The 66,945-nt window shown below is 44.5% G+C and overlaps 1 protein-coding gene across 1 annotated transcript; it reads left to right on the top strand.

Moving 5' to 3' along the window:
* The first annotated feature begins 10,850 nt into the window (after positions 1–10,850).
* On the top strand, positions 10,851–66,244 carry ABCC12 (ATP binding cassette subfamily C member 12). The gene is made up of 30 exons (XM_033157136.1): positions 10,851–11,054; positions 12,315–12,488; positions 14,114–14,269; positions 17,307–17,454; positions 17,665–17,898; positions 19,933–20,106; positions 22,063–22,210; positions 23,065–23,213; positions 24,480–24,587; positions 25,036–25,308; positions 26,305–26,376; positions 29,764–29,888; positions 31,550–31,622; positions 34,380–34,583; positions 35,971–36,109; positions 37,570–37,644; positions 37,723–37,788; positions 41,213–41,302; positions 42,290–42,456; positions 43,201–43,338; positions 44,421–44,647; positions 46,474–46,611; positions 48,506–48,692; positions 51,399–51,488; positions 52,532–52,721; positions 54,572–54,731; positions 58,027–58,105; positions 60,649–60,762; positions 64,183–64,347; positions 65,731–66,244. The coding sequence occupies exons 1-30, from the start codon at positions 11,035–11,037 to the stop codon at positions 65,821–65,823; spliced, it is 4,176 nt and encodes a 1,391-aa protein (XP_033013027.1). The 5' UTR covers positions 10,851–11,034; the 3' UTR covers positions 65,824–66,244.
* The last annotated feature ends 701 nt before the right edge of the window (positions 66,245–66,945 follow it).

Below are 66,945 nucleotides of genomic sequence, written 5' to 3'. Positions count from 1 at the left end.
CATATACATATACATATACATATACATATATATATATATATATATATATATATATATATATATATATATACATATATACATATATACATATATATATATATATATATATCGAATAAAACATTTCCTTTGCCTAAAAACCCCTCAGATATTTAATATATATATAGAAAATAAAGCACTGATTGAAAACAAAATAAATTGTGCACAGGTGCATTTAGAGCTATCTGAAATCCTTGAGTCTTAAGGGCTGCTTTGAAGCTGCTATGCCACTGGAAATTTGCCATTCCCCCCTCAGATCGTCTACATTCTGAAATGTGAAATTATGTTTGGCAAGTCATTTAGTCAGTTTATCTCTCTTGCATTAATGATAGCAAAGTGGCACATCCCAGATTAATAGGTGCTTGTGAATAAATAAATAAAAGCTTTATAGCATCACTTGTTGTAAAAAGCCTCTTAGCCTCCTCTGTTCACTTTTTTGAATAAGAACAGTAATTATGAAATGTTGCAAGCTTTGGGAGATTTTATCACAGCTTTGCTTTTGGTGTGAAGTGACGCAGTCAACTAATGCCATTCAGCACCTGAAAATTGCACCTGTTTATAGTCTGGTGGGGTGACCTTGTTTCTCAATTGCAGCAAAAACTTCTCTATAACAAGAATGTCTCAAAATGACTGTAACTGACCAATATGAAGGACTCTATGACTTGAAAACAGATGCTGAATGTACTTTTGTTACCTATGGAAAATCTTTTAATAAAAAACAATTTAAAAACGAAGAGTAACATATTAAAGACTAACATATTTGTTTTTCCTGGGATGGGGAACCTCAGATCTGGGGGGCAGGTCTTTCCAACTAGTCCTTGGAACTGTCCCCAGACTATACACCTCAGCCGTTTTTCTTAAGGGTTAACATTTTTAACTCCTTTGCTTTCTCCAAGGCCACCCATTTCCTTCAACCAGAACTCCCATTTTAATCCAGAAATAAATAAATGCAGACATGAACCAACCGTCTCAGCTATCATAAGTCTGAGAAATCTCGGGGAAATTAATTATTCCTAGCTGTGCGATATCACCTGGGACAACAGCCTTGCCATGCAATTCTTAAGGGGATGAAGGGATCTCAGGGCCTCATGCACGACTGAGCATCATGCATCTGCAATCAAAACAAACCTTTGGACTAATTACACTGGCAACTATTAAAACTTTTGGACACGGAAAAGTAGTTTGTTAAAAGGAAGGTAGCTGGATCTCACATGACATGGTAGGTAAGAGGTAGTCTTTTATTTTATTCTAGCAAGTTGGGTAACCTCTTAATTCTAGCACTTCCTTACCGACATCCACTTCATCAAAAAATTCTTGTTACTCTGGAGCCTGAAACCTGCAAGAGTGAATATTGATTCTGGAAATACTTACCAAATGAGTCTTTTCATTTGGGAATACCTTTGATCTGTAGCCAACACAAGTAGATTCTTGTTTTCAGTTGCTCAAATCTGGAGTGCCCCATTAGTTCTGTCTTAATCCTTTGAATTACTTTCTCTAGAAATAATAATTATCTGAAAGCGCTGTAGGAAAGTAAGTTAGGAAATAATGTGCTCTTCGCTGTAATTCTAAACTCGTCTAAGATTGTAGTAAATCTGAGTACTGAGTATGCTTCAAAGAAACACACTTTCAGATAATTCCTCAGCACCTTTCATTAGACTGCTTGCATTGAAAACATTTGTTTATGAATGCTTACAAAGGGCCATTGCTTAGTGGCAGAGGAAATGCTTTGCTTCCACAGGGTCCCAGGCTCAACCCCTGACATTTCCAAGTAGGGTAAGGAAAGACTGTTGTCTGAAGCCCTGAAGAGCTACTGACTTCCCCTTATATAGACTAAGGGAGGAGGAATTGCAGCCCTCCGGATGCGTAGCTAAAAGAGATGTTCTCAGGTCCACCTGAATTGAGGAGATGATTCGTTCTCACCTGCTTAGGGAGACTAGGTAGGGAAATCACTCTCGCTCACCTGGAGATACAAGCCCTCTCCAGGTTTGTCCTGCGAGGTCTGACAACCCTGTGATTCACTTCCAAGCAGTGCTGAAATCCTGTAACTTTTTATACCACGAATGTTCCAGGTGGGGCTGTTTTTCTGCTCCACTTTTCCTAAGACATAGTAAAAACAAAATAAAAAAATTCCTTCCAGTAGCACCTTAGAGACCAACTAAGTTTGTTCTTGGTATGAACTTTCGTTGGTCTCAACGTTAGACCAACATGGCTACCTATCTGTAACTGGAACCAGTCCTGAAAGACCTACATTGGCTCCCAGTACGTTTCCGAGCACAATTCAAAGTGTTGGTGCTGACCTTTAAAGCCCTAAATGGCCTCGGCCCAGTATACCTGAAGGAGCGTCTCCACCCACATCGTTCAGCCTGGACACTGAGTTCCAGCTCCGAGGGCCTTCTAGTGGTTCTCTCACTGCGAAAAGTGAGGTTGTAGGGAACCAGGCAGAGGGCCTTCTCGGTGGTGGCGGCGCCCAACCTCCCATCGGATGTCAAGGAAATAAACAACTACCTGACTTTTAGAAGACATCTGAAGGCAGCCCTGTTTAGGGAAGTTTTTAATGTTTGAAGTTTTATTCTGTTTAATATTCTGTTGGCAGCCGCCCAGAGTGGCTGGGGGAAACCCAGCCAGATGGGCAGGATAAAATTAATAAATACTACTACTAATAATAATAATTACTAAGTCATAGTGAAAGAGTGCATCTCTGAGAAGCAGTGACTATTCCCAGGTCACTCAGTGAGCTTCATGGCCAATTGGGGATTTGAACCCTTGTCTCCCAGGCCATGGTCCAGCACTTTAACCACTGCATCACACTGGTTCTCTAATATACAAAATCCCACCCATCTGGAGGAGTGCTTAATGACACTTTCCATGCAGGGTGGATCTTGCCCATTGTTTACAAGCAGCCAGTCCCCTGGAAACAGCTGCTAACTTCATGTGAACATTTTTGTTCAATTACGCTTGTCCTGTTCTAACACTCAGTTAACAATGCCCTTTTGCTCTGAGGTTCTGCTGCTTCTCTCTATCAGGCGTTCTTGCTGCAAAACACGTCCACAAAACCGACACCTTTTTTTTTTGCTTCACAGCAGAGTGGGGTTTATTTTTGCTTTCTTTCTCCTTTTTTTTTTTTTTTTTTTTTTTTGCTAATTGTCTTGCGGACATTTTAAATAAATATCCTCCATGTTAATGACCAAAGTGAAAAAGACAAAGTATGTAATTTCCCAAATCAATATGAAGAAAGCAAAGAATGACTAATAACACTAATTTCACACTCATTTGCTAATCGGCACGCTCTGCACCCTGTGCCAAAAAGATTTGCTTCTTGTCAGTCAGAATAAAGTGTGCAATTTAGCCAAATTTGCATCCCCTTTGCATAATTTGTTGTTCCACTTCCAAATTGTGGGAGTTTCAGTCGATTTAGAAAGATTTGTCAAGAAGTGAGGATGTCAGAATTAAGCACTGAGGTTCAGAGATGCTCGTCGCAAGGATGTTAGAACCCCATGCAAAAACCCCTTTCTGAACCTTCACTCTTAATTAAGAGACCCTATGAAGGATTCTGCAAATAAGCGGAAACAAATCTGCTTACATAGGAACATAAGAAGAGTTTATATAGCAACATAAGAAGCCGTTCACAACAAAAATACATAAATATACACAGTAAAAAGAATGTTAAAAAAAGTTAAAAGCAGACATCCATTAACCATTGTGGGAGGATGTATTCTTAATTGTCTGCATAGTCCTGGCAAGACAGAAAAGTTTTCAGCAGGCATTTAAAAACAGAAACAGAAGGCATCTGCTGAATCTTTATTAGCAGAGTGTTCCACTGAACTGGTCCAATGATGCTGCTAAGGATTCGGCTTATTGTTGTCATCAAGTGAGCCTCGCGAACTCGGGGAACGACCAGCGATGCTCCTGCAGATGATCTCAGTGATCAAGCTGGGATAGAAGGGTTCAGGCAGCCCTTGAAGGTACCCAGAACCTAAGTTGTTCAGGACTTTGTAAATTAATATAAGGACCTTGAACCTGGCTCGGTAGTAAATACAATCACAATACATACAAGATAATGTAGGAAATGCAAGAAGCAATAAAAAATGCAAGAGAAAAGCAAGGCAAATATTTAGTTCAATGGATGTGCCATTTCCCATCCTCAACCACAAATCCACAGCCACACCACTGACCACCTAAATGAAGCTGGTGGACCATAGTCTGGGAACCCTTGCCATAGATGAAGATGGGCTCACACTTGAATCATCTCTCTTGTCTTAAAGGATCATTGCCTGAGCTTCTCTTCTTAGCATTAAAAAAAAAAATCTTTATTAATCAAACATCAGTAACGTACTGTATACAACAAACCACCATATAAGGTACATTTTACCATACTTAATCATATACTACACTTCACAGCATTACAATACACATTTCCCCATTTTAAGGTTTAATCTGTATGTACTTTACATGCTCAAAGAAAAAAGAAGAGGAAAAAAGAAAAAGAAGAAAGAAAGAAGAAAGAAGAGAGAAAAGAAAGAAAGAAGAGAAAATGAATAAAATTAAAATTAAAAATGACTTCCAAATACTCTCGTACTATTTCTTCTTTTGCTATTTAACACACAGTATCTGGTTATGTTATATTTTTCTTAATTCTGATGAAAAGAAAATTATTATTCACAGTCTTTATTTTGCAAGAATCATTGGAGTTCTGCCAGGAGATTTTTGTTATTACAGTACCGGTAATTTCATTATGTACCTTCTGTTTCGAATAGCCTCTGACTCTCCCTGAAATCTTAGCCACCTGTAGGTATTCTATCATTTGAACCTGCCACTCAGCCACTTTAGGAATTTTTTCGCTTTTCCAATTCCTTGCCACCAGGATCCTGGCTGCAGTTGTCGCATACATGAAAAGTGGTCTGACATTTTCCCTAATTTCTGATGACATTATGCCTTAGCATTTGGATGAGTTCCCTGAGAAGAAGGGTTGATTGTTAAACCACTCTGAGAACGGTAGCTCTGTGCAGGGAACAGATGCATCCCAACAACTGCCAGCACCCTAAACATTCTCCATTTACCCAGATTCTTTGGCAGAAGCCACAACTGTTTAAAGTGGTATGATACCACTTTAAATGTATAGTGCAGATCACGTGGCCTGGGGTGTTGACAGTATGGAGGTTAGATGGGCCAGTGGCCTGACTCAGAATAAGGCTGCTTTCTCTGATCCTGGATGCAGCGACCAGAAGATCGGGCAGGCAACTGTTCTATCTGATGAATGCCTTTCCTTTACAAGTACGACAAGCACTGACGCTGTCATCATTTCAGCGCCAAGTTACAGCTTATCTGCTTTGCGCAGGCGTTTTAGGTGTTCTTAAGTGGGTGACTGTTTAGCTTACCCCTGCTGTTTTTAGCAGCCTCCATCTGTGTTTATTCCTATCTATTTTCAACAAGCTCATTCTAGCGTCTTGTTGATGTTTATGTATGAATTTGGCTTTGTAATTTATTTTATGTTGTACACCCCCATTGGTACAAATGTTGAATGGTGGGCTGTAAATCTTCTAAACAGAATCATAGAACTGTAGAGTTGGAAGGGACCCCTAAGGGTCATCTAATCCAATCACAACTGAAGGATCCCTGACATGGCCATCTAACCTCTGTTTAAAAATCTCCAGTGAAGGTGAGTCCAACACCTTCTGAGGAAGTCCATTCTACTGTCAAACAGCTCTCACCAGAAAGAAAGTTCTTCCTGATACTTAGTTAAAATCTCATTTCTCATTTCATTCGGGTCCTACCCTCTGGAGCAGAAGAAAACAAACTTGTCCCATCTTCCATATGGCAGCCCTTTAGATATTTGAAGATGGCTACCCTACCTCTTCTCAGTCTCCTCTTTTCCAGGCTAAACACATCCAGTTCGCCCTCAACTGTTCCTCATAAGGCTTGGTTTCCAAACCCTTTATCATCTTGGTCACCCTTTGTTGTTATGGAATATTAGATATTAAAACCAATATTAGATATTGTTGATCGTGGGAAATTAACTGACGCGATGAACAGGATGATGTGAAGGGAAGGCCGCCCAGAGCATTCTAGGGGGCTCCTTTTATTGAAAACTCACAGCTAGGTTAACCATTAACATACACAGAGAACTCCAAAGACCAAATAAGGAAAGGTGTGCCTTCCAATACCAAATATGGAAAGCCCCTCCTAATAACACACCCTTTTCCTCCTTTCATTGAGTACGTGACCTGATGCATGCTTAGAGCTCTATCACTCACCCCCTCCTCTAAACACCTCATGATCTCCAGTACTTTTCCACCTATTCCTTTGTTCTCCTGCTCTGCCTAAACATGTGTTTCCCAACTTGGTGCCCACAGAGCCAAATGGTATGCCAAATGAAGCTCTGTAGCTTACCTAATTTAGTGTGGTATGCCAACACTGTATATTAATTATTCTAATTATTCTATCTAGACAAGAGCGGCGTGGTATGCCAACGCCTGGCTAAACTATAACTCCCACAACCCTTCTTTGCATACATTCCAATTTGTCAATATTCTACTTAAACTGTGATGCCCAGAACTAGACACAGGACTCTTGGGGGAGTCTGGCCAAGGCAGAATAGAGTGGTACTATTACTTCCTTTGATTTGGACACTATTCTGTTGATGCAACCTAGGATAGCATTAATTTTTGTTTTGTTTTGTCTTTTGATCTGCTGCTGCTGCATCACATGGTTGACTTCTGTTAAGCTAGGGGTCTACTAAGACACCTAGATCCTTGCATATGTACTGCTGTCCTCCTCCCCATATTTCTGCATCTGATTATTCCTGCCTACGTGTAGAACCTTTGTCCCTAATTAAATTCATTTTGTTAGCTTTGACCCAGTTCTCCAGTCCTTCAAGGTCATCTTCAATTCTTATTCTATCTTCTGAAGTATTAGCTGCGCTTCCCAGCGTGGTGTCATCTGCACATTTGGTGAGCGCCCCTAATTCCTACACTCAAGTCATTTATAAAAATGTTGAACAGCATCAGGCCCAGGACGGAACCCTGCAACACCCACTTCCCCCCAGGATGGCAAGGAACCATTGGCGAGCGCTCTTTGGGTCCGGTCAGTCAAGCTTCTTCAATCAGCTGGAGCATGTGCAGGGAGCAAAATGTATGAATAACCTAATCAAAGGGAGGAGTTTCAAATGCATATCAAGCAACCACCCCCACCCTTGTGGATGGCAAGATTTAGAATCAATCTAGAATGAAAAGCAGCACATTGAGGATGAGCGAGAATGATTATGGACTGAGCAAAACTACACTTTTTTTTCTTTTTCTTTTTGCTACAAATGGGCTAGTGGGCAGGCAGCCTACTCATACCAGCTTCTGCCCAGTTCAGTGGTTACTCTAAACCAATTCAGCTCCTTTTCAGTAACAAGAGCAGCAGCAACCATTACCTATATTGTGTAGTTGAGCCATCCATGATTCCTTAATCAGTTTTTGTGCCCTGGCATGAAAGAATCTCTGTTCATTCCTCTTCAGATGGATTGGGAATTAGTGCCAGTTGGTTGTTTAAGCTCTGGGCATGGAATTTGTGCCAAGACCTGCTGGCAGCTGCGGATACTCCTCAACTGGCAAGAATAAACCCTCAGAATGCTCTTTGCAGCTAACACCATGCAACAGAAAGACATTCCCCCCCCCCAGCTCTACCCTTTCAAGATCAGTCTCCAAAGCTTTATAGATTTCCTCCTTATCCTGTCTACATATTTGTTGGCTGAAGGATGATCATTCCACAATAGTTACATGCTAGGAATATCGGTTTATGAGCCTCACACACAAAAAAGAGAAAATTCAAATCTAGACAGTGATGTTTTCTCCACCAGGAGAATTGAGAGATTGACAGGGAGAGAGTATCCATTGATGATAATTTCTTTTCTGAATTGTAAATTATTGTGTTGGGGCATCAGTAAAACAGTCTGACTGAGGGATGATATTAATTGCACTAACCTGAAGTTTTTATTCTAGATGCAAAGATTAATCAGATGCAAACCATTCCATGGGCAGGGAATCAACTGCATTGATTTATTCTCCCTGGTATTTGCTATTTGTGTGCAAATCTCACCAATTTTCCCGGGCAGTTCCATAAATTGATACAGATGAATATGCATTTCTGATCTTTTGTAAAGTGTTTGCAAATAATGTTTATATTTAATTTTCTCCCTCTGCAGAACCCAGAGCTCTGATTTCATAAGACAATGTCCGGGAAAATTAGTACACGTGTTTCAGAATCCAGCAATAACAAGGCTGATGAAGATAAGAATGGGGTCACTGGTTTGACCTATGTGAGTAAAATTATTGTTAGGGCAGCTATTCCTTTGCTAGTCAGATTATTTGTTAAGTCTGGAATAGTCTGCTGGTGTTCCATTAAAGGGAGTTTATGGATCAGAGAATGTCTCCTAATAGCTAGGAATCTCTCTCTCTCTCATGAGATAATCAACTGATCTCAGATAATATGACACCCCTTCAGCTGAAAGAAGTAAGCAAATGTATGCCCCCAGGCTGGGTGCCCCCAGACTCTCACTATGTTGTTAAAGGGATTCATGCCAGAAATTTATGCAATTAAAGTGGATTAAAGCATTACTAGTACAATAAATCCACTTGGGAGAAAACCTGACTTTCTGGGGTTAGAGGGGTGCTGAGCAAATGCTCCAAAAAGCGTGGGATGAACAAATGATTAAGATGCAAAACAAAAAACAAAAAAACCTGCACTGTCGTATAACCTCTACTCTGTAAACCAAACAGAAAAAAATGCCCAATAAAGGCTGGGCATAGTCTAAACGCTGCATTTGCTGTATTCAAGCAAATCAGGATGGATGCTCCATAAACAGCTCAGCTGGAGGAGCCCAAACACAGCAGTCCAAAAAGTCAGAGAGAAAACTCGGTTGGAGTTAGCCAGAACTGAAGGTGCAGCCTCCAGGGCTCCACAGCTTGCTCCCTGGGGAGGATGTCCTTCTTTGGATAATCACCCTTTTGCCTCATCTCATGTTCTGCCTGCATATTTGTAAATAAGCAAATGTTAGAAAGACCCCTTAAGTCTCTAGGATATGGGGCCTCAGTGCCTGTCATCCCCCAGGCAGCTGCTTGGGGCCATTGATGATGTTGACATCCAAGGGGCTCCTTAATTCCAGGTCAGCTACAGCTGTGTTTGTGGCCACCTTCTCAGTCCCCCAAAATGTTATGCCCTGGAAGTTCCATGGCTTTGTGGGTTAAACAATGGTCATTGTCCTAAAAACATGCAGTGCCCCAGAACTTCCATCTTCCAGGAACTGGGGCAGGTTTCCAGTACTCTTTTACTCAAAGGAAAGTAGTACAGTGGACGCTCGGGTTGCGAACGTGATCCATGTGGGAGGCGCGTTCGCAACCCACAGTGTCCGTAACCCGCAGCGCTGTGTCTGCGCACACGCGGGTTGTGATTTGTTGTTTCTGCGCGAGCGCCAAAACCTGTATCTAACCCGTTCTGGTACTTCCGGGTTTGGTGCGTTTGTATCCCACAGCGAACGCAACCCGCAGCGAGCGCAACCCAAGGTATGACTGTACTGTATATTCAGTAGCAGAAGCTTCTGGAAACGTTGGTCACTAGAGGGAGCAGGAAACAATATTTAAGTTAGAAGCAAGAGGCTGTAGCTGCTGAGATTTTCCATTCTGCACACATATTAACTTGGGCTCCATCTGGGATCAAAGCCCAAAACTAGGGTCAGGGAGTAGAGTGGGGCGGAATTGGGTTCAGTTTGCATATAAAGGGAAACTTGCTCAATTATCACTTTCCGAAGCAACTGTAATGCAGCTGTCCTTCAGAATTTGCTCTTCTCTGAATTTTGCTGTGCAGTTCTCCAGCCAAATAGCATGTGCTGCAATGCATTTCCTAGGGTAGGAAGTGTACAAGAATGCGTATTTTTTGATGGAAATAATAATAATAATAATAATAATAATAATAATAATAATACCTTTATTGTCATTGTACAACCTGTGTACAATGAAATTAAACAAGCCTCCCCCCCCAAACACTCAATCACTTATTGAACAACACACCACCTCTCAAGTCAATTTCGCTATGTTATTTTCCATTCAACAGCCTAACAGCCTACGGATAGAAGCTATTTTTTACCCTGTTGGTACGGCTGATTATACTTCTATACCTTCTGCCCAAGGGTAGAAGATTAAAGAAGTGATGGCCAGGGAGTGAGTCATCCCTGGGAATTTTTCTTGCTCTCCTAAGGCAACGATCCCTTGCGATGTCATCTAGCGGACTCAAGGGACAGCCCATGATATCACGTGTTGTATTCACCACCCTCTGTAGAGACTTTCTGTCCATGGCTGTCAGGCCAGCATACCGCCCTGTGATACAATATGAAAGGGCACTTTCTATTGTGGACCGGTAAAAGGAGTTCATCAGCTGTTGTTTAACATTATTCCTTTGCAAGACCCTGAGGAAATGGAGTCTCTGTTGGGCCTTTCTGGCCACCTGAGTTATGTTGGTTTTCCAAGTGAGGTCCTCACTAAGGTAAATTCCCAGGAATTTAAAGGAGGAGACTCTCTCCACACAACCCCCCCCCCCCGATACACAGCCCCCTGGGTTTCCCCAGGCACTTGGTTGGCCACTGTGAGAACAGGATGCTGGACTAGATGGGCCCTTGGCCTGATCCAGCGTGTGGTTCTTATGTTAGACTAACACAGAGCATCTCAGTAGACATTTCTGGCTTTTCATCCACCCCACCCCTCCAGACAGAATGTTTGGGTTGGTATTTCTTTAACAGGAATCAACATTGGAAGGAACTTTGCGTAGATGTCGGAATGTTCCGTGCAGGTTCAGAGTGACCGTTGAGCAGGGCAGTTGGAAAGGGAGAAGCTGGTCTGAGCAGAATGACCGAGACAAAAGCTTCCTTCCAGATGGAAGCGAACTAACATGGCAAGCAAGTGAGAAGAAGGACGGAGGGGGAGCCATATTAGCCAGAGCACCAAGAAGAGTCACCTTGAAGAGAAGATGGCAGGGCCAGAAAAGAGATAAGTGCTGAACCCACCATATCCAAGGGCAAAACTAGAGATTACAAGGGTGGAAAATGGGGCTCCCCGCTTTGTGACCTTAATGCAGCAGCCTGAAGCATTTGCAGGAGGGTGGCTTAAGCGGAGAGTAGCCTGCCCAATAGTTTTCTGTTTCAAGTCCCTCCAAGTAATTGTATTACCTTTATACAGTTTCTCCTGAATGGACACACTTTTATTTTGGAGCCCACCAGGAGGAAAAATAAGTTCAGGGATGGGAGGTATTTGCAGGGGAGAATTGACTGGGGAGGTCCACTATGTTTGTGCTATGTTGACCTCCCACAGCTTTCTCACTCCCTTTGTTACTCCCTTTGCCACTCCCTTTCCAGGTTAGCAACCACGAGAGCCTTGTGGCCCCAGTCAGTCTGTTAACGTCTGGGCAATCCCCCATCTGGCTTCCACACTCTTTGGGAGGAATGGATCGTAGCTGAGCAGAGCCAGTAAATGGTGCCCTGTCAGTTTGGGATCCTTACTTCCTGAAGAGCCAACCAACTCTTTCTGCCACCCAAATGAAAATGGTTTCTTGCATATGGGTTCTCGGCATTGATAGTTGTGGGTATCTTGCCCCACAGCAATGGTGACCAATGATAGGAAAGCAAACTAAGTTTTCGAAAAATAAAAACTAAAGTTGGAAGGCCATGTGGTATGATCCCTGAAGGCACAGGAAACCCAGTGTTACATACACCATCCCTGATAGGTGGCCATTGACCTTGCTGTTGTTTAGTCGTTTCTGACTCTTTGTGGACCAGAGCGCGCCAGGCACTCCTGTCTTCCACTGCCTCCCGCAGTTTGGTCAAACTCACGTTAGTAGCTTCGAGAACACTGTCCAACCATCTCATCCTCTGTCGCCCCCTTCTCCTTGTGCCCTCAATCTTTCCCAACATCAGGGTCTTTTCCAGGGAGTCTTCTCTTCTCATGAGGCGGCCAAAGTATTGGAGCCTCAGCTTCAGGATCTGTCCTTCCAGTGAGCACTCAGGGCTGATTTCCTTCAGAATGGATAGGTTTGATCTTCTTGCAGTCCATGGGACTCTCAAGAGTCTCCTCCAGCACCATAATTCAAAAGCATAGATTCTTCAGTGATCAACCTTCTTTATGGCCATCAACCTTAGTCACCTCCTAATGATGGATGGTCCGCTACTTCAGAAGCAGCCTGTTCCACTGTTGAACAACTTTTTTCTTTCTTGTCGTTAAAGTAATAGCCTCTCTCCCTTCCTCTCTTTTTACTTCGAAGAGAAAACGGACCGTAAACGATGAGCCATGGGATCTGCAAGCGGGCAAGGTGTACGTGTCGGAGTCTTGCTTGAGTCCCGGGTTCAACACAGTCGCTGCCAAAAAGTCCTTCCACCAGAAATATTCTCCAAGCTTGGACACCATGGTCCCCATCCGCCTGAAAGCAAGGCAAGTTGTGTGACCGTAGGAAGGTGCCTAACGAGTCAGACCATTGGGTCCATTTAGCTCAGTAGTGTCAAGACAGACTGGCAGCAGCTCTCTAGGATTTCAGGCCTTACCTGGAGATGCCGGGGATTGAACCGGGGCGGGGGACGTCTTCTGCATGCAAAGCAGATGCACTACCACTGAGCTACATCCCTTCCCATAATCAGAATGCAAACAGCTTAACAAAGATTGCTTTGAATAGCATTTGCACCCTCTCGTTCGTCGTGGGGAAAAGGCCAGCAAAAACAAAAACAAACAAAAAAACCTTAAACTTGTGGATTGGCATGAAACTGTGCACCTTATTTATTTATTTATTTATTTATTTATTTATTTTGAAAGGTGAATTTCTTTTGTGAATCTCTGGGCTATAAAAAATACTCCATCCGTTGAAATGTTAAGGCATCTCCTTAACACTGATTGACGAGAGACAGACCTTTTGAAAGGATTCTGTTTATGTCTCTCTCTGTTTAATGCAATGTTACCATGATATTGAACAAAAGAAGTCCTATTTTATTTCATTGATGTTTATACACCCCTCCTTTCTAAGATAAAATCAGAAACTTCCTGAAGCTAGCAGGTCCAGATCTGGTCAGTGCTTGGCACTCTAGATATACCATTCCAAGTTCTGCCAATGTCAAGAAATAAATGAATTATAAATAACACAGGGGTATGCATAAAAAAGCCATTTGCAGCAGAGATGGTGACCCTCAATATGTTTCTTGCGCTCCAACTCCCATCAGCCTCAGCCAGTGGTCAAGGATGATGGGAATTGTAGTCCAACAACATCTGGAGGGCCACACATTCTCCACCCTTGGTTTTTCATGAACTGGGTTTGCACTAACAAGCATATTTGCAAATAGAAATATAGGGGAGAAACATACAGGACAGAAGAGTATACATACATATGAACAGTGGAATGATCTACATAAGCAACGAAAGGATAGCAAATAAGAAGTGCAAACTATTACACCCAATTCTTTTGGGGACCTTCAATTGGGGTGTGACTTCCCGCATTAAAAATCAGAAACTTTAACAAATCTTATCGCTTTCAGAGCTACTTCCTTTTGGCCACATTTATTTGTATTTAGCCAATTATTGGTAATAGCTATTGATTTCCTTGTGAATTAGTTATGGCACATCTGTGTCAGGTGAAGGTTTGTACATATTTGGTAAGTAGCTATATGTAAATAGTTTGTGCTTCAAATTTCCCGTACCCTTATGTTTTCGTTAGTTAAGAATGTGTTATACACACACACACACATGCAGTTTCTGGTATCACTAGATCAACTTCATCCACTTTGTCAAATTAATTAAACTGAATAGTTTCAATTGGATTTTGAACAAATGTGCAATTAATTGTTACTGTTCCGAATGATGCTTTTCATAGGTTAGAGGGCATTGGGGATAAGTTTATGGAACCAAGGGGCTGTAACCCTAGAAAATTTGCAAACCACTCAGTTAGATGTTAGGAGAAAACCCATGAGAGTGTTGGAGTTTGGATGGACCAACTGCCTGATGCAGCAGAAGGCAGCTTGCTAGCAATGCAATAGATTTTTGTTTCATTTTACTCTCTCCCCTCTCCCGGGCAGGTCAGCTGTGAATCCAATAGACAACGCGGGGCTGCTCTCATTTGCGACATTTTCTTGGCTCTCGTACCTCATGCTCCGAGGATTCAAGCACAAACTCAGCATGGACTCCTTGCCTCCCCTGTCTCCCCTTGATAGCTCAGAACCAAACACCAAAAGGTAGCAGGGTTTTGACACACCGGTATATGTAAGAGCTTTTTCTGCATGCAGGGAACGATCATTTGCATGTCCCCACGCCGATCTCGGCTCTCGAGAACTTGAGTGTAATAGGCAGTTCTTAGCTAGGAAACAACACTATTTGCAGCTTCTTGCTGCTCCACTCATGTAAAGTTCAGGGGAACAGGATGGGAGGCCACTGTCCTCCCCCCCAATTTTGTGTGTGCATGCAATGTTATGATCCCGATTTCATCCAGTCTCCTTGTAATTTTCTTGTGCAGTGTCACCTTATGAGCAGGGCTGGCGCCATGACCCGGCATCTGTGAGCACCCAAACCCAGGCACCCCTGTAAGGCCTGTTACTCATTCTTTAGTTCAGGAAGGCTTAACATAGGAATACCAGAAGGGTCCAGCTGCTGCATCAGGTCAAAAAGACCCAGCTGCTCCAGCATCCTGTTCTCACAGTGGCCAGCCAGGTGCCTGTGGGAAGTTTGGAAGTAGGAACCTGAGCGCCCTGGTGCTCTTCCCACTTGCGATTTCCAGCAAAGTGGCATTCAGAGGGCATGCCGCCTCCGAAGGGAAGACATAGACCTCTTAGCTAGTAGCCAAGCTGAAAGGCCTCTGCATCTGCTCAGAGGTGCGGTCTTCCATGCTGCTTCACATATCATTGGAAGGAAGAGCATCATGTGCCAACAAGGAAGGTAGCAATAGCCTTGTGTTCTTCCATCCCTATTTGTGCTGGCCCCAGGGGTTTGTCCGTGAAGCGAGGTCCAAGTCCAGTCCTGGGTCTAGGGGTCCGAAGGAGGTCAGTCCGGCGGGGAGCAAGGCAGGGAGCAGGTCAAGGTCCAAGGCAGGTGCAGGCACAAGGTTGCAGGTTGAGCATACGCTTGCAACTAAGTTGCTCACGCAACTTGGGCTGGGTCTGGCTGGCTTTTATCTGGCCCTATGCTTAGGGCAGCCCCGATCCTCCGGAGACTCACCTCTCCTCCGGGCCTGGAGGCAAGCACTCCTCCTGAAAGCACTTAGCTCTCTTCGCCTCTCTGTCCTGAGCCTCTGCAGCTCAGGAGAGGCTGGTGGGTTACTGGACCCAGGGGCTGCCTCAGCTTCCTCTGAAGAGGCTGGGAGTGGAGCCCCTGCAGGCAATGGGTCCTCCCTCCCATCAGGAGCCAGAGCAGACTCTGCTGATGCCTGCACCTGGGGATCCAGCACAGGTGGGGATCCTTCAGGTTCAAGCCCTGGCCCTGGCTCAGCTGGTTCTGGAGGCGGGGAATCCTGTGCAGGCTGGGATCCCTCAGGTTCAGCATCAGAGTCTGACTCCCAGGCCATCACACTATTTATCTAGTGATCCACTGTGAGATCTTTTGATGATGGGTGGTATATAAATACAATATTAATTAATGAATACATACCATAGAATTGATAGCTCTGTCCTCCCTTTTAACACCATCCACATTGGCCATCAGCATGGCATCTTTTGTCTTGACACTGGATATTAGAATTATTAGTGGAGCATTTGCTTCAGCATTGATACAGGTCAAAATGAGAGCTTATATTTGAGCTGGAGGTGCCATCCCTTCTGAACTACCAGCAAGGCCCTGATCTAGGCAGGTGCCTACATATGTCTCCCCCTTCCTCCCAAGTAGTATCACTCATGCCTGAACTTTCTCCCTGGCTCACTGTCCCCTTTGGTCCTATGACTCCAGAGGCAGGGGTGTAGGAAGGGGGTGCGGTGGTGGTGGCGCGCCCCAGGAGTCATCCGGGGTGTGTGTGACAAAATCCCCCCTGGGCGGATTGTGCCGCCACACCGACATAGGCCCTCCACCGGGAGGATTGTGCCTCCGCAATTGCCTCCCCACTGGGAGGATCGTGCTGCCATGCCACGATAACCCCCCACCGGGAGGATCGCACCACCATACCGTTATCGGCCCGTGGACTGATCGCCCCACCCCTTGGGCAGATCACCCCGCCCCCAGGTGCACAGCACATGCCGCTCTGGTGCTCACCTTCCTCCAAGTCCCCACCTACAAACATTTCCCAATTCTCTTTGAAGGCTGTCTCATCTTGTTCTCTGATTTTACTAGTTAAGTTTACTAATTCAGCATATTTCATAAATTTCAACCGCCACCCCTCTTTTATAGGTACTGCATCCTCCCACCAATTGCGGGCATACAGTACTCTCACTGCAGTAGGCGCATACAGAAACAAATTCCTTTGATTCTTTTGTACATCTGGTCCAATTATCCCTAGGAGAAAAGCTTCTGGGTTGGTTTTGTTTTTTTTTTGACCGGGGGGGGGGAGTCCTCTTAAATATATATTTTTTCATCTCATTATGTGTCATCTCTCCAAATCCCTTAGCTATTCTACAAGTCCACTGCATATGATAAAATGTACCTTTTGTTTCTTTACATTTCCAACATATACCTGATTCTGACTATACATCTTTGCTAGTTTACTTGGTGTAAAGTACCATCTATAAATCATTTTAAGTTGTGGAGCTATTTGACCACAGTATGTAAAGATGACAACTAGCACAGTTAGAGCTTTCAATAAGGATTAAGACAGATTTCATTAAGGTCTATCTATGCCTGTTAGAGAGATGTTTATCTAAATTAAGGTATCTGGTGACACCACCCGAGGGAGGAAGGGGGAGAAGGCTTTCTTTGATGGGGGGTGGAGGGAGGGAGGGGGAATTTCAAGGTGAGGAGGTGACAAAAAAAATTCCGCACCGGGTACCACCTCACCTTGCTATGCCACTGCCCAGAGGGGACCAGGGTGAGGTCTGAGAGCCAGCCAGGAAGCCAGGCACCTAGGGTAGGGGTGTCTGGATCTGATGGGTCTGGCCCCCTGGGGCCCCAGCAGCTGCCCAATGGTGTGGTTGCCAACTGAAGACTAGGAGTGGCTCATTGCAAATGAATTACTCCCATAGAATTGCAAAGGTCATCTGTTCAGCACTGACTTTGTAGCTAGCCATCAGAAGTGGGTCTCTTCCAACCAGCTTGCGAGTGGAGGAAATGTGCAATGCGGTTGTTTGCCTTTAACAGATTGCAACGCCTTTGGGAAGAAGAGCTGGCCAAAGTCGGTCCCAATAAAGCTTCCTTACGCAGAGTGGTGTTTAAATTTCAAAGGACCCGGATTCTGGTAGACATATCGGCTAACATCATTTCAGTTGTTATTGGTGCTTTGGGCCCGGTGAGTAGCGTGGAAATACAATTTATAAACACGCTTGAAATGTGTGTTTCGAAGGTGGGTGGTGGAGGACTTGCCGGGTGGCCTTCGCCAACCTGGCTCTCTCCAGATGTGTTTGAACTGCTGCTCCCATCCTCCTCCTCGGCCAGCATACCTTCCATTTGGCAGATTATCTCCCCACCCTGAAAAGTAACCGAGAAACTTTTTTTGCAGACAGTGATCATCCACAACATCCTGCGGCACAGTGAAGACCACTCCTGGGACCTCGTCCATGGGATTGGCCTCTGCATAGCCCTTTTCATCACAGAGTTTTCCAAAGTCTTCTTCTGGTCAATGGCCTGGGCCATCAACTACCGCACCGCTATCCGATTAAAAGTTGCCATGTCGACCCTGACATTTGAGAAGCTGCTGTCATTTAAGACTTTGGCATGCATCTCTGTCAGCGAAGTAAGTCGGTTTTATTTTATTTGTAGCTCACCTTTCCTCCAAGGAGCTGAAGGTGGTGCACATGGTTATCTTCCTCCCATTTTTTAAATCCTCACAACAACCCCACGCGGTAGGTTGCAATGAGGGATGGTGGCTGCCCAAGGTCAGCCAGCAAGTTTCATTTGCTAAGCAGGCATTTGAACACTGCTCTTCTGGGTCATAGTCCAGCGCTACATCCAGCGGGGAGGAATCTCAGACAGGAGGACCATATGTGGTCCACCAGGCCACACCCCTCTCATCAGGCCATGCCCCTCTCAGGCCACACCCCCTCTCACCAGGCCACACTGTTCACTGCTCCTGCTGCACACTCTCCTCTATCTGGAATGCTCCCTTGAAATGTGATAATGCCTCTTGCATGCCTAGGTGGAGTGTGTGTCTTTATATAGAAACCTGAATGACTAGCATGCAACTTCCTGTCAAATTCATTGCCTCACCCATTTTCCCTTTGTCTCCACCCACTACAGCCATACAGCCCTCAAAATATTTCTCACGCGGGAACATGGCCTTCCAGCTGAAAATATTTTAGAAAGGATTGCTCTGATCACTGGACAGGGGTGCCGGCTATAGAGGGCCCTGAGGGTCCCAAGCACACAGACAATTTTTGTTGTGGGGTGCTCAGTACCCACACCGCAGGGCCCCCAACGTCACTTCCAGTGCCTCGCGAAGCACCGGAAGTCATGTCTGAGGCTTCGGGAGACCTCAAAGATGCTGTCCGAGGCCTTGCAAGACCTCAGAACCTGACTTCCAGTGCCACCTAAAGTCAGGTTCTGAGGCCGTGGGGTGCATGACATCATGACGCCACGTCACATGCGCTGGGCACCTACCATATTGGCCCAAATATAAGCTGCACTTTTTCTCCAAATTCTGACAGCGAAAAGTTAAAGTGTGGCTTATATTCACGACCTTCCCTTTCCCCCAACGGCTCCGGGGAGGCTTGGGAGCAGCAGGCGGGCTGCGCGCCATCGCCCCATGCTCCCAGTCTGCTCTTTGGGGAGGGGGGAGTCGCACCGCTTTGCTGGCACCTTCCCCTCCAAGAGCAGCCCAGGAGCATGGGGCAATGGCATGCAGCCTGCCTGCTGCCCCCAAGCCCCCCCCAAGACACCGGAAAGAAGAGAGAAGGGGGGGAGGCTGCTGGCAGTCCGGGAGCATGGGGGAATGTCTTTTTTCTCTCCCCCCCCGAATTTTGAAGTTGCAGCTTATTTGTGGGTGCGGCTTATATTCGGGCCAATATGGTATAACCTGGGGCCCAAGTTGGCGCCCCTGTCACTGGATAAGACTATAAGTGACTGCAAGTCATGATGGCCAGATGCTTCCTCCAGGTCTAGAGCCAGCTGTTGATGGAGCACAACAGTGGGAGAGGGCCATTGCCCTCCTGTGCTACTTGCAGACTTCTGTTTAGTCCTGCTGGGCAACAGAATGCTGGACTAGGTAGGCCTTCAGGAAGATCCAGAACAGCAGGCTGGCATTATAAACCAGGTGGTTACACATCAGCCGAGCCGGGTGTTATACATGCCTTGACAATGAATCGAAAACCTTTAATTACAAGATCACTTCTGACGACTTTGATTCTCCGAGTTTCTCATTTTTCCAGTCTGCATTTCCACAACACTCTTCTAATTTTTTTTTTAAGCCCTCATGAAAATTTGACATATTAGTGCAAATTTCTCTTAATAGATGTAAGCAGTTTGAACTAATAACACACATTTTTGCAAGCCATTTCCTCAAGATAATGCATTTTTGTATATTTTTTATTAATATTAGATGTCTGTGCACATGTCATTCTGGTATATGCATTTTGGTACACGTTACACGTACAGGAGAACTGCATTGCAAAATTCAGAAAAGTGGGAACTTCAAGGATTTCTCGCACGTTGTTTAAGAAAGTACAAATTTAGTAGGTTTGTCTTTAAATGTGAACCAAACTGAATTTCTCCCTCATTCTTCCTTCTGACCAGTTGGTCACAGCATCACTCTTGGTTCCTTTGTATCTTTCAGATGATCAATTTGCTAAGCAATGATGGCTATCGAATATTTGACGCTGCTTTAGTTTGTCCCCTGCCACTTGCTGTACCTCTGCTGATGATCATCGGCACAATCTACTCCTGCATCATCCTTGGTCCCACAGCACTCCTAGGGCTGGTTCTTTATATTATATTCATACCTGTACAGGTAACACAGTCATTTCCTACATAATCGTGGCACTATTTAGCGGGAAGAAACTCCAATGAAAATCCTCGTTATTACAATTTTTTTTTTTTACATGGCTGTTTATCTGTATATATTTGAAAATTTTATATATGGATGTTTTATGATGGCCTATATTTGTAATGCCTGGTAAAGGTTTGGCGAAGTAAGTTTATGTCAATAACTGTTTTAGAAAAAAGGTGCCTAGAGAACCTCTAGATGGGTGGGCATTTTTGGTGGGTATATTCTGCAACGGGACCCAGGTGGTGCTGTGGGTCAAACCACAGAGCCTAGGGCTTGCTGATCAGAAGGCCAGTGCTTCAAATCCCTGCCACGGGGTGAGCTCCCGTTGCTCAGTCCCAGCTCCTGCCCACCTAGCAGTTTGAAAGCACGTCAAAGTGCAAGTAGATAAATAGGGACCGCTCCAGCGAGAAGGTAAACGGCGTTTCCATGCGCTGCTCTGGTTTGCCAGAAGCGGCTTTGTCATGCTAGCCACATGACCCGGAAGCTGTCTGCAGACAAATGCCGACTCCCTTGGCCTATAGAGCGAGATGAGCGCCGCAACCCCAGAGTCGGACACGACTGGACCTGATGGTCAGGGGTCCCTTTACCTTTACCCTTTACCTTTATATTCTGCAACATATCATTGGCCTCATTCACACCATACATTTAAAGCACTCTGGTCCTGCTTTAGTCATGACTTCTGCCAAAGAATCCTTGGAGCTGAAGTGTGTTATTGGTGCCTGAGAGTTGTTAGGAGAACCCCTCACTTCCCCTCTCAGAGCTACCATTTCCCAGAGTTCCCTGAGAAAAGGATGCATAGTTAAAGCACTTTGGGAACAGCAGCTCAGGGAGGGGAGTAGAGGGGTCTCCTAACAACTCTCAGCACCCTTAACAAACGACAGCTCCAAGAATCCTCCGGGATAGGTGCTTTAAATGCCTAGCGTGTCAATACGGCCACTGATGCAATAATAGTGGTAGATTTATCCCTGGGCATCAACACACCACTCCCCTTTATTAGTTGTTCTGCGATGCTTCCCCAGTATTATCGCGTTACTGCCGCCTGGGGCGTCACCCTTGTACTATAGTACAACATTTGTACAGCACAACCTGGAAAATTAGTAGTATGAAATGTCACAGGATTTCAGCAGGAAGCTACAGGAGTGGATATGAAGCGGTATGTCCTTCTCAAAACCTTTTCAGGCGCAAACAGGGCTGAAAGCAAGATTGTGTGTAATGGTCCCCATACCACCACGAGCCCAAATAATCCTGAACGCGCCTTGCCTGGAAGGGCCCATAGCCTATTCACTGGATGACACTGGACTTATTTGTACCCGGGTGAAGTTAGGCGTTTCCTGCCTCTGTCATGTTCTTGTTGAGGGTCAGGAAGTTGAACAAGAACTTTCTGACCGGTGTGTCCTCTAAGCCAGAGGTTCCCAAAGTTTCTTTCCGGGCCATAGCCCCCTTGGTTCCGTAAACCCATTCCTCTGTGCGCCCTACGAAAAGCATTCTTCAGAATAGTGGTTTGCACGCCACAGATAAGATAATAGTGGTTTGTACGGCACAATAAAGTTCATAACAGTAACAATCAATTGCACATTTATTCAAAATCCAGTTAAAACTATTTAGTTTAATCGATTCAACAAAACTGATGAACTTGATCCAGTCATACTAGCTTTCCGAAGTCTGATAGTAATTTAAACCCCCAGCGCCCCCTTGCCTCTTAGTCTCTACCCACGTAATCCCACTGCCCTTTGGGGGCGCTACCAGGCTACTTCCATGAGTAGGGGGAGAGGCACCTTCTCAGTGCAAAGCGTGTGCTCTACCACTGAGCTACTTGAACCTTCCCCAACACTGAAAGGGCTTTTTTTTAAAGGCCCGTTAGTATTTCTCTCTTATATTAACTGTTTTCTCTCTTCACATTTTGCTTATTTGCCGTAGATGCTCATAGCCAAGATAACATCTGTATTCCGAAGAGCCGCCATTTTGAAGACGGATAAGCGTGTGCGTGTAATGTCTGAGATTTTAACATGCATCAAGCTGATTAAAATGTATGCTTGGGAGAAATCTTTTGCGAATACTGTCAAAGGTATGGGGCACGGCGGGGGGGGGGGGGAAGAGTTCTCTTACATTTCAGCTGAGTTCCTTAAGTGGATTGTTACCTGCAATTGTCTTTGTTTCAGTGGTCATCCGAGATTATAATTTGCAAAATTGCATTCCATTGTCTAGAATAGGTGGTGTGGCCAAAAGTGGATGTTGCCACTGCATACCTGCCATGTGGCACGTACAAGCACACAGCCCTCCTTCTCAGCTGATCCATGCAGGTCAGCATGGGAGGGGCATTATACACAAATGACGGCAGCCAGTGTTCAGATGCCCCCCAGTGAAATATGCTACTGTTTGGAATTCTTAGTAGCTCTTCGGCTTCAAGGGAGAATATAGGACCCCCAAGGAGAGCATCCTGATACCTAAAGACAGAACAAAGCTTTGAAAGGGACATGGCGCAAGCCTCCAATCCTGATAATTATTCTTCCCAGGGATTGTGAATGCGGCAACCTGAATTTGTACCTTTTCTGTAGGTTTGCTTTTCGTTCAGTTGTGCTCTCTACTGTATTTCTTATATGTTATCAAATTATGTTTTTGATTAAATAAAAACTGATAAATACATATAAAAATATGATTTTCAATCTGATGACTGGGGAAGGAGTGATCTGCTTCCCCACAAGGGCATCTAGGCTTGGAAAAAGGGGTTTAAACCTCCCCATTCAACCCAGCTCTGTTAGCGGAAGGGTTACCACTGCCTCCAAAATCAGTGGGGTCTTGTCATTTGCTTGCAGTTGGGTAGCTCATCTAGGGTATTGGCATTCCTAGCCTAGAAGGTTCTGTGGTTTACCCCTTTGCTAACATCACAACAGCTTGAAATATGTATTTTACCCTCCCCAGGCATCAGAAAAAATGAAAGAATAATCCTGGAAAAAGCTGGATATGTACAGAGCGTGAATTCTGCCCTAACTCCAATTGTGTCCACCACGGCGATTGTCTTGACATTCACCTTCCACATTCTTCTGAAGCAAGAGCTAACAGCTTCTGTTGTAAGGCTTAGCCCCAATTTACATTTTGTCAATGATCATTTTGTCAGTTTCATATTTTGACCCTGAAGTTGTTGGCATTATTTTTCTGGGACCCTAAAACTTAGGGTCAAACTAGCATTATTCCAGCTTTGTATGTGGTTACTCACCTGTTCACCATGTAGTTCACCATGGATGACCAGACATTCTGTGATGGTGAGTGAATAGCATCCCTTGGAGGTGAGAGTGAGAAGGTCAGTGGAGGAAGAATAGATCACTCCATCCCTTGTCTACCAGCCAGCTTTGTTTCCATGCTAGCTGTGGAGGAAGGAAAGTCTCTTCATCTACAACCTGCACACTAAACAAGTGGGGGGGGTAGAGATGAGAAAGATCACCCCATCCATCCTCCACTAGTCCACTTGATCGAATGCCTTTTTTTAAAATAAAACCCCCCCAACATTCTAAGAGGTTAGCTGGAAACCTCTTAGAGGGGGGCAAACAGAGAAGGATCTTTGATTGTAGGGTCTGGGTAAGCTCATACCTGGAAAGGCAGCCCTTGGAAACCTTGGGGGTATTGTGGTCCTGTGTTATGCAAGGCTTTATAGGTCAAAACCAGTATTTGGAGTTGGTCTTTTTGTCTGCACACCTGTGCTGATGAGCTGGATTCCTGGTTTACCTCCTTCCACAGCAAATTGGGAAGGGCCATAGTTCAGTGGTAGGCATCTGCTTTGTATGCAGAATTATTATTATTGTTGTTAAGAATACCATGCCCATCTGGCTGGATTTCTGCAGCCATCCTGGGCATCTTACAGCAAATACAGAATGTCCCAGATCCAATCCCTGGCATCTCCAGGTTGTGCTGGGAACTTCCTCTGTCTGAAATACTGACAAGCCACTGCTGCTCACTGTAGACAAAGCTAGATGGACCAAATGGTCTGACTCAGTAGGCAACTTCCTATGTTCCTATGAGAGCTGCTGCTAGTCAGTGTAAACAATACTAAGCTAGACGGACAAGCGCTTTGAGGGTAAGTATAATGCAGCTCCTTATGTTCTATATGGCAAAAGAGCTGGAGAAGGAATGGGAACAGGGGGAACTGTGTCTCCCAAGCCTCCATCAGAGAAATTCAGTGCAGCATCAAAATTCATATTGCAACTTGGCAGCTTTAGTCCATGTTGCCATTGTCGGGGTGGTGTAGCGGTTGCAGTGTTGGGCTAGGACTGCAGGGAGTGAGGTTTAAAGTCCCAGTCTGCCATGATACCAGCTGCCTTTTAACTCCTTTCCCTTTTCAGGCCTTCAGCATGATTGCTATGTTTAACGTCATGAGGTTTTCACTTGCCATTCTGCCGTTTGCTGTGAAAGCCTTTGCGGAAGCAAATGTCGCTATTAAAAGAATGGAGGTAAAACAACAACAACAACAACAACAACAACAACAACAACAACAACAACACAAATGTTTTAGGTTTGTTCAGCGGGAGCATGAGAAACAATGGCCACAGCCTCATCTAGGCTGAGTTCCTGCGCTGGATCACACTTCTGCTATAGCAATATCACTGTAATATACCAGTATTATTACACCAGAGGCTGCTTGCTGGGGAAATTACAGGAAACTGTACAAGTAATTTTACTCTGTTCATAACCCTTTGCTCTTGATCTTTTTTTTAAATGTTAGTTCTGACATTCAGGCTAGTTCCCAGAGTTTATTAATCCAGTGACTAGACAGGCAGCTTCTGGACATCCCATTATACTCCAAGCATACCTCTGCCACAATCACACAATAAGTTAATTCTGTGCATTACTTTCTTGGGTGCCATCCTCGACCCTGCCTCTCTCCTTTTCTTCCTTTAGAAAATTCTGCTCACCAAAACTCCTCCTGCCTATGTGATGGTATTGGAGGACCCCCAGAATGCTGTCGTCCTGAAAAACGCTACTTTGTCATGGGTGAATTTGCCTAGTGAAAGCAGCGCTAGAAGTAATAAGGAGAATGTCCTGAAAGTGAAAAGCGCACGCAAGCCCCAACCCATGACCGGAGTCACCACGTCTCACTCTCAGATATCAAGTGCTGGGAAGGAGTGCAGTAGTAGCAATGTCCTGTCCAACATCAGTTTTATGGTGCAGAAAGTAGGTATACCTGAACGATAATTTCCAGAAGAGTAGCCGTGTTAAGTCCAACAAGGAAGAGCCATATGGCACCTTGAAGACTGACACATTTCTATGGCATAAGCTTTTGTGGGCTGGTGTCTGTCAGATGCATGAAATGTTAACTTGAGTTGCAGATACATGCACAGAACACAGGTTATATCCAGTGCTATCTTTACTCAAAGCAGAACCATTGAAATTGATGGGCATGACTAACTTAGGTAGATTAATCAAAATAAAATAAAATAAATTCCTTCCAGTAGCACCTTAGAGACCAACTAAGTTTGTTCTTGGTATGAGCTTTCGTGTGCATGCACACTTCTTCAGATATTCTTCAGATAGGTAATTTCAGTGGGTCTACTCTGATTAAAACTTAGTTGGCTATGGCCCATGGTTGGGCGGGGGAACGGTGAAAATTGAGATCAGAGGGAGATTAAAGTCTCATCTGCACTGTATATCTATTGCATCTCTTTGAACAGTCATAGCTTCTCCCAAGGAAAACAGAAAACAAGAACCAAAAGAATTGTTTCTCACAGGAAGGAAACAAAGCACAGATTTCTCAGCTCTTGCACATACTTTGTGTGTAAAGTATTAGACATGGCAATGTTATTGATGGACCTTTCTCTGAAAGTCTAGCTTTGATGGGTGTCAGAACTTAATGGGCCAACGTTATCCATGATGCAGAAAATAGTATGTCTCAGAATCCTTTGGGAGAAGCCATGACTAATTAAAATGGTATAATACTGCTTTAAGTATACAGTGCAGATGGGGCCTAGAAGTAAAGTAGACAGTGATAGCTATGCACTTAACTGAGGTAATTCTATTTCTAATAAATTTTTTCTAACATTTCTTTCTGACTTCAATGTGCTACAGTTAAGAGCTAAGCAATCACTCAGTGCATGTTCATGTAGCATACCAGTTGGGGAAAATGCACAATTGCTATGAATAGATCTGTTTCAAAATATATTTTCTTCATAGGGCAAGGTTTTAGGGATTTGCGGACATGTTGGAAGTGGAAAGAGCTCTATCATGTCAGCGATATTGGGGCAGGTATGCTACCTTTTAAACATTTTGCAGAAAACGCACACCATCTAGTGGAGTTACTTGTAATGTTGTACATTTTTCTGTATTAAATTATTCTGTGGTTGTATTGGTCAAATAAGAATATCAACCTCAGCACTTGCGAAGTATAGGCATCAAGCATGTGTTGTGCAGTGTCTAGAGTGTCAGCCTATGGCCTGGGGGATCAGGGTTCAAATCTCCACTCAGCTTCTGTCAATAGGCAGGGAGTTCCAAAGTGTAGGTGTTGCCACACTAAAATGTTGATTTGTTACAAGTGAAGAACAAGTATCCCGTGGCACCTGTAACAGTGCAGGTTTCGCAGATTGGAGAGGCCAAATGAGCACATAGGGGGTAAGGGAAAGGTAACAAGTTAGTAACAACCAGTGCAGATCTCTGAGAGAGGTGTTACATGTCAGCAACCATGCTACAACATTGTATAATAATAATAATCTATATATATAAAATCCTTCAAGCTGCATGTTTGTTTGTTTTCACCTTTCTCCGTAACCGCTTGACCATTTGATGTCAGATTTGGACACAACATGCCTTGCCTATATGGAAAGGATCTTAGGTACCTAGATTGTAAAAATATCACACTTTCCCCAGGTAAATCCATGAATTTGTGCAAAAAAAAGAACCCTCCAGTGGACGCTAAATAGCACAACACACAACACCTGTTGCCAATCCCTCCTCCTTCCCCCTTGATGTCACTGCCACCATCCAATCAACAGGCACGCCGCCTGCAAAAGGCAGCCCGCACACAAAGACGGAGTTTGGCCTTGGTGGCTTTTAGATGCCGTCTGCAGCAGCTATAGAGAGAAGTCACGCCCTAGCCATGCCGCCCGGAAACGTCCCGTCCGCCTTTTGGGAGGGCAGACAGATCGGTAGGAAAGCTAAGCCGCCTGCTAACACCAAGATAGCCTGCTGATAGAATGGGCAGGTACACAGCGAAGCAACGGCACAGTCAGGCCGGCTGCAAATGTTCCGTCCACCATTTCTGGGTTCGGATGGCCTAACCTGATACTGTACAAACAAATATACTGCCCTCCAATGCACATCAACAACATCAAACCAAGACATACAAACAATTCAAAAAAAAGGAATCAGCAAATACAACAATACTAATAATGAGTTATATACACATAAACAATAATGAGCAAGAAAAGAAAACCAAAACTACCTCAACTTCAATGCAAAGACCTATGATAAGACATCAATTTCTCTATTATACTGCATCTTCCTTTCCCATTACACTAAAGCAGCCACAGCAACGCGTGGCCGGGTCAGCTAGTAGTAGTAGTAGTAGTAGTAGTAATAATAATAATAATAATTTTTATTCATACCCTGCCCATCTGGCTGGGTTTCCCAAGCCACTCTGGGTGGCTCCAACAGAATATTAAAAGCACAATAAAGCATCAAACATTAAAAACTTCCCTAAACAGGGCTGCCTTCGGATGTCTTCCAAAAGTCAGATAGTTGTTAATTTCCTTGACATCTGATGGGAGGGTGCTCTACCAAGAAGGCCCTCTGCCTGGCTCCCTGTAACTTCACTTCTTGCAGTGAGGGAACCGCCAGAAGGCCCTTGGAGCTGGAACTCAGTGTCCGGGCTGAACGATGGGGGTTGAGATGCTCCTTCAGGTATACTGGGCTGTTTAGGGCTTTAAAGGTCAGCACCAACATTTTGAATTGTGCTTGGAAACATACTGGGAGCCAATGTAGGTCTTTCAGGACCAGTGTTATATGGTCTTGGCGGCCGCTCCGAGTCTAGCTGCCACATTCTGCACTAACTGCAGCTTCCAGGTCAAGCACAAAGGGAAGCTCTACAATACAGTGCATTGCAGTAATCCAACCTTGGAGCCACCAGTGCCTGAACAGCTGTGGTCAAGCTCTCCTGGTCCATACTGGGAGAATGGCCGACATATCTATTAATAGCTGTGGCTAGCAGACAAGCTCCTCCCTTCCTCTTGCATGCCTTGCTCACCAAAACTAACAATCCACTTCTGTTTCACTTAACATTTTAGCCTGTCCCCAAATGCAGCCCAAAACTGCACTGAGCTCTCCAGATGAACGCAGAGCACATGGTGATGCTTTATAACAACTGAAAATGTAATCATGCTTGCTTTCTAAGGCCCATTTTCCTTTTTACTAATGTTTGCACCTTTTATTTTTTTTAGTATACACTGCTTAAGTTTCTCTAGACCGGCGGTGGGGAATGTGCCACCCTCTAAATGTTGTTGGATTCCAACTCCCGTGAGCTTTGCTCATGGGGGGGGGGAGGATTGTGGTCCTTTGGCACCTGGAGGGCCACACGTCCCCCACTTCTGCCCTGAGCACGAAGGATTGCCTATAAAATATGGAAATTCAGAAATGCATGCCACTGAATTAGGAGCAAGAGGAAGAAAAGGAAGCAGGCAGCTAATCTGCTCTTGAAGCTGCTCTCCGCCACTATTACAAAATCTGTGTCACTCACTTAGCACTCAATTTCAATTAGATGTAATCAGGGCACCTCTCTATGCATTTGATTTTCTGTAATGGAGTGATTAGGAGAATCCAGACTAAACACCAGCAGTGCAACAGTGTTCTCTGAAGCTGTGCTTTTCAGGGTGGGTAGCATGTGCTGTAGACATCAGGCGGTTTTTTACAATACATCCTCTCAAGTTTGCAGTCGTATGGGCACTTACTTGCAGGTAAATGCCACTCAGCTCAGCAGGCACTTCCGAGTAAGCATTCATAGGATGCAGAAGTTCTTATCCTGAATTGCTTGATGCTGCTCCTAGGTTTATTGCCAAGGTGGGGACCCCCCCCCCTTTTTCAGCCCAAGGGCTCTCCCAGGAAAACTTCTGAGGGCCGCATTCCAGTGGTGGGCAGGACCAGAACCCAAAGTGGGTGGGACGATAAATATGAATTTTACTTTTGCACAGCAGGTTAGTTGCTGCAGCCACACATGCGCCTGTCTGTCCTCCAGCTGGACAATCAAGGAGCCTTATCAGAGTTCAAGGACGCATTTCAGCCCTGCAAAAACTATCGAGGAGCATGGGAAGCAGGGCCAAAGAGGGGTGTGACCTGGGGAGAATAGGTGTGGCTAGGAAGAGTCTTAAGGGTCAGATAGAAAGGCCGGGGAGAGCCACACCCAGACCTGAAGTTCTCAATCCTTGGTTTAAAGTATGAAACTGATTTTTGTAGCCTGAGCTGAGTTGTTTTTTTAAAAATGAAAATTGTGCTGATTCTATTGTAACAATCTATTCTTCGATGATACGTAATTGTAACTTTGTGTTTGTGTAATCCACTTTGAGCTGGTTCTGTTTAAAAGGGGGGCGGGGAGCAAGACAGAACGTTTTCAGCTGATAAAATAATTATGCACTCTGCTTGTTTCAGATGTACCTCCATGAGGGGACTGTTGCGGTGGGTGGGACTTTGGCATACGTGTCTCAGCAGGCATGGATATTTCACGGGAGCGTCAGAGACAACGTTCTTTTTGAAGAAGCATACGATGAGCAGAAGTAAATATAAAATTAGACAAGAGGATAATGAGGTTGTCTGTCTGTGTGTGTGTGTGTGTGTGTGTGTGTGTATGCCTGCCTCAGGAACATTGCAGGTTCCTTCCTGAACATTAGCTTTCTCTAGTCATTTTACATGAAGTGTGCAGGCAGGATTCTACCCAACACATCACTAAGGAGCAATACAAGTTAAATTACTATGAGGCTGTGATCTTATGGTGTGTCGGAGCGCATTCCAGGCACTCACATGTTTATTTTGGGATCTTCTTCTCCCAAGGTGCAGGGAGAGGCACCCACCCTTAGTGAGGTCAACCTGACTTTGTCTGCCAGGGGGGGGGTCACTTTTTTTTTTTTTGACATAACGGTCCTCATGTTTCATTTATCACCCCCAGTTTGTATTGCCGTGTGGTGTGTGTCAGATTCCAACTGCCACGGGTTGTGCTTTGAAAGTGTAGAACAAGAGGATAACAACAACAACAACAACAACAACAACAGCAACAACAACAACAATTCGTAACAACCTCTGAATGTGTTAAATCTGCCACTGGCTCACCAACAGAGGCATCCCTCAAAAATCAAAAACAGCAGCTAATGAGACATGGCATCTCTAATTAGTGTCATTTCAATCTATGCATATTGCTTTTTAATTTGGGGAGATTAATTAAAACCAGCTTTATAAATGGAGCAAACTGCCTTGTGGTGAGTGACAACCATCCATCTAGCTCAGGGGAGGCAACTTTTCTTTCTCACCCCACTATCAATGGCCACATTTCATCCAGCATTGTCTTATCAGGAGTTCCAGGCACCCAGAGCACCTTCAGCACATTGGAGAGCTCCTAGGTTTCTGCTGAGCTAGCTTTGCTAGTTGTTGTCTCAGCAAGTGCCCAACTCCAACTGAAGAAGCCTTATATAGGCTGGCTGGACCATAAAGCAGCAAGTGTTGCTTACTGCTGCAATTCTAACCCCACTGACCTCAGAGCATGTCCCATTGAATCCAGCATACTTCTGAGTAGACATGGTTAGGATAGCCTTAATCTATTTTACGTGATAAAACCCAGAGCAGAATAGCAGTGAGGGAGACAGACTTCAAACCAAGCTAAAAGCTAGACAATTTACAGTTCATCTAAAGTTGAAGAGATGAGTCAAGGTCTGGTTCCACAGTCGGGGTGCCACCCTGACCATTTGGGCCTCTGCAAGGGGCAGGATGCTTGGCAGGACTTCTGATGCTGTGGGAAATGGGTGAGTAGAGCGAATGGGAGGTGGTGGTCCTTCAGCTATCCTGATCCCATACTACTTAGAGCAGTGCAGGTAAAAACCAGAGGAAGAGCCATAGCTCAGTGGTAAGGCATCTGCCTTGCATACAGAAGTTCCCAGGTTCAATCCCTGACATTTCCAGGTAAGTTTGGGGATGTCTCCTGTCTGAAATCATGGAGAGCCCCTACCATTCCATATAGACATTACGGAGCTAAATTGACCTAAGGTGGCTTCCAACATTGTTAGTTCCACTTTGAATTTTGCCTGGGAGCAAGCTGAAAGCCAGCGTGCTATTAGTGATTTTTATGTATTAGTATATACTTAGTTCAAGTCTACAAAACTAGCAGTGGCTCTCTTGCTTGGAAAGAAATAGTGATTTGCAAGAGTCTGAATGCTCCATTTTTTTAAAGGTACAATTATGCCATTGAAGTCTGCAGCCTGAAGTCAGATATGGACCTTCTTCCATACGGAGATATGACTGAAGTAAGTGTCTTAATACAAGCTGCATTTAACTTGGACATTCAGCGCATGCTATCGTGCGCCATTTTATGACAAATGCCCTTCTGTAAGGGCTTTAATTCATAGTGAAACAGCTTTCCTATTCTTACCCTATCTGTCAAGGCATTGTCAAATTAATCTTGCCAAGTCCCTTTTGATTTCACTGGCTGGGACTGGGGACTGGGGAGGTGCATGAAAGCACACAAGGGCAACAATAAATCTAGCATCAGTGTACACTTCCTGACATGTACAATAAATTGCTATGTGGATTAGACGTCCCTTACGGGGAGTGCCAGTGTGGCAACTGTGGCACACATTTGCCTGCAGAGGCCTTCTCTAGTCCACTCCTGCTGTTGAATGAAGCATTTTGTTGTAGCTAGTAGAATAGGTTGCTCTCTCTGTGTGTTTTCCCACAACAGTTTCTCTGGTTTGCAAATTGGCCCGCAGGCCCCAAATGGTCAGTGACCCCTGTGACGTGTTACTCAGCCTGCTGGATCAGGCCAATGGTCCATCTAGTCCAGCATCCTGTTTTCACAGTGGCCAGCTGGATGCCTGTGGGAAACCCGCTAGCAGGAGCTGAGCGCAAGAGCACTTTCCAGCAACTAGTATGCAGAAGCATTACTGCATCCACTTGTGGAAGCAGAGCATAGCCATTGATAGCCTTGTTCTCCATGAATTAGTTTAGTCCTCTTTTTAGAGTCATCCAATTTGGTACCCATCTCTGCCTCCTGTGGGAGCAAGTTCCATAGTTTAACTATTTTCAGGTAGGTAGCTGTGTTGGTCTGATGCAGCCGAAATAAATAAATAAATAAATTGTCCAGTAGCACCTTAGAGACCAACTAAGTTTGTTCTGGGTATAAGCTTTCGTGTGCATGCACACTTCTTCAGTTTAACTATGTGTTGCATGAAGGAACACTTCCTTTTATTTGTCTTGAATCTTCCAGCATTCATCTTCTTTCCTTATGCCCTTCTAGTGTTATGGGGGAGGGGAACCAACCACTTCTCTACTCACTTTCTCCATGCCATGCTTAATTATATATATTTTTTTCATGCCTCCACTTACCGGTACCTTATCTGCAAACTAAAAAAAAAAAATCAAAATCCCAAATACAACAACCTGCCCTCAGACTTGTTAGCTAGCAACACAGGGGGTGGGTGAAACCCTTTCTTCCACCTTTCAAGGCAGCCATATGATTGAAGATGAAACTCTAATTTATCTCAGGGCCAAGACACCCTTTGCATGTTTTGTCTCGGACAATTTAACGGGAGCACAATAGGGAAGCTCTGTCTGGATCTGTTTTATTTTTTAAGCACCTCACCTAATTTTCAAAAGAGCCACAAAAGCAACAAACAAAAATCCCAGGGTCTTCCTGTTTCATTTCCACCTGGATTGCTCTGTTTCCCCCCTGTGACTGATTGCAATGAAAGCAGGTCCATATTTAGGGAATGGGGTTGGGGTTGGGATAGAAATACTACAATAATGGATTTTGGCGCTGTGCCCCCCACAGGCCACCTTGTCAGTTTAAATTGATATTAAGGGCACTCTCTACCTGGGATTATTATTATGTGTAATCTAGCTCGGAACTCAATCACATTTGAGCTTTTTCTGTACTGCCATGGCAGATATTTGAAAAAGACACCAGGTGCCTCAATGGAGTGTGTGTCTGCAGAGCTGTCCAAGTGTCTACCATGGGACATATCCCCAGAAGAATAATCTGGAGAAGCACACACGCAAACTCCCTTTATAGATATTCTCCTATAAATAGATCTCCTCTTCCATCTGAGCTGCAATTCGCTGCAGAAATGTAGAGGTATAACAATGTGTATTTATATAGTTCCACTCCACCCCATTCTCCGAGCCGTGAAAGTCTCCAGGGGTTCCCGTGCTTATCCAGGGTTCAGTTTCCTTGGAATGAAGGTCAGTTGAGACTGTGGTGGTGTTTGGATACACATCTATGCAACCTCTGCATAGGATGAAGGGGCTCACAGCAACAATACCCCAACAGACCTTGCTTCTCCATTAGTCGCAGCTTTTCTTCCAGCACAGAGCAAACGTGTCTCTGTGTCTCCAGCTTCCAGCCTGCGTCCAGCTCAGCTCACACAGACCACTCTAGCTGCGGGTTCTCCTACCCAGCAGCTGTGGGGGGTGGGGTGGGAGAGGAAGGCACACCCATTTGTTCTGTAGCACAGAGCAACTTATTTGGTTATGCTGATTGCGGTGCTTAACTAGTTGGCCAAAGCCACTACCTAGACAAAATGGACTGGTTTGGCAAGTTTGCTCTTGCGTTAGCGGGCAGAATGGTTTTAATGTTGCGCAACAGAGGAATCCAATGCAGCAGTTGCTCTCGTGGAAGCACATTGCACAACACCCTGCGCATTCCATTGTGCAACAAAGTAACCAGCAGCTTGCTTATGCATTCCCTTGTGCAACAGAGTTCCTTGGGTGCAAAACAGTTCCTAATGGGAATAAGGATGCTGCTAATGGACTTTAACTTAGCACTATGTTGGATACATAGGAGCCAACTCCTAGGGGCCGAAGTCCCTTCAGCCCCCTCCCAATAAAATATTTGAGGGAGCCAGCCCCCCCCCCCATCAAATGGTGTTTGTATGTGTCACATCTTGTGATTGATTATGCCGGGGGAGGGGGCCTTACCTGCCCCTCCATATTTTATTCAGGTTGGCACCCCTGATTGCATACAACACATTATATATATTGAATATAGCAATTCTTCCCTTTTAAAGATAGGGGAAAGGGGGCTCAACCTTTCTGGAGGCCAGAAGCAGCGAATCAGCTTAGCTCGTGCTGTGTATGCCAACAGAGACATTTACTTATTGGACGATCCCTTGTCAGCGGTTGATGCACATGTTGGCAAGTATATTTTTGAAGCATGCATCAAAGAAGCGCTACGAGGCAAGACTATCCTCCTTGTTACTCATCAGCTGCAGGTAATGGAAATGGAAGGGAACGGGTTTCAATAGCTTAGCATATGAATTTGTTTTTAGTTTTACATAGGACAGACCCAACGGCTGGAACAGAGGAAGCCTTATAAGAGGTAGGCCATTGGTCCATCTAGCTCAGTAGTTTCCACACTGACTGCCAACATCTCTCTGGGGTTTCAGGCAAGGTTGTCTCCCAGCCCTACCTGGAGACGCCAGGGATTGAACCCGGGACCTTCTGCATGCAAGGCAGATGCTCTGTTTCGTTGTTTCATTGTTACTCTCCTGCCGCCAGCTTGATAAAAATGAAATAACATCAATACACCAGCAGGGGGCACAAGAGCCACAGCTCAAAGCTTAAGGGGCTCAGCTTTTTTAAAAAATAAAAATAAATAAATAATTAAGAAGAGAAAGAAAGGTATTTCCTCTCAGTGATGCTGAAAATTTGCTGTTGCTTGACATAGATGAAGCCATTCTACGCACAAAATATGCATGCAGTTCAAGCTAAGCACACCCTTAGACTTTCCCCCTGCAGTAATATTTAGTTCCTCTGCTTCAGACAGGTGTGGGAACAGGGCCGGCCCTAACATTAGGAAGAGTGAGGCAGACACCACAGGTGGCATATGCTGAGGAGTGAAAGTGCTGAGTGCTACATGTGTCCAGTCTCTGGTCGGACCACAACTTGCATTTATTCCAGATCATTGGCTGAGCATACTGGGGATGATGGGAGTTGTAGCCCAACAGCTTCTGGGGCCTCAAAATCGAGGAGTGTTGCCCTAAACTAGCCCCAGGTGCAAGTAGACAATATTGTCTCATCATTTGCATTGCTGATAATAAGGCCCCCATCTGCACTGTACATTTAAAGCAGTATCATAGCATTTTAAAGGATAATGGCTGCTGAATTTTCACGATTTGAATAGTGCAAACAGGTGCGGGAATGTGGAGGACTGAATTTAATACTGGAAAAACGAGAAATGGAGGGAAACCAAAACCGACAGGTTCATTCATCCCTAGGCAGAACCCAGCAACAGCCTGTTGTCTCCTTGCAGTTTGCACCAAACTCAAAGTACTTTTCTACCTTTATTGTTCCTGAAGCATTGCAGTCTTTACATGTCTCTAACAACGTTGGGAGGGAGGGAGAATCGGGACACGCTCCCTTCCTCGCTTTGCCTGGTGCACAGAATGTAGCATTTTATCTATAAACTATAATTATTATCCTCAACAAGGGTGCACGATGGCAGAACATTTGATGTTTTCTGAACTACAAACTGAAAGTTGTCTTTATTCTGAAAATGCATTTTGCAGTGCGATTTCCCTTCAGCTCATTTCCCACTTAACCAATTTTCTTTCTCCCCCCCCTCCCCATTGCCTTTAAACACACACACATGGATGCCAGTACTTAGAATTTTGCGATGAAATCATATTGCTCGAAGGCGGAGGAATATGCGAGAGTGGTACCCATGCAGCGCTGATGGCTACGAAGGGGCGTTACGCTCATCTCATTGAAAACCTGCACTTGGAGGAAACGCCGGTGGGTTCCAGTCCTCAACGCTGACATACCAGGGCAAACAACAAGAGGAAGCAGTGGCCTGCCAGCTTTTTACTGGGGCCATCTTGGTGATGTGTGCCAGTAACCGGAGGCTGGGTTTGCTGGGCCTTTGAGGACCCAGTGAGGGAGGGCAGGGATACCCAAAGCAACTAACCATGATGGATATGCTCTGCTTCTGTGGTCGGAGGCAGCAGGGCTTCCTAATACCAGTTGCCGGAAACCACAGAAAGCTGGGCTCCTGCTCGTAGGCATCCCACTGGGGCATGTGAATGGCTGCTGTGAGAACAGAACGCTGGGCTTTGGCCTGATCCAGCAGGCTGTTTGTATGTTGTTATGACTCTTCTTACTTATATACTTAACAGCTAGAATAAGAGTGGGGGACCTTTGTTCGGCCTGGGGGCCACATTCCCCATTGGGGAATCTTCCAAGGGCCAATGCTAGTGGTGGACGAGGTCCGGTGGGGAAAAAACACAGAGCAATGGATGTGATTCCTACTTTTTGTATAGCTACATTTCAAAGGTCTTTCTTTCCCCCCCCCCCACACACACCTCTCCATCTTCCAAGCAGGGAAGCAAGAGGCACAATTATAGTTCAAGAACACATTTCTAGCCAGGAACAATGATATAGATTTGAGATGCAAAGCAGGGCTAGTGAAGGGGGTGGCCTGGGGGGAGTCTGAAGCGCCAGATAGAGCGACCTGTCGGGAGAGGGGAACGCTTGGTACCTGGGCCTGAGTTCCCTCCATCCCCGATAGAGTCATCCTTTATTATTTCAAATGCCTAATTGGACCTTCCTCATGGGAGGTCAGCTCATCATAATAAAAAACCACAAAAACAGTTTAATGCACTATAATGCACTGCAGACAACAAAATGAGTCGCATAAGAACTCCAGGAGACTATTGTCCAAAAGCCTAGACAATTTTAAAAGGAGAATAATTAATAATAATAATAATAATAATAATAATAATAATAATAATAATAATAATAATGGCATGTTTCCTGAATGCATGTGTGTGGACTGTCTGATTTCCCTGGGGAGGGAGTTAACAACCATGTCCAGTAGTCATTGATAGCCTTCTCCTTCATGGACTTGTCTGATTTCCTTTAAAAGTCACCCACGCTATTGGCCATCACTGCCTCCTGTGGGAATCTTCCAACATGCAGCTTCGTTGCATGGCCCCGAGGGCCAGGATTATGAGATAATGACCCCCCCTCTCCTTTTCTCCACACCACACATAATTTAAATACCTCTGTTATGTCATCCGGACTTAAACTAATAGAAGGGATTGCCTTCACAACCTGTTTCAAGGGGGAGCTTCCCACCATCGGAAACTGGATGCTGGGTTAGAGGCGACCTTGGTTTGCTCTGGCTGGGCTTCTCTTACAAAATATTCACTCTGTGTATTTCTCTATTGCAGGTTCCACATGACACTCTCCTTTATTCAGACATGGTGGATGTACGTGTGGAGGAGGATCAGGAGGATGTCCCCGAAATCTCTTACATAGGAACCGAAAATCCCGGTGAGATCATTTAGTATCATAATCTTCTTTTCGAAATGGTTTTGACTGCTCGCCTGACAGTTCTCTCGCATCCCCCAGCTTTCGACATTTCTGAGGAGCTGAGCCAGGAATCCAGGAGCGACCACAAAGTGAGAAGAGACACAGGTACTTCATACAATCTCTTGCTAATTGGTTTAAATCGATTAGAAATTTAAATGGGTATCGCTGTAATGCTTGGGGTGGGCGCTTGAGCTGGGGGGCTCCTATGCACCCAAAGGCTTTCAAGGGATCTGGAACTGTCAGGGTTCAGTTTACATGGATGGCTACATGTGTGCTGTACACACAAAGGCCCCATCACTACAGATGCTAGCCCTGTGCATGGCATGTAGGGAGATGCTTTATACTGACCTTTTTCCATGCCACGGATTTCAGAGAGGAGCATGTACCTGCTTTACTTTGCCCTGGACCTTTAAGTTCAGTGCAGGATCCTTCTCCTCCTGCTCCTCCTCATTATTGTTACAGAACCACAGAGCTGGAAAGAACCACGAGGGTCATCTAGTCCAACCCCCTACAATGCAGGAATATTTTTGCCCAAAATGGGACTTGAACCCGTGACTCTGAGAATAAGAGTCTCATGGTCTACCAACAGAGCTATCCCGGGTTAATTTGATTTGTTTCCTGCCCTTTGCCATAACATTCCAGAGCAGGCAGCAGCCATTTAAAATTCAGTGCTGAAAACCAATTGCAGTCTCAGGAATAGGGTGGGTCTATATATATATATATATATATGTGCGCATGCTACTGGTGTCAAAGGCCGGGGTGAAGAGGTGTGCCTTTAGCATATAACTGCAACTGTATAACGAAGGTTCCAGGTGCACCTCTGTGAACACGGAATTTCACAACCTAGGACTTGCCACAGAGAATGCCGTTTCCCAGGTTGCCTGCCCCCAAACGTCTGAGGGCAGTGCAGGGAGCTCCCTCGGCTGATCTTAACACCTAAGAGGGTATGCAGAGAAGGGGGCGGTCTATCTGATGTTTGGGACCTTAATCGTTTAGGGATGGGAGTTAAGCAAAGTTTTGGCCTAGCACGTTGCCTGAACTAAGGGTCGTGCTGATGGCTTCTCTTCCTTAACTACAAGCTTCTAGATTCAGGTAGGTAGCCGTGTTGGTCTGACACAGTCGAAATATATACTGTAAAAATATAAGAAAATTGTCCAGTAGCACCAGCATGCACACGAAAGCTTATACCAAGAACAAATGTAGTTGGTCTCTAAGGTGCCACTGGACAATTTATTATTTATTTATTTATTTAATATTTTAATTACAGTGGTGCCCCGCTAGACGAATGCCTCGCTAGACGAAAAACTCACTAGACAAAGGCATTCGTCTAGCGGAAGGCTGCCCCGCAAGACGAAAAAGTCTATGGGGCTGCCTCGCAAGACAAATTTTTTTCGGGTTTTTTTCCATCTAGCGAAAACCGCAGTTTACATTGCCGCTTCGCTAGACGAAAAAACCGCTAGACGAAAATTTTCGCAGAACGAATTACTTTCGTCTAGCGGGGCACCACTGTACAAGCTGTAAGCCTACAGCGGACCTTGGGCTACATAGGCAAATGATCTGGCTTGGTATAAAGCAAGTCTTTCTGTTGAATGTACAGCCTGTGTCCTTGATTGTTCACCCTCCAACTTTTACTGTTCGGAGAGACTGGAAAATATGGCTCATCTCTTATACTCAACATATTTCTTCCCCTAAAACATTCTCAGACAAAAAGTGTGCTGAAGATGCTTTTTGAGCTGAACAAAAGTTATGGGAACACTTCAGAATGAAAAAAAAAAAAAATCGACAGCAATGTCCCTGTCTCAGCTTCGTAACAAAACCATGCTGTAGTGAAAAAGAGAAACTGATCCCTTTGCTGAATGTTTTCCTTTTTCCTTTTTTTTTGGGGGGGGGGGGAGGAAGCTGGGTGAAAAATAAGGGTATCTTGGAGCAAAAAACACTATGGTGGTTGTCACCCATGGAGGCCATGAGTATAAAAAAGGTCAACATGAGAAACGATTGGGCAACATACAAGGAAATCCTGTGTGAGGAAGATAACCAATTGAAATTTACGAATTTTGACGAGATAAAAAATAAAGTGTCAAGCTGGCTAGAATGCCACCAAGTATATGAGTTATTTAAACAAGACAAAAAGAGGGGTTTCAGGAAAGAGCTTTCAAGATTTGAGCAAGATCTATTATATAACAACCAGAAAACCATATCTAAAATGTATGAAATCTTATTAGAGTGGTCGGTAAAGGATGAGGAGGTGAAGGCAGATATGGTGGAGTGGGCAGTGGACCTAGGACGCAATATACAGCTGTCAGAATGGGTGAAATTATGGAAGGAAGACCTTAAGTTCACAACCTGTTATACAATTAAGGAAAACTATATGAAGGTTTTCTATAGATGGTATCTAACACCAAGCAGAGTTGCCTTAATGTAAAAACAAAAAAACAAAAAAAACCCCACAATCCTCAGATAAATGTTGGAAGTGATTTTAACGAATTAAAAAGGATGTTTAAAATCTCACCCCCCCCCCAAAACAGAAGCATTTCTATTAGGGATTGTGGGAAATGAGATTCCAAAAGATTTAAAGAAAGTATTTGTGTACGCCACCACCGCAGCAAGGGTTGTGACTGCACAGAACTGGAAAAGGGAACGTTTGCCGGCCAAAAAAGTTTGGTTGACCAAATTAATGGAGTACGCGAAGATGGACACGTTGACTGAGTAGATAAGAGATCAAACAAAACAAAAAAATTAAAAAGACTGGAACATATTCAAACAATATTTGAAAGACTATTATGGGGAAATTGAAATTTTGACTGGTTTAGAATTACTTCTGTAAGAAAAAAAAATACTATAATACAGTGGAAAAACAGGAAAACAAACTCATAGACATGTTAAGAGAGGCATTCAAATAAATGAAACTGAGGACCCAAGTAAGAAGGGGCGGGAAGTCAAGTATAAAAGGAATATGAATGAATCAAGCAATTAAGCACATTTTTGTGTTTTTGTTTTCTTTATTATTATTTAGAAATACATGCTTAGCCATAGGAGCACTGAGATGTTGTCATGTGATTCTACGAATGTAAATTAAAAGAAACCAATGAAGATGATTTGCAAAAAAGGAAAAAGGGATAGAGAAACTGCTGCCTTTGCTGAATGTTTTCACACACCCCCTATTTTTTTTTAAAAAAGCTTTATATTTGATCAGAAAGGAGAACAAGCACATCAATAAGGTTTTGCATTCAAAGGCTGGGGAATATTGATCACTTTCCCGTCAAATCAATGCCCTTTTGCTTTTTAATTCCAGTCACGGATTCCAATTCATTCAACAGCCATTAGGAAAGCAGAGGTAGCATTTACCATATGGTTTCATCCGGGGGAACCTGGCAGTGAGAGAGCATTTCGCTGAGGCTCCTGTGAAGCCTCAAATGTTTATTTTAGTTGATAGACCCGAGTGACGTCCAATTTTACTTAAAATGCATGAGATTTGTCAGTGCTGGATAACATTACAGCGTGAATAAATGCTCGATGGTTTCCGCTCCAGCTCCTGCAAATCAACTCGTTCAGAAAGAGGAGAAGCAAGAAGGCTCTGTTAGATGGAAAACCTACCACGCTTACATTAAGGCATCTGGAGGTATATCCTGCAACAAGCTTCTTCCCCCCCCCCCCAAGAAAACCCTTGTTATTGTAGGTTTCTGCTAAAATGCAACCTTTTATTGTATGCAAATATGTAAATGGGGAACTACTCGGGAATCAACGCTGCCAAGAAAGTCCACTCTTGATTTTATATATATGTTGGGACTGGCACCCTAACTACTAAGCATTGAGGGCGATGTACTGAGCACATGCCCAGAAGCTACTGAGAATATCTCCTGTACAAATTGGTACAGACTTCTATGTCCCCCTCCCCAAGAATCCTGGGAACTAAAGTTGATAAGAGTGCAATACATGATCTATTAATGATCCATAGTAGCCCCTCTTCCTCTCCCAGAGAACTACAGTTCCCAAGGTTCCCTGGAAGACAGAATTACCACTTGAAGACAATTAGGTTGGCAGACACATGGAATAAACCCGTCTTGATGGTTGCCGCACAGTTGTGAAATTTGGTGCAAAATCAGGCAAGCCCTGTCCCCCCCAGTATCATCAAATGAGCCTTAAAGACCCATTATTATGTTTTTGCTGTGGTTTTCAGCGACTAATTATAAACCAAGCTTCAGAAGCTGTGCTGTGGTCTGGTTTTAGAAAGTCTGAGTTTACTTTGTGTTTGTGTGTGCTGGCCTTTAAGTAGACATGGATGCTTTAAATGGTTTTACACATCTGAGGGGCAGAGCTAGCATGAAACTGGTTCTGCCTGTCATGGGCCCTGGCTCCACTTAACCATGGGTCACCCTGCCTTCCCCTCCACCAGTCTCAATGGGCACCAGCCCCTCCTGTCCCTTTTTCTAGGAAAAGTGCAGCAAATTCCCATTCATTTTTATTCAGAAGCAAGTTTCACTGACGTTCGTGGGACTTTGGGCCAAAGGAAAATGCATATCTGATTTCAGCCCTAAATGGGCACTCACCAGTGCATTGTGTCCACTCATTCCCTGTTTACTAACTTGGCCCGATGGTCCCTTCTTAGGATTCATCCTGTGGTTCTTCATTGTGCTTCTCTTTGTTCTGATGATCGGTTGTTCAGCCTTCAGCAACTGGTGGTTGAGTTACTGGTTAAGGCAGGGCTTAAAGGTAAGCACACCTTTCAGCACTATAATGTGTTTTATTTGTATACATTTATCTGTTACATATAAAGCCCACCTTTCCTTCATAGAGTACAAGGTGGCAAAAACAGTTCTCCTCCTCCCTGTTTTGTCCTAACAACTCTGTGAGGTTGGTTAGGCTAAGAGGCGGTGATAGGCCTGCAGGGATCTGAACCCTTGTCTTCCATTTTAAACTATCTACAGTTTAGTGTTACACCCAAACCATAAACTGTGGTTCATCTTAACTACAGTTTATTGAAACAAGCCAGCTTCTTAAACTGTGGCTTGGAGTTGCTTTGTTTAAGCAAATCACAGCTATGATTCATCATGGCCTGTTGGGTTCGGACAACCTGTGGTTAATCTAAAATAAAAAATGGAAGCTTTCAAAGTCCTCCCTGTGGCTATGCTGGAGAGGAAGTAGGTGAGCCCAAGCTTGTTCTTGTTGTGCTAAACTATTATATAGACATTATGTCTGAACTGGTCTGATCTCAAACTACGCATAGAAATAGGAATGTATATTTTAATGGAATTGCCGCCCAAGTTCACACGAAGAATACAAAGAGGGTTATATCAGTAAGCAGAGTTCCTACGCTGCCATATATTTTAAATGTTTACTGCAAAATTGTTGGGTTTTGTTCAGTTTGGCAAAATCACTAACTTTCCTGATGGAGTCTTATCTCATTAAATAGTCCAGATAATTGCCCCATGTTCCTGTGTCTCAATTTGTCATTATTTGAGAGAGAGAAAAGTAATCTGCTCTCAATTATAGTTTTCTTTGAAAATCCATTCCTTAAAGGCAAACTACAGCTTCTACCAACTCATCTATGGAATGAGCATCGTTTCCATGATTATCCTGAGCTTCATCAAAGGCTTTGTTTTCACTAAGACAACATTGCGGGCGTCATCGAGACTACATGACACCATGTTTCACAAGGTATCGCAAATCTCCAGGTGGCAAACAGGGTAGTTACATATTTAACAAGCTGGCTTGATTTTTATCGTCCAATGATGTGCTGTCAGAAAGGCACTGGGTCACTCTTTTTACCTAGAAATTATGAAAGGCGTGCTTTCAGAATAGCACCACATTTTAGCATGCAACCCAAAAGCGGAGAAAATTTGACAAATAGAGAGGTATTGGGCACATGTTTTAGCTAAACAGAATGGTGGCATCTAGGTGGTCTGTTGAGCTATCCATGGACCCCATCAGTTACCTGACCATGATGGCTATTAATGCTGGGCCTGGGCAAACAACCAATAAAGCTACTTGAACAGAGGCAGTCCTGCTTCTGAATACCAGTTGGTGAAAACCGCAGGAGGGGAGAGTGCTCTTGTGCTCACGTCTTGCTTGCAAGCTTCCCAATGGGACATCTAGTTGGCCACTGTAAGAACTGGATGCTGGACTAGATGGGCCCTTGGTCTGATCAAACAGGCTCTTCTGCTGCTCCTACGTTCAGTGGAGAGAGTTGCCTGGGAGAGGAGAGACTTGGTGAGAGTTTCAGGGCCAGATAGAGAATCTTAGAGGACCTCACCTGCCCCCTGGTTTCCCCAGCACCCTAGTGCAGTTTGCTGAAGTGCCTGATCGTGCCTGGACTGCACGAGCTTCCACCATGGTTTGCTCTGCCATTTTACATTTTATTACATCAGGGATGCCTCCCATTTTGAAACCATTCCCATTTTGAACAGAATTGTTTTACATCCCCGCTATTGCAATTGCAGTGCTGTTGATTCTCGTGTGCATGCTTCGTCCCCCCCACCCTTAACAGTTGTGGTGGCGATGGTGAGAAATGAAACCACGATTTGTGCTTGTCCTTTCAAGTCTGATTTACAAAGAAGACCCTCACCACCACCACCAGCCCAGTCGCCAAACAAAAACAACAGCCCAGCGGCGTATTCACACCACAGCTCACATTAAGCTGGCACAGATCTGCGATCCCAAACACTGAGTGCCACAGAAGACATGTCTGCCATCCCACTTTGTTGTTGTCATTTTACCGCACCCTCCCCTTTTATCCGCAGATCTTACGGAGCCCAATGAGTTTCTTTGATACGACTCCCACTGGCAGAGTAATGAACCGCTTCTCTAAAGATATGGACGAACTGGACGTGCGGCTCCCGTTTCATGCCGAAATGTTTCTGCAGCAGCTTTTCATGGTCCTCTCCATCATTGTCATTGTCGCCATTGTGTTTTCTTACCTCCTAATTGGAGTCGCTGTCCTAATGATTATTTTCATTCTGCTCTTCCAGTAAGTTGGACGTTCCCACCCACCCACCCTTCTCTGGTATGTGGTTGTTTTTCCTACCCCAGAATTTCTTTTGAAAATAACAACAACCCTGCAGTGTGTATCTGATCTGTGTGCTCATTCTGCCCCTTGCAAGTTAAGGGGACCCACTGATCTCTAATTCTACCCTCACCTCCTGTCAGTTTGTAGTCCCCCCCTTGCTTTCCAGAACACACTCTCTAAGGGACACATTCCATTTTGGGCTGCTTTAATCCCCCAGATATCCCCTTTATCCCAACTACAGTGGTACCTTGGTTCTCAAACGCCTTGGTTCTCAAACGCCGAAAACCCGGAATTAAATGTTCCTGCTTGCAAACTTTTCTTCGGAAGCCGAATGTCCAGGGCACCTGCACCAATCACAAGCTGCGCATTGGTTTTCAAACATTTCGGAAGTCAAATGGGCTTCTGGAAAAGATTAAGTCTGCAGCTTTTGTTTTTGCTGTTTATTTTGCTGGGTTTTTTGTTTTCTTTTTGAGGCTTTTTCAGTTAATTTGTTTTTGTGACTGTGTGGAACCCAGTTCAGCTACTGATTGGCTGACTGTGTGACTGCGGAAATGTATAAAAGCCCCCCATCCAAACAATGATTATCATTAGTGCAGGTAAGGAAAAAATATTAATTTTAATTTTTATCATCTATAATACTGTCTTATTTATTTTATTGCACAGTACATTGATTATTGCTTTCATTTTATGGATCAGTAGTCTCGTTAGATAGCAAAATTCATGATAAATTGCTGTTTTAGGGGTTGTTTTTAAAAGTCTGGAATGGATTAAGTCATTTTGCATTACTTTCTATGGGAAAGCGCGCCTTGGTTTTGGAACGCTTTGGTTTTGGAATGGACTTCCGAAACGGATTAAGTTTGACAACCAAGATACCACTGTAATTGATCTTCTTTGGTGCTGAGGTCAGCAGAGTCAGTTCTCTTGGCATTCCTGCCACCCACTGTGAGGAATGACAGCCTGAAAGAGGCATTCTCAAAATTGTAGAAGTCCCTCCCCACAAAGGTGCCTCTAGCATCTCCATTCTGTAGCTTCCACTTTACTTTCTTAGCTTCTTGCAGTTCAGGTATGCTTCAAAGACCCACCTCGGTTTGCTTTCTGTAACCCATTACGTGCTGCTTCCCTTTGGAATTGTTTCCCTTGTTTTCACAAATGCACAATGCTATCCTAACCCTCCCAGAGACCTTATGAACAGGATAAATTCATTATCCTACAGATAATTATATTACAGATAATTAAAATAGATCTGGCCTAAGTCTTCAATCCTACACCCACTTCCCTGGAGAAATCCCCATGGAATTCACAGCTCATCCACACATTGGCTTGACCTGTATTTTGATTGTATTGTATACTAATTCAATTCCCCTGGTTCCAAGAACTTTTTCTCGTTGTTCCGCAGCGATGCCTTGCGAAAATCCTCGTGAACTGACTCTCAGTTAAGCAGAATCTCTCTTTCTGCATATCTGATAGGATCTGATTTAGCAGGTAAGACTGGATTTCCACAAGGCTCAGATATGGAACAAGAAAAAATGCTCTCAAACCCAGAGGAATCAATTAGTACACAATAGGTTCAAAACACGGGGTCAAGCCCAAATATGGGTGAGCCCTCTGTGGGACATACTTCTGAGACAGGCCTGAGGTTGCACTGTACGACTTTTCTTGGAGGTGGTGGCCAACTGCTTCAAGTTTGCAAATCCAGAATGAATACTCATTAGGAATATTCATTAGGAAGGGATTCCAAGTCCCCTTGGAATCTAACTCTGTGCAATCTTACTTGCATTTTGCTGCAGGGTTTTCCAAAGCACCATCCGAGAGCTCAAGCGATTCGAAAACATGAGCAAGTCTCCCTGGCTTTCCATGATCATGTCCACCGTCCCAGGCCTTAGCACAATCCACGCATACAATAAGAAGGAGAACTACAGCATTCGGTAAGTTACCTGGCCCCAAAGTCGCATTCTTTCTGTCTCGGTCCCTCGGATGGGGAGGATCAAGCTGTGTCGCCCTTCTTATCTTGACCACCAATCCAGCATCTTTCCCACCTGCTGGGCCATAGATGAAGCCGCTCCATAAGCACTGGACATCCTGTGGCTTTTCATTTGCAGGAAACAACAAGCTGTGGGGAAGCTTTCCAGATTACGTCACAAATTCTTAGCATTGTCTCGAAGAAAATTGTTACATGTGCAGCCAAATGCTAACCTCATTGGCACCCTTTATAACCCTCGCCACCCACGCAAAGCATTAAGCCATTGTCAAGACCTGGTTTTTAAATTGCAGTTCCCTTGTAACCTGGAGTCTACCAGCAGAAGGAGGGCACCTAACCATCCCAGTTTCCAAATCCTTTCTTCCCTGAGCTGGTGGAATTTACAAAATGGGTCCAAAGAGAAGAGAAGGTTTGGTGATTACCTGTTCAAGTGCATGGGTTTGGAGGGATCTCAGTCAATGGCTATCAATGGCTACCATCCATGATGGCTATGTTCTACCTCCTGTGATGGAGGCGGTTTGCCTCTGCATATCTGCTTCTGGGAATAACAAATAGGGAGAGTGCTGTTGAGCTCAGGTCTGCCTGCAGGCTTTCCATAGGCATTCGCTTGGCCACTGTGATACAGGATGCTGGACCAGATTATTTATTGCAATCGTTAAGAGGAAATTTCTGTTTAATTATTATTAGCTGATATTTAATTTTATCGTGTGCTATTATGTTCTAATAGATTAATGAATATTACTTTATTTGACATAAGTTGTTTCTTTTAGAGTTATGTTTTTAATTATGACATTTTTGTATTGGATCAAATCAAGGTGTGCAATCTTGATTTTTCTTCAGCTTGTAAACCACACTTTGTGCAGTGATACAGAAAGTTGGCATACAAATTCAAAGTGAAATGAAACGAGACAGGATGGGCTTTTGGGGGCTGATATGCAGGGCTCCTATTATGTCCTTATGTCTGTTCCTGACCACAAGATGCTGTGGCCACAAACGTGGACAGATTCAGAGGGGGAATAAGACAAATTCACGGAGGATAAAGTTTTCAGTGGCTGCTATTCACAATGGTTGTACACTGCCCCCAGTATCAGAGGCAATGTGCTTCTGAACACCAGTTGCTGGGATCATGAGTGGAAGAGAACTGTTGTGCTCACGTCCTGATTAAGGCCTTTGCATAGGGATCTGGTTGGCTTTTGTAAGAGCAGGACATTGGACTATACAGTGGTACCTTGGGTTACGTACCCGATCCGTTCCGGGGTGCCGTTCGCACCCCGAAAAGTACATAACCTGAGCGTCCATTTTGCGCATGCGCAAAGCACGATATTGTGCTTCTGTGCATGTGTGGACTGTGCAGAACCCTTCTGCACATGTGCGCGCTGCAAAATTCACTTCTGGGTTTGCAAGGTTCGTAACCCAAAAAAACGCAACCCGAAAAAATGCAACCCGAGGTGGACGTAACCCGAGATACCACTGTATGGGTATTTGGCCTGTCCAGCAAGGCTCCTCCTATGTTCAAGCCAGGGGTTGAAGTTGGTTTGCAAACCACAGTTTGCCCTTTGCGCTCTCTCTCTCTCTCTCTCTCTCTCTCTCTCTCTCATTCTCTCTCTCTCTCTGTCTCTCTCACAGGGGGAAAGGATAAGAAAAAATAATAGAGGATAAGACCCTCAAGTGCTACTAATCCCAATGGTTGCATGCTATTGTTCTGTGTGAACAATAGCATCCAACCAGCTTTTATTTCATAAAATTCATATGCTGTTCGGTTATTATTTTGTTAAGAACCTCAAAGCAGTTTACAAAACTTGGGCCAACTTTCTAAGTACTATCCTTGGTTTTGTTTCCAGTTTTAGAAAGCTGAACGACGAGAGCTCCAGCCACTTCATGCTGTTCAACTATGCGCTGCGGTGGTTTGCGCTGAGGACGGACATGCTCATGACTGTCATGACTTTGATCGTCGCCCTCTTTGTCATCCTCAGCCCTTCTTCCATCAGCACTGCGGAAAAAGGCTTGGCTTTGTCTTACACTATCCAGGTAAGTGGATCGCCCGGATAACTCATGCTTCATTCCGACACACTCCAAATCAGACCTGGAATTGCACTTGCAAAGGCTTGTGGGGTTGCTAAGGGCTGTTTCCGCTCCTTTTTTGCCCTGTCTAGCTCTTTTAAGGCCGTTTCTGCCATTTGAAAAGCCATTTGAAAAGCTTCTGGATTCAGCACGATGTGTCAAGTGGACGCATGTAAATTGGTCATTGGCTTTGCCTGTAATAGGCTTCTCTGGTTCCACCTACCCTACCAGTCCCAAGAGGAATCAGCCACCACTATCTGTAGATAAAAAGCCTTCTAACTAAGGCACACCATTGGTTCATCTAGTCTAGTGTTGCTTACTCTGACTGGCAGCAGTACTTCAGAGACTCAAACAGAGGTCCTTTGCATCCCCTGCCACCTGATCCTTTCTGAACAGGAGATGCCAGGATCTGAACCTGGGACCTTCTAAGTGCAAAGCATGTGCTTGGTCACTGAACCTCAGCCCTTCCTCACATGATGTCAGTGGTCCAAAGTTTGTGGCATCCATAGAAGCAGCCGCAACAGTTGAGTGACTGATGCGGTTATTCCTGGAGCAAGTGAGATCGGTGTCAGAAGTGATTGCCCGATCCAAGTGATTGATTCTTATGGAATTATCCGAGTAATATGGAAAACAGCCCAGGTGGGGGATCCATCTTCCACAACGCTCCAGAAATTTGTGTGAACCGACCCTCAGGAATGTAGGGCTGAGGATGGGGGCTCCTTGGAATGCCTGAAGTCAGTGACCTTCCATTTATTTTCTTTTTTTAAAAAAAAGCCCCCCCCCCCAGGTTCTACAAAACCTTTCCTTGGGGCAAAGAAATGCAGTAGGATCTTTCTGCTGTGATTTTCATCTTACATGGCGATCAATATGTTATTTTCTTAAGCCATCTTAAGCATCCTTATCGCAAAACACTCATCATATGCTCCCCCACCCCCTTTTCACCATCCTTAACCTTTACACTCTCAGACTAGTGATGGAAATACATTTCCAGTTGTAATGGATCTCTCGGAGGCAACAAATGGTTGCCTGTATTTGTTGGCTTAACCTTTCCTCGTCCTGACTCAGAAACTCTGTTCCTGACATTTAAGCTTCTATACAGTGAATGCAAGGAGCCATCTGTTATTATCGCAGGATTAATGATGTGTCGCTCGTGTCTATGCTTTATGCACGTTAGCACATAGGGGGAAAGGCAGATTTAGCTTAAAGTGGTGCTGTTTTCCCTAAAGTGTGAGGCATTTATATTTTTATTTTGGCCATGGTAAATTGCAAGTCCCTTTATTTAACTCACTTTCCGAAAGGGCAGCTCTTTCCTAGGAGTCAGCAGAGCTGCCAGCAAAGCATAGGCCCCTCAAGTCAAATTGTGAACGATATATTTCTAGGCCTGTAGTTAGTCATTCTCCACGGGCAGTTGTTAACTAGTTCTGAAATGGCCTCGGGGGTTCATCGTTCGAAAGAGTGTTGCTGCCGGGTCTGTGACTCACTCTCTTTTCCTTGGCCTCCTTTTCGCTTTGAATATTTCCTGCACTTTGCTTCACCGAGTAGCCATCCATGAAAGAAGATGAAGAGGGGCTTCTCAGAAGCTGTAGACAGGGGTGTAGGAAGGGGTGGGTGGGCGCGACCCACCCCAGGTCTTATCCCTGAGGAGGGGGGGTGACAAAATCCCCCCTGGGTGGATCGCCATGCCGCCCCCTAGGCGGCGACCTCTCCCCTGGACGCCGACCGCCGTGCTGACCACCCCCAATGGGCGCCGATCACTGTGCCAATCGCCCCCTGAGTGCCGATCACTGCGCCGGTTGCCCACCCCTCAGTGGCTCACCCTGCCCCCTGGGTGCACGGCGGTGTCCAAGCGGCTGGGTGGCTCAGTGGCTCACCCCGCCCCCTGGGTGCACTGGGTGCCCAAGCAGTTAGCTCCATCGCTGGCTGTAGAGCCAAATTTGGATAAGCTACAGGTCATGAGATGAAGGTAAACACACCTATTTGGGAATGAACCGATACGAGCTGATCCCGTATGTCTGGACACAGAAGAATGGTGGGTGGAACCAGCCGGGGAACCCCCACAAGGGAAGAAGGCCCAGAGCCTGGGAATTGATGGTGGGACAATGATGAGTGGTCAGAGGGAGGGGAAGGAGAGGGGAAGGAGAGGGGAAGAAGGAGTTGTCGGAAGCTGAAGAGGTAACAGGGCTTAGTGAGTGCAGGGTGGTGGTGGTGGTCTGTGGCATCAGAGGTAGAAGCCGAAGTAGGAAAATGGGACGAGGGAGGCCAAGAGGCAGGGATAACTCTTTCCATGGAGGCAATAGCAGGCAGTGTGGTGGCGGCACTCACCTGACCGCTGGTTGGTCATGCTACTGCCGGTACAGGAAAGGTGGTGACACACCAGTGGGAGCACCAAATTGGCTCCACAAGTGCATTTGCACCACGCCAACTTCACACCCAATACTTCCCCGGAAGCAGCAGCAACAGTGTGGTGGGGCGGTGGAGCTCACCTGACCTCTTAAAACCGGCGCTGACTCCGGCAGCTTCCCGTGTTGGAGACTAACACTCTGGTATATCCTGCAGCGACTGCAATGAATAGAACTGAATTCTTTCTGCTTTTCTGTTTGGCGCACAGGTAGCTAAATATCCCCCAGCACAGCTTCCTGATCTTTCCCCTTCCTTTCTTCCCCTCCTTCATAGTTGAGTGGACTTCTGCAAGTGTGTGTGAGAACGGGATCGGAGACAGAAGCTCGATTTACACACGTCGAGCAAATTATGGAATATATCACGGTAGGAAGGGCCCCTGGCGAGAGTATTTAAACCAATTCTAGCTAGGCCCTATCTGTACTAAAGCAGTCTGATACCACATGGAACAGCCCCGAAAGAATCCTGGGTAGTGTAGTTTGTTAAGGGTGCTGGGAGTTGTTACGCGGCCATTAGGTAAAGGTAAAAGGTATTCGACTCCCAGAGCTACAGTTCCCAGAGTATCATGGGAAGAACATTGGCTGTTAAACTACTCAGAATTGTAACTCTGTGGGGAAAATGGGGTGCCAGCACTCTAGGTCCCAGGAACATTGTGGGGGGTGAGCCACTACTGTTTAAAGTTTTTAATGACTGGTGTTTTAATGTATTTTTGATCTTTTGTTGGAAGCCGCCCAGAGTGGCTGGGGAAACCCAGCCAGATGGGCGGGGTATAAACAAACAAACAACAACATATTATTATTATTATTATTATTATTATTATTATTATTATTATTATTATTAAAGCGGCATGGTGATGCTTTAAGTGTATAGTGCAAATGGTAGAGAGACCCACGTTAGTTTGACCTACCAGTGCAGTGCAGCATTACGAGGGATGCTGAGAGGGAAGTCAGATCGGAAGTGACATTCTCAACAATCACCACAACACCCTTGAGGTGTTGGTCCGTTATTTCCAGTGTGTATTGACTTCCACACAAACACAAACTCACTTCCAAACGCACCCCCTCATTATCACAGCTCAGTGACTCATTCTTGCCAGGCAAGAGCACCTGAGGTACAGTGCAGTTGGTAAGGGATGTGGCTTGAGGAGAGGGGTGTGTGGCCAGTGTGGAGTGGAGTTCTGGGGTCTGGAGAGGGCTGCACACACACACACACACACACACACACACACACACACTGTGGGCCCCCATCATTGCTTTAAGCACTGCCATAAGTAACTGGGACTGCACTTGCCTTGATAGCCAGTCACGGAAAATGTTTGCACCTCTTTTTTTAAAAAAAAACCAATCCATGACCCAAGTTGTCGTGATAACGGGTGAATCCCACCAGTCCCCTGCCCTGCTTTCTTCCAGAAATGTGTTCCTGAAGCAGCAGAGGGCAAGGCAGTTGCTGTACCTCCCCCAAACTGGCCTGGTCAGGGTGAAATTACCTTCAAGAACTACCAGATGAAATACCGAGAAGACACCCCCTTGGTGCTCCATGACCTAAACATGAACATTCACGGCAAGGAAAAAATCGGGATTGTTGGCCGGACGGGCTCTGGTGCGTTACTTTTAGTTCAGTCCTGCTGATTTATTTGTTTACTTTGTGGCTGGGGAGGGTGGGTGGAAGGAGGGCTTCTGTATTTCCCTGACTCTGCATAAATGCTCAAGATAGACCATCGGGTCCTGATCGACCTAGGCCAGGCCATCCACCATATCAGCAGCACAGGGCAAAAGTATTGCCCCTGTGGCAATGTTTTCCCTAAGTGCTTATTATGCAAGTAAATGAGTATGTTAAGAGACACCATCTGAGATGGAGCTAAGCCTGCCCTCTTTGCTTCCATCCCCTACCAGATCAAATATCTGTGTTGAAGCATTCCCCCACCCCGTCCTTTTTAGCCATGTCCCAGACTGCAGTCCCTTGATCCCATCCCATCAAATCCAATGGGAGTCATTGAGAAGCAAGCATGTCCCTATTTGCATAGTCCCACCCCTTCATCTGCATAGCTAAACTCTGAGTTCTGTTTCTTGGTGCAGTGCTGTGTTCCATGATGGGATCTTGGAGACACAAGTGTGATGGAATATTTGCTTCTTAAGATTGTAAGGGTCTTACTCAGATTAGACCCACTGAAATTAATAAGTGAGCCATGTCCATTGACTTTAATGAGTCTACTTTGAGTTGGACTCTCATTAGGTAACACCCTAAACAAGAGACAAACTGTTTGAAACTGCTTAATATATATTATGTAACATGAAACTCCACCAACCATCCAGCCAATCATGGGAGTCATTGTCCCTATCTGCATAGTCCCACCCCTTCATCTACATAATTCAGTCCCATGTTCCATATCTTGGTCTGATGTTGTACTGTGGTGGAATATTTGGCTTTTAAGAGTTTGAGTAAGAGACTCTTTGAAACTGCTCATTATATATGATGTGGCATGAAACGGAATCTATCAACCACCCAACCAGCTATTTCCTATATGATGGTTATGCGTGTTGTTATGGACTGGGAGGAAATTAATTTGGTTCACATTTTAATGTGAACCTACTAAATTTGTATTCCCCTAGACCAATATGCAAACAGAAACACAGCTCTCCTTTTGAAATTTGCACTTCTCCAAATTTCTCTCCATTATGTTGCTTTGTGGGGGCTTAGTTCTGGAAAGTGACAAATAATTGGACTGGATCAATAAATATTCTGCTTATCATCCTATAACTCCTTAAAAATGGGCTTAAGAAATGGGAAAAGCATTGAAAGTATAATATGATTTGTGTGCGCGCTTGTGGAATATGGATAGGATGGGCAAGCCCAGGGGCGTAGGAAGGGGGGCTGTGGGGGTGTCCCACCCCGTGTGTCATCCTTGTGTGTGTGTGTAACAAAATCCCTCCTGGGTGGATTGCCATGCCCCCCCTGGGCACCAATCACCACACCAATTGCCCCCAATGGGTGCCCATCATCCCCCTGTGCACCAATCGCCACACTGATCACCCCCAATGGCCACCAATCACCGTGCCAATTGCCCTCCTGGGTGGCTCACCCCGCCCCCTGGGTGCACGGCATGTGCGCCTCTCCGGGCACCCAAGTGGCTAACTCTGCCACTGAGCAAGCCCTGCTGGGCTCATATTGGATTACCTAGGATTAAATCATTTCCCTCCCACCCAGAATCAGGAAATAGCTTGGCTTAATCTGAGACAATCAGAGTCCATTTGGATCCCATTGTGATTTCAGCTCATTACATGATGGAATCCCATGGTCCTCCAACCAAGCCCCTCACTTATCTTTAGGTTTCTGGAGGGAAATGCTGGTTCACCCTCAGAAATCACCATCCTGCACACTTGATCTAGAATTTTTTCAGTCGGATGAAAATCCACGTATTTGGTTTTTTAAATGCTGCATTCTTCTTTCAGGAAAATCATCCTTAGTGGTTGCCTTGTTCAGACTAGCGGAACCAACTGCTGGCACCATCCTCATTGACAATGTTGATATCCTCACTATTAGTTTGGAGTCTCTAAGGACCAAGTTGTCGGTCATTCCTCAAGATCCCGTCCTGTTTGTAGGTACAGTAAGGTAGCTGTTGTGACGATTATCAAATTAACCTTTGCTGCAAAAGTGAAACTTAACCAACTAGTGCTAGCTTCAAAATTGCTCTGTAAGGGAAGGGGAAGAGCGTCAACATGATTTGCCCTCTGTTGCAGACAGGAGGTTGAGAGAGAGTAGTTTGCATAAAGTAACCCAGTAAGTTCTTGGCTCAGATTGGGTCATAGAGGAAGCGGGGAAAGGTACAGTGATGCAGAACCTGAAATTCTGGTAAACTATCGAAAGGCAGACCCTGTGAACACCAAGTGTCTGTCGTGACATCTCTACGGTATATGTACTTTGCATTGGAAGTTGGGACGGAAAATCAATTAAAGAAATTATTTTTATTGATTTATTTAGAGCATCTGTAGCGTACTTTTTAGCCAAAAAGGCTGCTGGAGTGGCTAATATGCAATTTAAAAAAGACAGTCCATGCACACAGGCCTATGAAAAGACACACAAAGGAAAATGTACAGGGAGGGAACAGGAAAATCAAAACTCAGGCATGAATTCATATAATGATCAGCTGGCACAGTTCAAGGGAAGCTAAGCAAGTAAAGTGGAAGGTACAGAATGGAGATGCTAGAGGCACCATTGTGGGGAGGGACTTCTACAGTTTGGAGGATGCCTCTCTCAGGCTGTCATTCCTCACTGTGGGTGGCAGGAATGCCAAGAGAACTGACTCTGCTGACCTCAGCACCGAAGAAGTTCAATTACAGTGGTATCTTGGTTCTCAAACTTAATCCGTTTCGGAAGTCTGTTCCAAAACCAAAGCGTTCCAAAACCAAGGTGCGCTTTCCCATAGAAAGTAATGCAAAATGAATTAATCCGTTCCAGACTTTTAAAAACAACCCCTAAAACAGCAATTTAACATGAGTTTTACTATCTAATGAGACCACTGATCCATAAAAGGAAAGCAATAATCAATGTACTGTACTATAAAATAAATAAGACAGTATTGTAAATGATAAAAACTAAAATTAATTTTTTTTCTTACCTGCACTGATGATAGTCATTGGTTGGGGCCCCCATTTCCGCAGTCACACAATCAATTAGTAGCTGAACTGGGTTCCAGGCAGTCACAAAAACAAATTAACTGAAAAAGCCTCAAAAACGAAAACACAAAATAAATAGCAAAAACAAAAGCGCCAAACTTAATCTGTTCCGGAAGTCTGTTTGACTTCTGAAATGTTTGAAAACCAAGGCAGAGCTTCTGATTGGTGCAGGCGCCCCAGAAATGATAGCCGACAGCCACACCGGATGTTTGGCTTCCCCAAAACATTCGAAAACCGGAACACTTACTTCCGGGTTTTCGGCATTTGGGAACTAAGGCATTTGAGTACCATGGCATTTGAGAACCAAGGTATCACTGTATTTCCTTTCCTTTAAGCCAGGGTTTAGCGACCTTTTTCAGCCGTGGCCCGGTCCACCGTCCCTCAGACCATGTGTTGGGCCGGACTATATCTTGGGGGGGGGGGGGAATGAACGAATTCCTATGCCCCACAAATAACCCAGAGATGCATTTTAAATAAAAGGACACATTCTACTCATGTAAAAACATACTGATTCCCGGACCGTCTGCGGGCCGGATTTAGAAGGCGATTGGGCCACATCCAGCCCACGGGCCTTAGTTTGCCTACCCCTGCTTTAAGCTATAGTATACCAGAAAGAAAAATGCACGCACACAGAACATTGTATATAGTCAAACAAATATCCTAAGAAGCACCCAGCCCCCCCCAACCCAACCCCTCAGACATAAGGACACATAAGCCAGTAATTTTAAAATAGTCAATGCCATGGTTTGTATGTAAAGGGGTTCAAGTCCAAGTACATTTATTCAGAAATAAGTCACACAGAGCTCAGTACAACTTATTCCCAAGTAAATGGCTTTCAGATTGCAGTACCATTGGACATGGTGGGACTTACTTCTGAGTCAACATGCATAGGATTGCAGTGTAAGGCAATGGAAGCCCCCTTTTCAGTTTCAGAACTCTATGTATTTGCATGTAAAAAGTATAATGTCTCATTGGGCCTGTCAAGGGTTAAACACATGGAGGACGATGAGAGAAATAGAGTCTGTTTTCCAGGTAAATAAGGAGATCTTATACAACGGTCATGCAGTGCAATGTTATCAGGATTTCTTTTCTCTCTGGACTCCATTGGTGTTATTTAAATGACCTTGCTAACACCAATAATGTTGGTATTTTGATTAATAAATTGGTTTAAAGTAGTAGAATGAGAGTTTCCTGGATGCCCAGATGCTGGTTTGGGGGCAAGTACTTGTTGGTGAGAAAGCCCCAGCAGAGATTTAAAATCACAAAACATGAAGCAAAGTAAAGTGTGGAAATATAGGCTGTTAGACCTTTAAAATACCCCCTTCTAAGTTAAGTAAGTAAAATCTTTATTACGGTCAAGGACCAGAAAGCAATTTATAAAACCACATATTAGTGTAAGTTGTGTTATGCCACAAACAAAAACAGACATGCGGGCCAATTCATAAAACCGACACCCACACCCAAGCCAAATTTCAGCCTTTTAGTGTTTAAAATTTAAATTCATTGGTCTCTGCTAACTATTATCGTTCCATCCCCTTCTAAGTTTATTCCAAAGCTCCCACTTCCCTTTAGCATAAAAAGAGACCACACTGTTGGGTAAGTTAAAAATGGTTTACTTACAAACTCTTCAAAGGTCAGGTTCATGTGCTTTTCCATACAGCAGCAGCCACAAAAGACAGGCAGTTTAACTTAGTTTTAAAATTGGCAAATGTTTCTAAATTATTTGTATAAAAACACAACGATGGCTTGCGAAACCCACATGGTCTGGCTTGGAGCAATTAGCCCAGGTTGTTTTCATGGTGGAAAAGAGAGAGAACAAAGGTTTTGGTAGGTACCCCTTCCTCCCAAGGTGAGGGGGTGTGACCTAGCTAAGCCTGGCAGGACAGTTTACTCTATGATCTTAATCCCTTCATGCATTAACTAGAGCTATGCATGCTGTTTATATGAGACTGATATATCCCACAGATAACTTCTTAAGAGCATATATGTTGCCTTTCTCAAACAAACAAACCAAAGCCCATCTAGTCCAGCATTCTGTTCCAAACAATCAGATATCTCCAGAAGCTTACAAACAGGACATGGCAACAACGTCCCTCCATGTTTCTTGTCCTCAGTCTCACCTGCGCAATAATAATGAATCCAAGGGTCTAGTCCACAAGAACTGCAGCAGCAGGCAATGTTTTCTTTTGCAGGGGCAATGTGCTTCTTTCATTCTCATTCCTACCTTACAGGTACAACTTAGATCCGTTTAAAGACCACACAGACGATCAAATTTGGCAAGCTCTGAGCAGAACATTTATGAAAAACACAGTATGTTATATATATCTATGTTTCTTTGTTTTCCCAATCTATTCTATTACTGCCTGATGTAAAATGACAGCATATGGAAGATTTTGATTCCCTGTTAACCATGTATCATTAATCATAAGATACCAAAACAGTAGTGAGAATAATGTGGCTAATATTCAGTCCCATTTAAGATATGAACAATTAATGTTCACTAATTACATTCTTAATTGTCCTTTCCTCTTTTAATTTTTTTTTAAGGCAGAAATAATTGATGGCTGGATAATGGCATTGCAGTATTCGGAGAAGTGTAGATTTTGAAGCGCGGCTGTGTTTTGGTTCTTGTATTGTTTCAGAAAGTGTGTGTGTGTGTGTGTGTGTGTGTATGTGTGTGTTGGGGTTGTGCCTTCAGTTGCACAAATGCAGCCCCCATGTTGCAAAGAGGCAACTCTGCCTATTCCCAAATTCCCAACTCTCTTGCTGCCCCCCCCCATTTACACCTATTGGTGACCACACAAACTACAGCAAGACAACTTTTTCCCTTGTAAAAATATTACACAGTAAGAGATGTATACCTCATAGTGTTCATAAGGCTGTCAGGCTCAAAAGGCAGAGACCTGGTACCTGGGGACAGGTAATGAGTAGGCAAGAAGGCCGACAGAATCTTAGCAGAAAAGGGAGGAAAATGGGAAATTTAGCAGATTTAGAAGCTTTATAAAGAAATGGAATAGAACAGGTCCTCTAGAGTCAATCAATTCCTGGGTCAGCAGGACTCTGGACACTTGCCCAAGTATCCCAGCTTGAGTTACTTGCAATTTCTCCTCCAACCAGAAGCATGGGATGAGCAGAGAATTGCTTGGAGGCAGTAGCACCTGTCAAAGCCTTAGTGCAGCTCTAATAAAATCGGCTCCCCCGCCACCCCACCTTCATTTTAATTGTAAAACTATAAATGTTTACACAAGCTGCTCTGAGCATTTGCCCAGGTGCCGCAGGATTTCAATTTGTTGTTCTGCTTTGCCACCAGTGCTCCTTGTGAGAGGAGGGAAATCCAAACAGATTAAGCTGGAATATTGACTCAGCAGCCCATAATCCTCTGGGTCCAGGTCAGGGATGGGGAAACCTCCTGATGTGGTTGGACTCCAATTCCCATCAGCCCCAGCCAGCATGGCCAATGTTGACCAATTATGGGAGCTGTAGTTAGGAACGGAGGAGAAATTCAATTTGGTTTACATTTAGAAATGAACCGGCTTAATTTGCACTTTCTGAAACAATACAAGAACCAAAACACAGCCGTCCTTCAAAATCTACACTTCTCCGAATTTTGCAATGCCATTTTCTGGCCAGGTAAATTTTACAAAAATGAAAATGCTGGGGTAAGGGTTGTATAAATGCACATATATTCATGGAAATAGCATACAAAGATGCATTATATTAAAGGAAAATGCTTCACACAAAACATTGTGTGTTAGACAAAATTGCAAACAAACTGTATATTAGAAGAAATTCACACTTAAATGCTGATGGATTTCTATGAGGACTTTCACTTTTTTAAAAAATGCAAACTCATATGGAAATGTGCAAAACAGAGAGAGAGAGATTCACCCCAAGTTGTACTTCAACTGCAACTGGAGAACCACAAGTGTTCTCCATCCTTTGGGAAGGAAATCATGTTGAAATTGGAAAGAGAGGTTAGGGAAGGGGGGGAGGGAGAGTGAGAGAGTCAATCTATTGGCAGGTAGTTAGTTTTGCATGCACACACACGAAAGAAATATGATTTCTCTTTTTTTATTAATTCCTTTATTTCAACAGTTTGTATACCTCTTAATCACATTCATTTCTAAGCGGTGTGCAAGAGACCCAATATAACAGGACTAAAAATGAGTTAAAACTACAGAATCCAAGAGTTCAGTTAAAAAGCTTGATGGAATAATAATAATAATAATAATAATAATAATAATAATAATAATAAAGTATTCATTCTGTAAGCGCTAGACGTTCAACAGAGAGGGGCCTGCTCTGCAAAATTGGTCCCACTATACGGAACACATTGCCCCTTGTGGGTGCGAATCGTACATCTGAGCCATGGGGACCCCTAACAGCATTTTCCCCCAAAGACCTCAATGATAGAACAAGGATATGAGATCAGGTTGTCCCTGAGCCACCCTGGACCCAAGTTGTTAAGGGCCTTGTAAAATAACACAAGAACCTTGAACCTGGCAGGGTGGTGTACCGGTATGTTTTCCATACGGTATCGCAATTGTGTGGTGATTGTTTGCTCGAGGCAGAATCTGGCCGCCATCCCAAAACATCTCCATGCCAGATCTTTTATTCACATCACTCCTTCGTTGTTCCGCCTGCCCTTCAGTTGCTTCCCCCCCTCTCTCACCCTTGCCTGCCGCCATCAAACGTTTAAGCGGCTTTTGCCTCTTCCCTCTTGCACATCCATCTCCTTATACTTGACAGGGATCAGTGATGTTGTGTCAAAGATGGTTTCCTGCCCTGTTGTTGTTGTGTGTGCAACAAATAATAAAATGTATAATCATGGCGGCGTTTCTCTTGTATCCTAGGTTTCGAAACTGCCAGGAAAGTTAGAAGCAGAGGTGGTTGAAAATGGAGAAAACTTTTCCGTGGGGCAACGACAGCTGCTCTGTATGGCGAGGGCGCTCCTCCGAAATTCAAAGGTGAGTTCCTGGAGCGGTCACCGTTTCCCGACTGCTCCGGAATGCATAAGGCACCCTTGGTCCTAAAAACACACTTCTTCCTGCATTTCTCCTTCTTTGCATTCGTTTCTAAAGGGAAGGGCTGTAGCTCCATGGTAGAGCATCTGCGTTGCATGCAGAAGGTCACAGGTTCAATCCCCAATTGCATCTCCAGTTAGGGCTGGGAGAAACTCCCCATCTGAAACCCTGCAGAGCCCCTGCCAAGTCAGTGTAGACAATACTGCAACGCAGGGACACTGACCACCATGAGAACAGGATGCTGGACTAGATGGGCCATTGGACTGATCCAGCAGGGCTCTTCTTGAGCTCTTGCTTTCAGTGGGAAGCCTGCTAGCAGGACCCGAGCACAACAGCACTCTTGTGATTCCCAACAAATGGTACCCAGGGACATTTACTGCCTCTGACAGCAGAGCTGCTTGCAGGGATGAGTGAGAGAGACCTGCTTGAAATCCTGCTGGTGGCCTTCCCAGAAGCATCTGCAAGAAACAGGATGCTGAACCTAGATGGAGCTTCGACCTGATCCAGCCAGGGTTCTTTTTTACATTCTGTTCCTGAGCTTGCCAGAGCCCCCAGAGCCGATTTCAATAACTTTCTGTTATTGGACCTCATTCAAATGTTCTTCCTATTCATTCCTCCCCTGCTGTGTTGATACTTCCACCCCGCTTTATTTGTGCTCCTGCGCTGATTTATGTTGCCTCATTAATATGACAAACTGCTGAAATTACAGCACAGTTCAAGAGCTATAATAATAAATTTGGGGCACATTTCACGTTCATCACGATGACACACCACCATCACGGAACTTGTCAAAGCAACTGCAAATATTTGCAAATGTTTCAGAGGGTCTGGTGTGGGTGGGTCCTGCTTCCTTCTCTATTGGTGCTGCTACCTGAGGAGCCATCCTTGCCGTAAGAGCAAGGTGGTGCTATTGCTTTAGATGACTAGCACACCCTCTTGTCCTTTCCTCCTCCTCGAAAAGATGTCGGCTTTGACTGCCCTGGCTAATAATGAATCCCAGTATTGGTTTAAGTGGACCTTAAGGGATACTGAGGTTGGGCTCTACCATGGCAATCACAGTTTATGGTACCAGATCCTCCTGAATGCTGAAAAACTTCACCACATCCCTCCTTCAAACAGTAGGAAGCCATGATTTGTTTGAAACCTGTAAACCAGATTATTAGCCGACAACTGGGTGTTCACCAACTGCACTGCCTCTTGGCCTGTTTCTGGGTCCCAGTCCTGATGTCTCTAACACAGTTCAGAACAACAGAAGTTTCTGTATACCAAGATGGTATGCATTGGTCTATCTAGTGTTGTCCACACTGACTGGCAGCAGCTCTCCAGGGTTTCATATCTACCTGGGAGATGCCAGGGATTGAACATGGGACCATCTGCATGCAAGGCAAATGCTCTACAACCAAGGCGTGGCTCTTTCCCAAGCACAGGTGGCACATACTTCATTCTGTTACAGAATGAAGTTGCAGAATGACCAAGCAAGATGGCTGTTGGTGGAGGCACTTCAGGGCAGAGACAAATGGCAGCTGGATTCTTCCTCTGCTGCAGCTGGACTGAGTTCAGGGAAGAAATTCTGGGAGGGGGAGAGCCGCATGGTTCCATCTGAGCCAATGGGAGGGCCTTCCTGTCTCATCTGTCCCTCTGATGCAGCGAGGTAGAATGGGATGCCAGCAGAGTCACTTCTGGAAGGGGAAGAACCAAACGAATCTGGTCCTGACTGAGACTATGGGCAGAGCCTCTCTGTCTCATTCTCCCTCTGCTGTGGCCAGATGAAGCAGACATAGGTGGTGCCTGTTACAGGTAGATAGCCATGTTTGTCTGCCATAGTCAAAACAAAATAAAAAAATCCTTCCAGTAGCACCTTAGAGACCAACTAAGTTTGTTCTTGGTCTCAGCTAGGCTTGAGGGAAAGAGCCTGCTGTCTTACCTCTCCCTCTGATGCAGGCCATAACTGCCATTGGCACTGAGCTCCTGTTTACACACATTGCAAAGGGAGCGTGAGAGTCAGGACTCTTTTATGCCTGCCGAGTCCTAAATAACGATAATGACGCAATAAACATGCAGAAGGGAGAATGCCTGCTTTTGGCAGGTGAAGTTTGTCATGAAGGGGAGAGAGGTGCACCTGTTGAAATTTTAGCGACGCACACCTTAAGGTGTGTGAAATTCGCACACCCACACATCAGTTTCACCAGGTGGTTCTGTGCTGGGATGCTGTAATTGGTTGCCAGTTTCCAACAGGCGTCTGTGAGTCCTTGTGAAGTCTGTGTCCACGGCAGTGTCTCTCTGCCGTTTGGGAATGTTGATGTGTATCACTTGTTACTCCCACCATTGTTAAAGGGCAGTATCTGGTTTCCCAAGCAGAGACACCACTGGCATTCTATCATTATGTTATGTCTGGAAAATTGAACTGAAAGGGCATCAAATTTTTATTTTATTTTTAATGGTATATGAGAACAAAGACCTTAGCAGACCCACTGAGAGAGGCTGTTTTGGACTGAAATGTGTTTGGATGTTTATTGTATATGAAACAACTCCTTTTATTTTATTCAACTTCAAATTTGTTACACATTTCTCTTATAATTTGATTTCCCACATTCCCTTCCATATTGTTTTAATACCCATCCCTTTTATATAGGGCATAATATCATACTTTTCACCTAATACACATTTCTCCATTACATCACACATTTTATCTATGTTCCTCTGTTTCATATATTGCCATTTCTTCTTGTATATGAAACAACTTCTGATTATCTGCCCTAGGGCAGCAATTCCCAAACTTACAATAACCCCACATCCTCTTTTTGAGAGTTCAGTCTTACTGGTGTGTGTCCCTTTTCAAGCAAAAGTAATTTGGGGGTGGTTCTAATAATACTATTTTTAATTGCTTTGTGTAGCTAAAAACAACTATGGTCAAGTAAAATAAAATAAAAATACTGCCTTATCCCTTTGAAACCCTTTCGTGTACCCCCAGGAGTATGCACAACACACTTTGGGAAACGCTAACCTGGAATGACTATTATCAACTGTAGGTTTTCTATGAGGTGCTTTACGTAAATTTTGTCTTAGAAACACATCCCCAATGGCCACTCTTTCTTTGTTGCTATGAAATGTATCGGAGGGTTTTCGAAGCCCTGGCCGACCTCTGGAATATCTGAATGGGATTTGACCAAATCTGGCACACAGCCTAATATTTACACATGGCTAGGTGTACCCCATGATGTGGGAAGAGCGATGGCAAATTTAGCCCTGTGACACTTTACGAAAATGTGATGCTTCCCACTTACCAGCCTTCTGCAATGCTTGCTGGGGTGTATGTGTGGCTATATTCTAAAATTGTTAAGGCAAACATCATTACTCCTGCAGATAATACTTCTCGACGAGGCAACTGCATCCATCGATTCCGAGACGGATGTGCAGATTCAGCAGACCATCCGGGAATCTTTTGCCGACTGCACCGTCTTGACCATTGCTCACCGTATGAACACCATCCACGAGTGTGACCGTGTGTTGGTGATGGATAAGGGGAAGGTACTTAGCCATAGAAGTAAATAATGATAATGATAATGAGCTTCATAGCTCTACCGGGGACCAATAAAATTGGTCTGAAATTGAGCTATCTTCTAAAGCTTTTGCAAGAGTTTCAGTTCCTTTGAGCCTCATAGCATAGATATCAGAGGACCTTTCACTCTTGCATCTCTTGGTGGAGAAGGCTGTTAGGTGCTCCAGGGGAGGTGTGGCTAACCGATGGCCTCCTAATGTTCAGGTAGGATGACTGGAATTGTAGTCCAGCAACATCGGGGGGGGGCACAGATTAGGCACCCCTGCCCTAGGGGAACAGTGCCGTAACATCTCCTCTCCCTTGCCCTTTCATTGCTCCTGTTGCCTCTCCAGGTCTGCAGTGGCCATAGGGGAGCAGCCACCCTGCCCTGGAAGTCTAATACTAAGCACCAGGCTCAGATTATGCAAAACCTGAGTGTCCAAAGAGAGCAAGGACATTTTTTTTTAATTTTTTTTTAAATGATGTTATTGGCAGGATATAATAGAGACAATCTTTCGCATAAATAGCATGGATATAAGGAGTTATTTTAAATGGGAGGCACCAATTGCAGATGAGGCAAGGAAGATTGTTAATCTCCTGGTGGCAGCAAAGATGGTTTTAGCCCAGCTTTGGAAATCAGCATGACACTTGAAACATCACACAGGGAGCTGGGATGGCCCAATACATTTTTCTTCTTGAGGCAAAGGGTAACATGGTGCCCACCCCCCACACACCATTCCATGTGCAGAGGCTGGATGGAATTTCTCTCCCATCCCCTTTCAGTGCTGGCAATGGGATATTTTCCTCCAACAAACTTGATGGCAGAGGCTGGCATGGTGGCATAGCTGTGTGCTCTAACACCTTGCTGCCTGTTGCTTCATCTTGTCTAACGGTAGAAACACGTACAAGTTTAGCACATCAAATAAACAGCCTTCTAAGGCAATGTGATTATTTGCAGGAATTGCAAGTCTTTGTGCTTACTTTGGGGTAAGTGATGCTACCAAAAGGCTGAACATATTTTTTTAAAGTGTAAATGTGTGTGTGCGCGCGCGTGTGTGTAAAGGATCTAAAGGAACTGAAAGCTGTAGACAAACTGCACACTCCACAATTAATTTTAGAAATCCTCCTGCAGACAATTGGAAACCAGGGCAAAGCAAACCCACAATAAAGGAATGGAACTGAGGAAATCCTTTCTTCCCTATTACTATGCATCTCCCCCCCCCCCCATTGCTATTCTCCTTCCCCAAGGCAATTTTCACATGATAGGATACTCATAAAAAACAACGACCCCAACTACACTGTGTTCTTGCTTCATACTTGACATTTGCTAATGCACCTGACATTTGTTCAATCTCTTTCCCAATGACTTTCAGATAGTGGAGTTTGGCAAACCGGATGAGCTCCTTCAAAAACCCAATTCCGCATTTGCATCACTCCTAGCTGCTACAAGCAAAGTCGGATCCTAGGACATGAAAATATTGAATGGTGCTTTCTCTGTGGACTTCAGAAAAGAAGGCTTAATATGGACAGGAAGAACAGAATTGATATCTAACGTCTTGCTGACAAAGAAATACGACAACCTTCACTGAAGGCCACATTTAAGGGCAAACTCTGAAGCTTGATAGAACCAGGGGCAGCTGAAACTAAGAACTAAATAAGGGGAACAAGAAGGACTGTGCAAAAACACATGGCATTGGACTGCTGATTTTGGAATTCATTCAAAAATATATCCCACCTGCACGGAAACCTGTTAACATGGTGTGTTGGATCAGCACATTTTCAGAGGGTGCTAACATGAATGGCAGACTTACCAGAGGGTATTCGCCCTTAGCATCCCACAACAGTTAAACACTGTACGTTTCATACAACCTTTACAGGCAAATGATGTAGTCACAATGGCTGCAACTCAGCCAAGGTAGGATGTGACCGAGCCCCACCAAAATCAGTGCAACGAGTTAGTTACAACTAACTCAAGTCCCAGGAATTTCAGTGGAACTTGTGGCAACCAGTCTCTGTTGGATCGGAGCCACCATGTATCATTTGGGCAGCTGAAAAATTCCGGCTAGTTTTTAAAGGAACAATTAATCTATTTGGCTGTCATATTGTAGGCAGATGGGCTTCTTTAATTCCATTGACTACAGTGGGATTTAAGCAGCCTAGCTGGGTACGGCTTCTGCCTTTAGCTTGTACCTGGTGCTTGCAAGGAAAATGCATTGCAGTGTTTGGGTAAAAGGAGCGCATGCAAACCAGCTTGCTGAGCACCTGAAGGGTCCAACAGATTTCAACCAGAACAACGTAAGTATATGCTTATCTCATCAATTGGAATCAATTGTCAAAAAACAAAACAGAACATCAGACACTTACCTTTGGCTGCATTGTGCCCAGCACTTCTCTGCATACCATGTGATCTGTTTTCCAAGAAGAGAAGAGAAGAGAAAAAGATACATAGGCTCCAATGGCGGAAGCACTCTTGTAGTTTGTCATTGAAGTATGCAGTAAAGAATACTGTCCACTGTAACGTCACTTGTTAATTCATTTTTCTTGCAGTTACAGGTTTTGGAATTATCACCTACCGATTTCTTATTTTC

This window comes from Lacerta agilis, chromosome 8 (assembly GCF_009819535.1).
Source record: "Lacerta agilis isolate rLacAgi1 chromosome 8, rLacAgi1.pri, whole genome shotgun sequence".
Classification (NCBI taxonomy): Eukaryota; Metazoa; Chordata; class Lepidosauria; order Squamata; family Lacertidae; genus Lacerta; species Lacerta agilis.
The sequence above is the reverse complement of the archived record's forward strand: the minus strand, read 5'-3'. Positions and strand labels throughout refer to the sequence as shown.

Coding starts and splice junctions, on each gene's coding strand:
- ABCC12 (XM_033157136.1), top strand. CDS start 11,035: ATGGCAGGGCCAGAAAAGAG. Junction 44,648..46,473: donor ATTTTCATTCTGCTCTTCCA/GTAAGTTGGACG, acceptor ATTTTGCTGCAG/GGTTTTCCAAAGCACCATCC. Junction 48,693..51,398: donor CTTTGTCTTACACTATCCAG/GTAAGTGGATCG, acceptor CCTCCTTCATAG/TTGAGTGGACTTCTGCAAGT.